General features: G+C 41.2%; 2 protein-coding genes across 2 annotated transcripts; one reads left to right on the top strand and one right to left on the bottom strand.

The window, feature by feature from the left end:
• Nucleotides 1-26820: 26820 nt before the first annotated feature.
• On the bottom strand, nucleotides 26821-30396 carry pax1a (paired box 1a). Its single transcript, XM_068752047.1, has 5 exons — nucleotides 30393-30396; nucleotides 29157-29912; nucleotides 28046-28179; nucleotides 27316-27529; nucleotides 26821-26891 (listed from the first exon to the last, which is right to left on the bottom strand). Exons 1-5 carry the CDS (start codon nucleotides 30394-30396, stop codon nucleotides 26821-26823), a joined length of 1179 nt encoding a protein of 392 aa, XP_068608148.1.
• A 1046-nt stretch (nucleotides 30397-31442) lies between these two features.
• Nucleotides 31443-60351, top strand: nkx2.2a (NK2 homeobox 2a). The gene is given in 8 exon segments (XM_068752330.1): nucleotides 31443-31505; nucleotides 31508-31581; nucleotides 31646-31736; nucleotides 32986-33021; nucleotides 33023-33052; nucleotides 58814-58855; nucleotides 58857-59139; nucleotides 59795-60351. Coding segments are annotated over 8 exon segments (1176 nt in total).
• Nucleotides 60352-72089: the final 11738 nt, after the last annotated feature.

The raw sequence follows: 72089 nt of genomic DNA, 5'->3' as shown, positions 1-72089 counted from the left end.
CATCAGTGCCATATAATTCTCCTTTCACATGCCAAAGTTACAGCTCTGTTGCTACAGTTACGCATGCACTTATAAATATTCATATATGGCTGCAGTCTTTTGCCCTTAAGTCAACCACATCCTGATCACGATCTAATCAAATGTGACAACAGCATTGCAGGGTGAGATGGGCAGCGATCTGGACTCTGCCCATCCCAGTGCAGGAGCTGTTTTGACAGGGGTTATCGCTCTCATCACCAGGTAATTTATAAGAACCCTCAGCTTCTGCAGAGCTCATATCTTTCCTAAAGAACTGTGCTTACAAACATGAGAGCAATGCTGGTAGCGTTGTTTCTCACCTTCTGCTGAAGTAAGAGGGGGGGGGGCAAAACATTCAAACATCACGTTATCTTTGTCTCGTAATGCAGGCTGACGCTTGCACAGAACCCGGGCCATGAGTGTCTTGGTGCAAAAATCACCTGCATGTCAATGTAAAAGACGAGGCACTTAGAAAAAAAAGGCCTCATAAATCATCTCCTTAAAATAAACTCACGAGCATAGCAAAATAGATTCTGGAAATGCACAATTTTTTTGTATTTAATATTTTCTTAAAGCCGCAAAGACACTTTAAATCCACATATGCATATGCACAGATTATACAACGGCTGTAAATCTGATAAATGACACCGCACTGCGTGGCACAGCGAGCCTCGTCTTGTAATAAACTGCAAACTCTTTTGCGAGAGATTGACGACAGCATATAATGCAAACATTCCATCTATTCAGTTTGGTTCCTGCAAATATTTTCACAGTGGAGCGTTATTATAAAGGCATCTGAACCAAGCACCGCCACCCCCTTCCTTCCACATTAACGAAGCACACAGGTAATTACAACTTCATTACAGAGCCAGTTGTCAATGCCAACGCAGCTCTATGATGCACATTTTTTTTATTTGCTTAACATGTACGCTGACAAATGAATCCCGTTTTAAAAAATATTTAACATTACATTTCCAGTGCCTGCGGAATACCTCCTCTATTATACGCAGAAACAACCTTAATGTATTTGAAATAGCATTAAAGCTTCATGATTTTATAGAAAAAAACTATTAAACAGCTTTTTGCTGCTGTGGTTTTGGCCGATTTTACACCAATATAATAGACAGATTACTTTTAAACGTTAACATTTGCGCAATGTCTACATTTAAAATCGTCTCACCACAGCGTAATGCAACTCAGTCCGATGTGAATCCTTGTAGGAATGCATGCTAACATATAATATACAAAAATCAAAGTGAGCGAGGCAACCAGAGAAACCATCCGCCAATGCTCTATTACATTTCTTGTGAGTCTGCCTGCTCTGGTTAAACGGCACTGAAAGGACACTGCTCCCCAGCATTACAAAGGACATCCTGCACATGTTTATTATACATCAAATTGAAAATTATCACACATAATTTGCAAACAGTGAATCAAAGCAAGAGGAGAGAGAAGGCCAAAAAAATGCGCCCGCAAGAGATTTTCCACTTTGCTTTCTGTGTGCTTGAACTATATAGCTCTTAGAAGCCACCCACTCTTCACCACGCAGGCAGAAGCCAGTCTCAAACTGGTACCTATTTATGGACTTCGCTACTGCCAGAAAGAAATGCCTTTTAAAGTGAAAAAAGGCCCATTGAATGTGTAGGCCATCCATCATTCTAAAGCTATTGGCTTAAAAAAAAAGGCAGTAAGGCTAAGATTTGGTAACAAACTTCACTTTGATTGGTTCCCCACTCCAGCGTTTTAACTTTTTTTTCCTTCCAAGGAGGCCCTTCCCGTTTGCAATAAAAAAAACATTTTCATTAGCCGAAGTATCATATATTTAAAATTTTACTTCTGCCGCTGAGTTTATGACCTTCCCACTATGTGCAGTATGTGCTGAGGCTAATCTGCTGCCGTGTGAACTGGCTCGTGCGACCGGCCGAGGATCTGACGTCATGAACTCCACTTCACCTGCCGCTCGCACAAAAGAACATGCCGGGACTGCTGTGATACCAGCTTTGATGCCTATTAACTAATCTCCGTACAGATTTCCTCAAGTATGCAAACAACGTCGTTGCTATCTGTGCGAACATCAGGCCAATAGTCAAAATGGCTTCTATTCAGCCTTCTCAACCTTAACAAACCAAAACATGAGAAACACACCCTAAGTGTCGGGGTGAGCTATGAATTCCAGCATCGTAGCCATTCATTGCTGGATCCACCCCTGCCGCCATTGTTTAAGCTCCACCTGCTTTGGAAACCACATTGTTACTCTTCCAATCGTAGTCAAAATTAAATGCAGGGACTCACTCAGTGTTTATAACACATAATAGACATGATGTCTGATTATGAAAAAGTTGAGCATCTTTCGAAACCTGCTGGTTAAATTAAAAATTGAATCTGTAAATTAAATATTTTTTTCCGAGATGGGACTATTTTTTTAACATTTCATCTCCTTCAGCGACTGCCAGTCACCGTTCCAATTCAGCCGGCTGTGGACTTTAATGCTGACTGCCCCAGCTTTCTGATCTGGACACGGTGCAGACAGCATGAGCAGCGGCCTGCAGCCGAGCGCTGATTACATTGCAGCTGGTGCTCTGCAGGCCATGTCTGTCAAAGAAGGAAGATGATGTCTTTGCAGTGTCAGACACAAAGCACATGCAGCCAGTGGTTGCTCGTGTCACATAGCTTCTGGGTGATAGGGAGCAGCATACCGCAGATATATTAGTGGCATGTTGACAGTTGAGACATGAGCTCAGCTTCGTGCAAGCTCAGCGATGCAGTGAATGTGACATTTCTACTTTCATATTTGATGTAATCTATGTAATACAACTTGAGCGCTTGTAAGGCAAGTTCTTCACACGTGAACCTTGCCTTGCTTTACTGTGCTAAAAAAATGCTGCACATAAATAGCATTTCTTTATTCCCGATAACTGAAACGAAGGAAAAGAATCTTATCGAAATATGTGGTACAAATGAACGATTCATGCAAAACTTATTATCAGACGGCAAAACTCATCAGATATCAATAGAGGAGCCACATAAGCAATCAGTGCTCTGCAATTAAGACACAACAATCAGAGGGTAATGGCAAAGATCACTACTAATGGATCCGGGTCTGTAGCCAGGCAAACAAATATTATCAATCGGGCTCGGCGCGCAGAGGTTTGCAGCTTGTTTGGCCGGCTACCAGCAGAGTCTCTTTCCTCTGGTTCACGGATTTAACAAGTCTGATTTGAGTGACCTGGGGAAACGGTTTAATGACCGTTTCTTGAGTGTGTTTCAACACTGTGGGTGGGTGGTCTAACGTGACTTTACAGGGAGGCGCTCTGATGTACAGTGCTGAAAAGTGGAACAACAAACACGTTTCTTTATGCCATCGCCGCACCATGTCAGGCATTTGTTGTGTGTTTACAAGATGGTTCTAAATAGATGTGTTTTTGTAAAAGAGGTAACTCCCATGATTTCCCTGGTGGATACTATTTAGCATTGCAGTTCTTTGAGGCGCCTGCTAGCTTTTTTGATATCTGATTTTACTGCGACTCTCGTAATGGTTCATATTTCAGCCACATTTCCTCCATCATTTATAATCATGTTGGGAAGCTGTGTGACAATGTAGGGTTTTTCACCCTCACTGTGTCTATCCAAGACTTTTATTGGATGCCCGGCGCCACACACCTGCGGTCAGCTGTGGTCCGTGAGAACTTCTACCTGAGTGTCATTTGTTTCATCTGCAATTAATCAACTGTCATATGAGTGGGTTGGGTTCTCCTCCCCATCCCTCCCCACAGCTCCTGCTAGGTTTATGGCCAACACGGAGCCGTCGCCAGGATTTAAGAGTGTTCTGCCACTCAACATGCTTTTCAAGTTTTTTTTTATTCTCTTCTAACACTCAATAAACAGATGACTCAGTAAACCAGGCGGATTTACAGATAAGAAAAGTGGTAAAGGTTGAGACTTTTTTGACAAATCTACGATCCGTGGTGATAATGGTAGCACTGAAGACATTAGCACCCCATTGGCGCATTTTATAAATACTAATACTAAATACTTTTAATTGTTTTGTCCCTCAGAGGGCAGTTTGGTTTACAGCAGTTACACTTTCTAACTGTAGTCTGCTGCTGGTCGCCGCGTGCGGATGCGACCAGCTAATGTGGGTGAAGTGTCTTGCCTAAGGGCACAACGACAGTGTACATATGTGCCTGAGACGTGGATCGAACCGCCAACCTCTCGATCATAGGACGACCCTCTCAACCAACCAGCTCAAAATTAATGCTATTGATGCTCTCTGTCACTTTCAAGCATAGGATCAGTGTTGTCCAATATTCTAATCTTTCTGAATCCGTTTTTGCTTTATCCACTCACATATTTCATAAACCGATGGACTTTGCACTCTGTTTGGAAAACCAGATGCAATTTACTGAGGAGAAAGAAATGTGTGCAGTTACATATCAGCTTTTCAAACAAAGCCATACTAATTTATTTTTACTTCCTTAATGGAACAAAATATTCCCCTAATTACAGTAAACAGAAAGTTGCTATTTCATATGGAATCATTCATGTTTGATGCCTGACTTCGATAAGACACTTTTGAAGTCCCCCCCCCCTACATGCTGTAAACTGTTTCCTTCAGCTTGCTCAAGTTCAAAAATCACCCCTGCTTCACCCACGGGAATAGAGAGCAGAGCGGGTACCACTTCAGGACTTGGAATGTGGGCCAAAAGTTTTCCAAACATCTTTTCCTGGTGCCTAAAATTAGCAGCCTAATGAGGCAGTGGCTTCCTTTTTTTTCTGAACTAATTCCCCATCCCTGTGGGACAGCATTATGTGGACTAACACTCAAGATCAACAGTAAAGAATCGCAGACCGACACTTAAGACCTCAGGACCCAACATATTAAAGCTGAAGAGAAAGAATTGCATTCGTCTGAATTATAGTGCAAATGTTTAAAAAGAAAAATGCTGTAAGCGCTTCACAAAATACGAGCCTTCCTTAGATCATTTTCTAACCTGCTGTATAAAAATGTGGTGAACAGGACCCAGAGCAGTTAAAGTTCTCTCTGCAGTCCCCTTCACCACTTCTTCCAGCATACACCTTCACTAAAGCTGCTTTTATATGGACTCGAGGACAGCTGGATAGACTGGAAAAGACATGGTTAAGTGGACTCCACTTCATTATTAAACCTATAGGTCACATTTAATTGCACGTGCATTAATCTGTTTTATTTCAACTAATGAGTCCTGCCATAAATTTAACTGAAGGTGAGGAATTTTTATGACCTTCAGCAAACTTTTGATCAGGTGCTGAAGCTGCTCAGGAGAAAACAAGCTGTGATTCTTTATTGTGTACAGTACAGTGTCCGATTACACGACAGTTTGATTTTCAGCTCTCATTAGGAATTCTCCGTCGCACTTAATTGATGCCTTTTTGGTGCTTGGATGGCTAACTTCAAGGCCTGGCAACAGGGATGCACAAAATATTCTTCGGTGTCTGTGCAATGCGCAAAGCCTTCCCTTTAGCACATGTGGGGTGACGTGCAAAGCCTTTCTGACGTGGTGGACAGGAAACCTTTATTTCTAATGGGTTTTTTTCACATTTTTGGCACTTGAGTACAGCCCAGGCAAGCTGGAAACTCAAGTTTGATACATTAGCATCTTAAGGAGGAAATATGTTGAACTTTCCTTTGAGTTCTATTTCGGTCTGTATCAGTTGCTGACGAAATGCTTTTTTTGCTGCTCATTGTGCTTTGCAGCTAGCCGCTCATGCCTGCTGCTTGAAGCTGTGCAGGTAGAGTCTGAGTGATGAGGGTGTTGTGAATGATGTAAATCCTAAAGCAATGAGCACACACACACAAAAAATAAAAGCTCCACACACTTGGAGAGAAAAACGGAGGATGGTGATCCTTCCAGTTTGTCACCATCAGAAATTTCCGTCAGATGTCAGCAGCCATCATTTTGAGAAGGCAGAGATTAAAAGAAAATCATTGGAATAATGATAAATACAGCAATTATTAGATGGATAATTCATCAAACTGCATTATTATCTGATGCCCAGCATCTCTCTGTGAACCCGAAACCTCATCCAGTCCATTGAGTCCAGAAGGCTTCTACAAGAACTGAACATGTTCTCCAAACAAACAGCACAACCTGTACAGGAGTCCAGAACCGGACCTACAGAGCCAGACACAGGGATTGCCTGTGACAGCTGTTTCCTGTTATGTAACTACACTACACACATCTGCTATTTCTAAGAGAGGGCATCTTGGTGTTGTAGACATTTCCAAGGGTCAAGAGGAAGAAAAATAATGCAACTTAAATCGTGACCAACAATGGACCACCAAGGTTTCCTGGTCAAGCATGCAAAATTCAGAGTCACCAGAGACGTCCCGGCATTATTCCTTCTTCGCATTATGGTTGGAATAAGATTTAGACTTCAGTAGACTGGCTTCTTTATTCTGCAGGAGATTATATTATACAATGCAATTGTTCGTCAAGAATACACACAATGACATCATAGAAGGAAATTACTATGACATAAGTGATCCGTACACAAAATCACACTGAAAAATAAATTAATACTTTATTATGAGGTTGTGAGTTTGGCTAGTTTATGTGACAGCTGTAAATGAAGCACACACATATAAATTACTCTAAACTACTTTGATGCTCATCATTTTAGCTGTATGAATGTTTTACATGACAGCACGGTGGCGTAGTGGTTAGTGCTGTCGTATCACAGCAAGAGGGTTCCAGGTACGAATCAGTTGTGTACAAAACTGCAAAATAAAACATCTAATTTAGGTCAATTGATGACTCTAAATTGTCCGTAGCCCTGTGAGTGAATGATTATGTGACCCCTCCGATGTGCTGGCGACACATTTGGGGTGTACCCCGCCTCTCGTCCAGAGCAAGCTGGGATAGGCTCTGCCAGCTGCTGTGACCCGCAAAGCGGAAAAGCGGAAGAAAATGGATGGATAGATGCTTTCATGGTGGTTTATTTTACAGCACTACTCTGTCTTTAATGATGAGCACGCCCCTTTCTTCATCCTCTCATTCCAGTAGGAGTACAAGCAGTATAGCAACTGCAGTAGAATTACAAAAGTAGGACTCATTGCTCAATCATCTTTTTTTGTTTGTTCAGGACTGAGGGCTGATCTCTAAACAACTCTGTGAAATAAGTTAAGAATAATACAGAGTTAATTCTATAGTGTCCTTGAGGCTTCAGACGCATTAGTTTCCCTGTCGACTTTTTGCTCAAGAGACTAGAAGATAAATGAGGGAGCAGTAATGTCTGGGAAAAAGGCAGAATACTTGGCTGCCATTCTCTGTAAATATTGGTCCAGTTTGTTTGAGGTCCCTCCACAAAATAAATGCTTTGCATATTGAATAGATTATCATACTTGTCGGAACTGGACACTAGTATGATAGCATGCGAGCATGTCTTTAACCTCCACGCATGGCCAGCAAAGAAAGACTGACCACATTTACAAAGACAGAAGTGGAAGTTACTCTAAGTGGAAGTTTGTTTCCCCTGAAATGCCCCATTAATGATGATGATCTGATGCAGCTCAGTGAGCGTCACAGACAGTCCAGCCTTCGCTGAGGACTTCACTGCAAGTCCTGTCATAGTGGGTTCATGTTTTTTTTATAGAGCTACTATGATACTGATCAATTAAATCTAATATAGTAACAAACTAGAAAAGAGCTTAGACCTCTACCGAGCACCTCAGTCCCCCTATATTGTGGTTTACGCCAAACATTATTGTCCTAAGTTTATTTTATCTATATTTTTAGATTACTTAACCATGAAAACCAACCTTGAGCAATTGCATTCACATTGCTATCATTATTAGTTTACAAGTAATTTACAAAAAGCACACTTCTTCCGGATCTTGATCCATAGCTTTTGAAGATACAACAAATTTGCCGACTTCTAATTCTTGGTAAAGGCCAGCAAAAAACAGAACCTCATTTGTGAAGGTGATAAGAGAGATATTATTGAAAGGATCCAAAAACAGCTTCAATCCATTAACTCAACTATAAGACGAAGCTTGTTAGAAATCTCTGTCTCTAATATTGAACACACCGGCAACATTCCCAACATTGAAAATTGCATTACGATCCATCTATAACTTTTTGAGTTATGTTGCTAACAGATGGGCAGATAGATAAACGCTGGCAAAAACAAAACCTCCTCGGCGGACGTAATAAAAAAACAGACATTGCTAAGCCCCGGTTTAAGTCGATGAATCATTTTGCTTGATATATTGATTGTGAAATAATATCCAGTTGGCCCAGGTGACTGTGACACTGCAGGCACGTCTCTGAAAACATAGTCTGGCACGCGTGGCAAGGAGACAAAAGAGCACCAGTTTGGCTCACTCTGTTGGAAATGGCACATTTCATAGGAGCAGTCAAAGCCAATGGAAAACTGATGACATGCTGCTATAAAGCTCAAGAGGACATGTAAATCTCTCCTTACAGATAGTTACCGGAAAGATTAGGATGGCAGGGCGACAGGTCAGAACGTAGTCGCAGACCTTGTAACAAGAGGCAGATTGTAGCGGCTCCCACAAAGCTCCCGGGGGGGGCTGGCAGTGTGTGTAAGGCTTTAAGCTAAGCCATTGCATAACACAATATTTTTTTTTTTTTAAGTATTGCTGTTGAACACCTTTCTCTGTGATTATGCCAAAAGAGGCTCCACACGTTCATATTGTAAATCTTGCAGTTTTGTTCAGGTGTTGACCAGCTAGACAAGCCAGTTTAGCATGCTGAACCCCCCCCCCCCCTGCCTCAATCACATGCTGCAGCACCTCCATGGGTCACGGGTATTTATTGATCACATCTGTTCCAGGTTAAACGGCCGCAGAAGGTACAAGTACATATGGAAGTCTCTTTGCACAGCAGAGGGTTTCTTTTTCCCTCTTCTCCACGACTGTGGACGTCCAGGGTGAGCGTCCCCCTTACTCAACCACATATCGCTCCTGTCTTTGCCCGTCGAGTGACAGCAGTCCATTGAGAATTATCCAGGTAAAATTTATGTTTTTAGCAGACAGCTCTCGCTTCGTAGTAGCCGTGCTCGCTGCGTGCTGTGTTTTCCTTCCTGCACATTCTTATTAGTCTAGTTTATTACAGCAGAACGTCTGGTGAGGTCATTTATGGCCAAACATGGTGGTAGGACAAACTCATTTATAATGGCAAGGCTTCAACATGTTGGATGAGATCACTGGTGCCCTCCTCCCGCTCTCTATCTACCCATGCACCAAGCTCTGCAGGTAATGAAATGCTCCGTTTGCCTGGATATACATGCAGAAATATGATGGACTGATGACTGTTGTCGACATGCGAGCACAAGTGCGAGGGCTATTTCATACACTGCTAACATCTCCCACTGTTGCTAAACACAGGAGTAAGAGAGCCAGCAGCAGGTTGGGACCACATGGTGTCCATAAGGAAAGCTGAACGCAGAAGTGATAGAAGCATTTTATTTTCCATTGCATCCATTGAAATGATTTGATTAGTGCCTATTTGTTAAATGCAACCAAACCAATGCTTTATTCGACTCTTCTTTTCTATTCTATATTTCTTAAATTAAAAAAAGAGAACCATAATTAATCATAGGAGGGGCTGAAAAGATGTTTAAGGGTAATACATTGCTCAAAGACATGTTCCACTCAGCACAGGTTCCCCGCTGGTATTGAACTTACGACCCTGGTCCCAGGGGGACGTGTTCAGACAAAGATAGAGGGCAGCAGAGAGATTTAGACATGCTTATGGAACCTGTGTGGTCTCCAGATATGCAATGAGCAGTCCAACACACACATTCGGGCCTTGGCTGAAACTTAGCCCTGATTCATACCGAGCATCCATCTGGTAGAATACCCAGCAGTGATGCGCCTAGCTCTCTGCAGTTCCCATCCAGAAGAGAAAGCACACCAGCGGAGGGAGGCGAAACGGAATAAAGCTGTCCAAATGTCCAAATCCCAAATGATGCAGATGCCACGTAATTTGATTATTTTGAAAAGGAAGCCCTTGCTCCAATACACGTGTATATTTAACATTTTCAAAATGAAAAATGATGGTGAAACCAGCAATGTGTGAAGACTGGACGTTTTCCACCAATAGCACGAGGACCTCTGTTCTTTTCCACAAACCTTTTTCACATTAATATTAGAAATACATGTCTTTATTCAACAAAGAACTCAAAGCTTATTTCCATCCATCCAGTTGTTCAATGTACTTATTTAATGCAGCCACATTTTCTGTAATTTAGTACATTGTCCATGAAAATGTGCTTACTCACATCACACAACACTTCATATCCTATTCAAATAATATTTGTAAGAACCAACAGATATGCTTCTTCTGTTAAGAGGGAGTTATTCAATTGCATCCCATTGTTTGCACTTTGCCAATGTGGACGTGGAGATGATGGCATTCCTGCGACGAGGGCTCGGTGGCAAACTGTGGGGAGTCATAGCTGTGGCTGCAGATTCATGCGGTGCAGCATGGGGTGCGAGCGACGAGGAAATGTTGCTCATCATTGCACAAAAACTGATCGTACCCAGACTCTTAACAGATATTTATGTTTTATGAAAACCAGTCCAGCAATTCCACTAACAGAGCCAGTAACGGGGCGTCTTTTACCGACCCTGAATAAAAGGCAGCTGAAGTGGATTATCCTCGGAAAAAAGACTCACCGCAAGAGCAAAGGAAAAAATTTGCAGCACAACACTGACCGCTAGCTGTTCTTCCAAAAGATACAAGCACAGAGTTTGGTCATCTTGTCTTCCATGCAGTAATAAAGAGCAGCAGAAAATCCCCTTCTCTGGATTTTGATAAAATAACGTGAATTACATGAAATGACAGAACTGATATGGTTTAGCGATCAGCAGAAGGTTGAAGATAAACTGAAGAGCGGTTGCCGTGATACTTTTCTCATGTATTGCGCCGCTCTTGAAGACATATGTCAAAGTCGGTGTCAGTGTTTACAATGAGCTCGAAATCAAACCCTGGAGATTAAGGAGAAGATTTACACTTTGGGTGAACGACAAAAAGAAAAGTTGTCCTATGCTAAATAGTAATTAGGTCTTTCCTTCTCAAAATGATTTCCTACCAGATTAGTGAGCGTGGTTAGCATTTTCCTCCTTTGCCACCCATGTGGATTTCTCCAAGATTTAGATATGTGCCTCCCTTGGCTGCACACTTTCAATGCACCCTCATGGAAGACAAAACCCTGCACAATCAGTTGGACCACAGCTTATTCAGATTTGTCGAGATTGGAGAAAGCCCGTTTTGGTAGTTTTTTTGCACTGACTCATTAAATGATGCTGAGAGTCATGGGGATTAAATGCATGTTGCACATGTGGCATTGAGTAATTTTTAATCACTCAAACAAATGTTATTGTGGATTACTGGATTGCTTTGTGACATTACTGATGTTTTTTTTTTCAAAGATTAAAAAATTTGAAAAGTCCGAATTAAAGTGCAGAATTACAAGTCCTTGATAAGATTGATGATGTGGACAGAAGATGAATGTTGAAATACCTGAAATGAGAATCCAACTTTCTTCAAACAGTACACAAGAGGGGTCGTGTTGTAAAGGTTTGTGGGGATGTGCACAGGGCTTTTTGAAAATCATCAGCTATCGTCTTAACCACATCCATCCAAACCAGTGGAAAATAAATGATATGAGGACGTGCTGACATGTTGAAGTTTACTCTAATTCTCATCTTGGCTCGTTGCTCCAGCCACAGAGGATGATCGTCGCTCCCATCTGGATTACTGTGCAGGCTGGAGCGCAGGCCAGCTCGGTTGGGTCATTAAAGAAATAAATCCAACTCATAACAGTAATTGCTGAACGGGTAATATTGGAGTAAAGCCTTTAACTGGAGTCAGGAAGCTGACTCAGGTATTATGCACAAGACTTTAAGTTATGTTGTGGGGGAGGGGACATCAGACATTACCTTGGATCCATCGGTTTATTTGTATTGCTCAGGAATTCACAACATGTAACAATTTTATGTGTAATATTATTTTTAATCAGTATATAAAACTCCGTCTGTTATTTTCTAAATTGCATTTTTATTGATCAATTAAAAACTGCATTTCTGTGAAATACGCGATATTGGATTTTTCTCTGAGACTTTTCCCTGAGAAATGGGGGAGTCCCCTCACCTGCGTCAGTGTTGATCCTCTAATCCCCTGGATCTGAAGATAAACAGAACAAAGAGCGATACTCACAATATTTAGTTAGGAGACTGGAGCTGGAGAAGGAGGGTTCCTCACCTGAGCTCTGGGAATGGCTTTTGTCTGGCTGGACAGGTCAACAACATATCCATTTTCACTAGCGGATGGGAATGTGTTTGCTCAAGCCTATCTCCGGTCTCATGGAAGATGCTTCCTGCTGAATGGATAATCTATCGTTGATAGCATCTTCCCCATATTTCGAACCTTTTTTTTTTCATCTAAAAAAAAGTTTCTGTCTTATCTGAAAATAGCTCTAATAAAGCTCTCCATCTCGTTGAGAGTGCAGCGAGACAATATGGAAACATTACTTTTCCGTACTAACAAAAAAAAGCCTCAGCCGTTAATTGAGGTGAGAAAGCTGTTACCTGTTCAGGGCAGGTCAGCACCTGTCACCGGGGGTAATGCTCCTCGCTCAGCAGCGTCCCATCTCCTGCTATTTACTCAGAAAAGCAATTATTCACCTGACAAACCAGAAATGTAATATTGCTATTGTATTAGGTGAAATAGATAAAATGGCTCAGAAATCTCATTTCGATGTTGAAACAGTATTTTGATGATGCTGTCATCTAGATGATTACCATAGCGATGGCCATTGCTGTCGATGAAACTGTGGCCATCGTGTATGCGTTTTAGTTGTAATTTTGCCTGTTATGCACAATCAAAGCACGGTTCCGTGATTTAGTAGGTATTTATTATAGTGTACATCAAAACAGAAATGTATTTAATTGCATTGTGTTTTAATATTTTAATGCTTTTTTTGTATTAATGTGTCACTATTAAATCAGGTGGGCAGTAGGACACTCCAAATTTTGAGGCAGTGCAAATAGAAATTTACTATGTACTACAGTCAAAAACATTTATATTCTGTATCGTGGTGTACTGTAGGTAGGTTCACTTGGCATGATTGATTGCCGTGGTGACAGCATCAGCAATGATTACAGTTTAAAGTCAGCTCATTGCAGTCATTTAGGGTTAGGTCAGGATAAAATTAGCTAACAGAGCCTTGGGTGTTAGAAATCGCGGTACCGGGATTGACAGTCTGTCAAAGGGAGACTCAGCAAATTGCAATACTCGTCAAGCCCGAGGGAAGAAGACATTATGGAGCAGTTGTTCCTCCCTAATTACTTTGTCAGAACATGACGAGCAATCCCGCAAATATCAGTCAAGTATGACAGCCGACTACTGGTCTCTGGATTTTGTTCTTCTGTGCATTTTTTAGAAGAAGAAAGTGTTTCTGCTACAAGATATCAAAGAGCAAAAACTTATATAAAGCTTTTACCGGGCCCCTACAGCTATTAAACCTCATTTGCAGTATCAACACAGTATTTTGTACAATATACACAGTCTATGCTGGATCTTGCAGATGATAAGGAGCCTCTCTAGAGATTTGGGAAATGGCTCAATTTGGGCCTTCCAGACTCATTCACAGGGAGCCGTGCTTGTGCCTTCAGTTGCCAGTTCGTCTTTTATAAAGCAGTTAGCTGTGGAGTATCTCCACCTGAGATCAGAAAGTACCAACAAAGAGTCAGCATTCACATCGGCACATGGACCCAAGAGCTGGGACATGGTGTTCAGACTGGGAGTTGTTGAGTTGGGCAAGAATGTTTCGCCGCTGCCAAGTTTTCTTTCGGTGTATGGGTCCATTGCAAAGAGCAGTCTCTGAGTGTGTGGCATTATGGAGGACATCCAAACGGTTAAGATGGAATTCCCTGATTGTTACAGAGACCTGAGTCCCTCCGTTGCTGAGGCGATCTCTATCAGCCGGCGCGCCTTGAAGCACACAGCTATTCATTAAAGATGGCTATCAGCGAGTCTGAGGTGAGAGCAGGTTTCTCCAAGGGCAGTCAACAAGGCAAGATCATTGGGTATCATCTGAGATCGCACCAGTCTGCCATCTTTCTGTGAGTCCCTCACTCTTTAGCTAACTTCGAGCAGCCTCACCAGGTATCATTTTAGCTCACTTGATGCCACTGACAGAAAAAAAAAAAGGCCTTAATAAGTTCGCGCACACACAGGAATATGAAGTCAATCCAACATCAGATAATAAAACAAACCATGAACCATGAAGCCGCTATTACCTCTCTGAATGTCATATTTAGACCCTATGTTTTCCATGACTGAGTCGTCTGCCTATGTTGCAGCTGGAAATCTCTTAAGATTTGCTCGTACAGCAGCTCATGCATCATTTTGGTTTAAGTGGATCTCGTCTTTGCTGGTTACTTTCATGGTCAATGATTGCAGGTTTAAGTTTAGAAGCAGGTTCCTTTTTTTTTTTTGTCATCTATCACCAAATTTAAAATACATCATCAGCATGTCAGTGTTGGTTTTTTTGTGTGTGTGAGTGTGTGTGTGTAAAATCATCTCTGGGGAGTTTGTGCATTTTTCTGTCCTGATGAAACAGCAAACACTTCCTCATTCTTTAACAGCAAACACACAGAAGAGTGTTTTCAGACCTGGCTCTACTCATCAGCAGAGGGCTCTCGTTCCCCCAGGAGCTTCTGATTTGATGCCGGTTACTGATACCTGCAATTCAATTATTCAAATGGTTATGTAATTGTGAAGTTTTTTTCACTGGTGGAGAACTTAATCCACAAAAGGACTTTGTAATTATATTCAGACCATACTGCAGGTTTATGAAAAACAACAGCACATGCATTAAAGAAAAAGCAGTTGTTATTTTTATTCTTCTTTACTATGTGCTTCAGCTCTGCATGAGAACTGCTTCTGTTTTGATTGAGAGGGAAGTCTGCCAGATAGGAGTTCCCCTGCCATTAATCTTACTGTGGGACTGAGTGACAGACCGGATTATCAACTAAAACTTTCAGCCACTTGAGGCTGCTACTGATGTTTGGCTTTTAAGAAGAAGAAAGAGTGGGGTGGTGGGGGGGACAATTCTTCAGGTGGAAATGAGCAGACGCTGGTGTAACTTAAGCATGGTGGAAACCCTCAGCAGCCCTGTAGCATTATCTGGACAAACTAATATTTACTCCAGGACAGAGCAAACACACTCATTTACTCTGGCTTTATTCAGTGCTCTGGCATTGTTGATGGATTAACTCTAACGATGAAATCTAACCTTGCATCTCAGTTTGATCTGTGGGCTTTGCTTCTGAGAGAAACGGGCATCAATCACTTTCAAGTGAAATGACCAATAAGCAGTTTAGCGCAATGAAGGTGACCCCAAAAAAAGGCAATTGCGGGGTTGAATTCACCGAGTAGATCGTGGCAAATGAAGTTTACATAATGTGTAATTGTTGATCAGCTATTTCACTGACAATGTGTGCATAATAAAGGAGACAGTCTCCCACAAAGATGGAAACACAATCCAACAGTCTGTTTCTTTTTTTTTGTTTCTGTTGTGTTCAGAGGGATTGGAGATTTGCAGCAGTCGTAACATGAAAAGAGGGGGGAGTAATGAGTTGGTCTGAAGTCCGACCACAGTGTGGTGAATCTTAATTTGAGTCACGTCTGCTTTGAATAAAAGCTGATTTCGCCTCTCCACCAAATTTGGTCTCCAAAATTGCCCACTTGTCAGAGCATTGTCGGAATGCGCGAGACTCAGAGGTCCTCCTTTCTCACCAGTGTAATGAGAAACTGCTTGTAAAGGAGGGTGGACATAAAGGCAAACACCTGCAATGATGAGACCGAAGGAATCAGTCTTCTTTTATCCCGCCCCCCCCTCTATCCACACCAAAAAGAGAAACTAGACTCTCCTGGCCTATCCCTCAGCTTCAAGGGATGAACGTAGAGACAATTTCTTTGCTGTTTCAGCAAAGTGAACAGATGATGATGTGTGGAGAATCTAAAACCTGAAAACATTCCCTCACAAATTAAGAGAAAAAACTAACGATAAAAATCATTGGAAAAATCAGATCCTAACTTAAGTGGAAGTGGAAGAATGTAAAAATGCTGAATTTCAACCTCGATCTGGATTGTTATTACTGTGCATCAGTTTGTGAGTCAGACTTTCTTTTCTAGCTAACACATGTGGCGCTAGCTTTAAACAAACCTTTTCTCTTTTTTTCTTCTTCTTCCTTTAGTCGGATAGTTCCCAACCGAGCGGTGAAGCCCCTTCCAATGGATCTGATGAGGTCTGGGGTTAATCATAGACCACCCCTGCTGCCCTTCCCACAACACAACTGTCTATATTCTTTTAAATTTGATTACGTTTCAGTGTCGACTCAACTTTTCAATGCAGTACATATATAGTGCTAATCCCCCCCCCCCCAACACACACCAACACCAACCCACATTTCCTCAGTCTCGTACTACGGAGCAGCTATAGCCACAGATTCATGCATTGGACGGGCCAGGTCGTAAAAACGATCGTTCTGATTGATAGCAGATGGTTTGAAATGATTTACTGTTATTGTTATTACCTGGAGCAACCCCTCAGCACCAGAAACAATAAGAGTGTCTCGCTATTAAAGAGAGATGCTGCGTTCAATTACACACATAATTGATTATTTAAACCTCCTGACACACTTTCCAAGGTTCACACAGTGAGATTTCCTGGAGTGATGCAGCCATCCTCCTTCTAAACCCTGGTCTCCTCAAGAACTGTCTAAAAATATCAATTCCAGAATGCAGCATTTTAATTTAATTTCATCTGCCCTCTTTGTTTTATAATAAGATTAGGATTATTGCGCTGCCTAGAAAAACAGCATCCAATGCTGGGACATCAATATAATATTTGAAACTGAAAGCATTCCCTTTAATCAGTAAAGTAAATATTTCAATAGTAAACCATTAACATGCAACTCACAACTGCTGCTGCTTGACCTAATTTAAAAAAGAACAATGCTCTACAGGGACCAGAATAGCTGGAGTGAAATCTTTATGCAGCTTCTAAATGGAAGAAGATCATTTATCTGGGTCAGTGATGGTTGAATCATTTAGTGGATTAAATCAGACCTGACGTGTTCGCAACTAATCCACCCACCGGCCGCAACGAGGATTCTGGTGGTCAGGAATCAAAAAATGTAATTATTAATTAATTTACAATTCGTGAAGATTATAGATTTCATCCTCCAATAAAACAATTTGGGACAAGTCAATAAACATTCCCAGTGAAAGCCCCGGAAGCCCAAATGCCGATGACGCCCAGTGGCTTCAAAGAAAAGCTGAAGGGGCTATAGATGATTAATGAGGTATGAAAGGAGAAGGAGGAAAACAATAACAACATTCTGTTATGCAAATTTGCATTTGATATTCAGGCTTTCTCCGGTATTTGCTTTGTTTTGAAATATTGGATAGTTCTCCCTTTTTTGAGGCCTCAAATATTTGTTTAAATGAAACCATGTGAACAGTTTGAAAAGGGCCGCAAGCCTAAGGGACCACCGGCTTCATCTTTAGCATTCTAGTTTCTATTAAAGCATGTTTCTGTAAAGATTTCACAATGTCAAACAAATTACAATAAGCTTTTTTTATAATGTCCCTTATAGGTGAGATTAACTCATTGATTGCCAGCCATTTTCAGCTCAGCTATATGCTGAGTGCCCCAGTTTGTGTGTATTTTTCCTGATTTTCCAAGCCCCACAGAATACTCTTTACTACGACTATATACAAACACCAAATATACCAAATTAAAGATTAAAGTCTCTTCTTTCTTTCATTAGAAAACTACCTACCATTTTTCGTTCTGGAGTTATTGGGCATTGAAGAGAGGCAGATTTCAATGTCAGGGTTGGCAGTGAATGGCCGTGTTTCAAAAAACGTATTTAGATGTCAATGGCACTCAAAGAGTTAAGCAATAGGATTTTAGCCTGTCAGGAACAAACTCTTCTTTGTATTTCCAGGTGGACTCAACATGGCGTGAGGCTGCATCCGTGCAGCATCTTGTTTTTAATAGACAAGACTTATTCTTTTACATGTTTCAGCCCCCCCCCCCCCCAAGTAAAACCTTGACGGACTCCTAGGTGTGTTTATTTGTTTTTTCCTCCTATGTGGCGGACAGACAGCTTTGGTTTTTCACTTATACAGCAGCCGAGACCTTGTTAACTCGGTAATGGATAGCCCCGGTGCACATGGAGACATCCTCTTCATTCTTGTGCCTGAGAGAGGAGGAGGAGGAGGAAGAGGAGACAAGCACTTCCTCTATCACTCTGACACTCACCTTTTGTCTGCACTGAGCTCACAAGACGCAGAGCGCTGCTTACTGTGTGGTGGAGACGGTTAATGGCTTTTCTTTGCCATTCCCCATGAAGAAGCACATTCGAGAAATAGTTTTACTTCATTGTGGGAGAAAAACTAAACTGTCAAGTTGCACAATACATAATTATATCCTACTTTAACACCTGAAAATGAATGTTTCAACCTTTTTTCTCACTGAATAATTCTGCAGATGTCCATGTGCAGTGCATGTTTCAACCAAAATTATTTTAAGTGATTCACAAATCAGGAATCGACGTCCACGATTAGCCTTGACATATAGAAGCACTTCAGCTGCATTATATGCAGCTTTCCAAAACATATACGCTTTCTTTACTGAGCTGCTAAGATACTGCTACACCAGAGAAAAAGAAAGGATTGTGGTTCTCATTAGGGTTTCACACCAGCATTGGATCTGGAAGACAGAAAGGCTCACCAGACAATTGAATGCACTTTAAGCATTTTTGCAGAAGCCCACCTTGCTATTGTGGCTTGGACATGCGGCTGGTGGTTAAAGCAGTCTGTAGTGGAGGGTGACGACGGAGAGGCTCTCCAGTGTAGAGGAACCACCCACATAGCTTTGTATCTTGTCTTCAGACTACCCGATCGCTAAACATGGCTGTGTTGAAACTTTACATTTCTCTGTGCTTCATTTTCTTTCTTTTTTTTTTATGTTGTGACAACACTTTGCTGAAAGTCTGGCTAGGTTCAGGCACAAAAAAAAACACGCTAGGTAAGGGTTGGAAAGATCATATTTTGGTTTCAAGTATGTTTTTTTAATTCAAGATTCAAGATTCAAGAGTTTTTATTGTCACTATGCTAACATAACAAAATCATGTGAAGGCCCACGGCTTAAGGCACACATAGGGACATAATACGAAAAACAAAATCTCTCCTAAAACAACAATATATATACACATCAGAGAGACTGAGAATCAAGCAAATAGTGCAAAACAGCAACAGCAGCACAGCGGGACCGGCACAGAGCACAAAATATACATAAAATATATGTGTGTGTGAATGGAAAATGCCTGGTTACAAATATCTGATTTTATCTGATTTTATTGTTGCAAAGATGACTGCAAAATATCTTGATGGTTTGGATGGCTGAACAGTAGCCAGTCGAGCTCGGTGCCTCCGCCGTCACCTCCTCCACACTTCATATACATGCAATTGGAACATCGTATGAATGATATCGTAAAAAAAAATGCTCATTTGGGATGTACAAATTCTACTGTTTACTCATGCTGTGTAGAAAGAATCCTTTAAATGCCAACATTTTATTATGTGCTGCGGGGGGGCATGCAACACGCCATAAAAATTTATACGTCTGATTTATATGTCATTTGGCTCATTACTTTTCTCGTTGTCAATCATTTCAGTGAATTTTACTGCATCCCAGAAGCCCTCGCTCCACTGAAGTGAACGCATTTGCACAGTGATTGTTGTCATTATCTATACCTGGTCTAATGAAGTTGTAAATCAGGAAGAAGAAAAAAACACTAAACAAGGCTTGATGCGGTTTTATTTCTTGCAGCAATTTACCCACATTTACATGAATAGAATAATGAAATAAAAAGAAAGAAGTAAAAGCAGAATATTTGACCACTGACACATAAATATATATTTACAGTAAACATTAATTATATTTATCATTAATTCACCTGTGAAGCAGTGGTAGCAATCAGCTGCATATTGTACATTTATGCAGTACATTTTCACATCCTTAATGTATTTAATACCAACATTGTACATTTTTCACTACATGTATTTGCTAATGTCATTCAGCATACTTTGAATGTTGCCTAGTGTACTTTTAGTCAATTTAGTACTTTTAGTCAGGTAAACGGTTCTATCTGGGGAGCGTGTTGTGATGGGAGGTGTGTGTCTGAGAGAAATGCACCAATAAGAGACAACATGCGTGGCCCTGCTACTGGCTCCATGAGGCGCCCGTCCCCTCTCTTTCCATTGGTCGGCAGCTTCAGCCAGCAGCATGGCAGCCCGGGCCAAGACGGGCCACACGGCACCCAAACCGACCAAGCAGAAATGTTGGCCGTTTAAACCTGATGACACTGTCAATATGGGAAAGGTTAAACAGTTCTGCGTGCCTTTTGCTTCATCCCGGATGCTGCTTAAGTCAATAGGTCATGTAAGTTCGTGTTGATTTAGAACTTGTCTTGGTCGTCAGCCAACAAGTTTCTTGAAATCATGCAGCTCATACGGGTTGGCAGGTCTGACTGGCGCTGTTGTCACAAATTCTCAGGGAGTGGTGGGTGGCAGAAGGGCATGGGCAAAAGGTTGATTAATGAGTCAGTGTTGTTTACCTTTCACCCTTTGCTGCGTTATCTCCAGCGATGCACGGTGTCAGCGTTCCCTCCTGGTCCTGTTCAACACATGCAGTGTGCAGCAGTGGAACATGGGCCACATGTTTGACACCTGCACCACAGAGCTGCGCCTTCTACTTCCTGTTACCTCATCTGAACGCTGAGGCGATGCCTTTTCAACACTCACTTACTATTTAGTGTTTTAGTTTTTTTTTTAAAGCTAGATTTAGTAACCCTGTTCACAAATACATTTTAATGTATCATGTTTTAGTGATTCTTTTTGATATCTTTGATCTCAGTAATTCATTTTAAATCCAGTTAATTAAGTTTCAATTATTCAGAACGACTGAGATCAATATCTACCTATATTGGAGACAAATTACTGTAATGTCATAATTAATTAACTTGTTATTAGAAGTGTATAAGGATTACCAGGAGTGAATTTCATAAATAATACAAATGTCACACAATCTAAATTCTATTGTAAGTTCAAAAGCAACTTTTTTTTTTTGCCATTAACAAATATTAATTGTATTTATCAGTGTAACAGACCGTAACTGTTAACAAAGACACCTCAATGAACAATAAATATGAAAGCACAATGCAACTGATTTTCACTCACTTCCACGTGCACTGGCATAAAGACAATAGAGTCAAACACGTCCCCCAAACACACTGTTTACTCCTGTTTTAGCAACTTTTGCTAAAAGCTGCAGTGTTTAGCGATTTAAGGAGATTCCCTCATTAAAAAATAAGAAAATATATAAACAGTATCTGCTCCATCTTAAGATTCATGTCCACAGGAGACAATGAGCCAGGGGCTGAGCCACAGGAAGTGCTGACAGATGGATTAATGCACCGATGCATCTAAAAATGTTCATAACATCTGCTGACAGTAAAAAAAAAAAATACCATAAATATCTTTGGAGTTATATAAAAATAGTACATTTTAATAGTTCAGTTTAAATGCAGCAGGTTTAACATTGAATTATTTTTTATTTATTCTTCTCTTTAAAATCTCATGCTCTCATTTTAGAGCTCCAGCTGAGTTTCAGGCAGGATTTTCCAGACCAACAGACAGTATGGTGGTTTACCACTCACATTTTTGGGTGAAGAGTAATCATCTCATTATCACCTAATAAGAAGCTGAGCCAAAAATTAACTTGAAGGCAACCCCTAAATCCAATACCATTTGTGTGTGTGTGTGTGTGTGTGGCAACAAAAAGCATGGTATATGTTTCACTTTAAATAACTCACAGATGGACAATAGGGCAGAACATCAATTCTATCGTCTCCACGAATAAGAGGGTCCCCTCACGAGGACCGTCTCTCTATCTGGGCCCCACATCTTCACCGAAATAAAAAATAGACTTTGACGACTAAACTTCTGACAAATTTCCGAACATGAAGGTCTGCGTTTTGACTCACCAAGAAAGAACTTGCACACTCCTCGAGATCCTGATTGTTTAAAAAACAGGCATATTCTTGTTTCCAAGGCAGTCCCTTGTAATTGTGTATGTAAGCTTGATTTCACGGTCTTTAAGTCTTCTCGGGCTGGTGTCTGTAATTCAGTGTGAACCAGTGGTTACTTTCTTTATTGCTGTAACTTTCTAACCCCTGAAGACCAAAAACGGGAATCTCTTGAGGTCAAACGTGACAGGATACGTTTTCATTCGGAAAGCCAAATGTCATCATCATGTCTCTGTCTTTTTTTTGCTTTCAGAGCGTCTGTCTGGTTGATGTGGTGAGCTGGTAGAGCAAGTAAGAACATGGCAAAGAGACATTTATCATCCACTAGAAGCTGTAACTCTGCCTGCTTGGAAACCCCATGGACAAAAAAAGTCAGCGGTGATCACATTACAAGGGCGACATCCTCACGGATTCACTGCTGCTTACATTTAGATGGTATAGCATGAAGGCCTGCTCTCTGTTCGTGCTCTAAAATCCATCATCATCATCATCATGTTTATTGTCTGAATAGGTCATATTTTGACACACAATGTGAAAAATAGATTGAGATATTTAGAATTTGGATTAATGACAATGCTTCCACTCATGCTTGCCAAAGTACTGATGTTGTGCTGGTCCCAGACTTTGACAAGCAACGGTTCAACATTGTACATGTTTTGCATGCAGCACGTTTTAATGACAAGCCCTTCAAACATGAAAATGTCTTTGAAAAACTGACGGTTTGCCAACTTTCTACTCACAATTTAAAAGGGCTCTCGTGTATTTCTCTGTGCTTTTTTTCCAGGACCTGTCTGGCCAGCCATGTCGCCTGTCTTTGGATGCTCTTCTGTTGACTATGAGTCATGCAAGGCAGGGAAATGAGTGACTCCTGGCTAGCCTGGGGTGTTTTCCCCTCAACACGAAAAGTGCAGATAATGTAAAATGTCTCAAATCCTATACCCAGTAAATTGTCCAATACATAAACTGAGCTTTGGTCTCAAAAGAACACTCAGTCTTTCCTGTACACATGGAGGACACTGATAAATTGTCCCTGCTGAAGATAGGGGTGCCCGTTGCTGCTTTATACCAGAATCGTTCTCACCATTTTATACTGCTGCCTGGATTATTAATAGTGCGTAATATCATATCCATTAGCATCAAGGAGGCCGAGTCTCCTTTCCATCTCTCCAAGTGTCTGATTGAGCTTTTGGCATTTGAGAATCCTTTCAAGCTTAAGCTGCCGAGGTAACACTCTCAAGAAGATCGGAGCACTGCAGTGTTTGAGTCTGGGCATCTGCACGTTGTGCGTCAGGAGTTTCTTTGAAGGTCTGCCATTTTTTTTTTCTGTGCAAAATGTCTAATTTTGAGTACAGATTCTGAATCATATTTTATTGCATGAGAATAAATTAAGGGGAGATTTTTATTTTTTTGCAGTTATGTGTTTCCAGAGTTTATAATTACGTATAGAGATGCATCCATTAAACCAAACAGACAAAAAAAAGAAACTTAAGGCACATAATTCTGCTGTTAAACTGCACATATAAATAGTGCATAAGAATTTTCTCATGATATTACATTACTAAATAAAATGAATGAAGGAACGGCTCAGTGGGATCCATTTTAACAGTGTTTCATAATGCACAAAACCCAAATCCAAACTGGGATTCCGGGATGAACCCAGCACATTGTCACTTATTTCAAAGAACAGACGATAAAAATGAAATTATTATTATGTCTCATGCGCTCTGTAGCAACCGGCCCACCTGCTGCACCTCCAACACGGAGGGTCTGCAGAAGACGCGGTGGGGGGTATTGCATGTTGCCCTGATTGATGACCATAGGTCCCGAAGGAAGTAACCCCGCCACCATGAAGGAGTGCTTTCTGAATCCCGAGCAATATCCGGGAAAACAGAAGGACTCCAGTCAGGGAGCATGTGTACTCATAAGCCATTTTAATGTTTGGATGTAATGAGTCACTTGGGATTTTGCTGCAAAAAGGGAAAGGAGTCAGCTACTGCAAAACATAAGGCACCAAAATACCGGGGTGCAGCCTCAATTTTATATTAAAACTGATCAGCATGCCACCTTAGCGCTTTTCTTCAGGCCCGTGTTTGGGGATTATAGCAGTAAATACAATGCTTCCTATTTCCGATAATCCTGATGCCGGTCTCAAATAAAAAAAAACAGCCAAAACAGAAAAATCTGCTTTTACAGCTGACCCAGAAAGCAACACCTGGTTGATGAGTAAAATAATTACCGTTCATGTTTCGAATTTTGGATTACAATTTTTAAAGACCATGGCAACAGGTTCAAAAGATATACAGCGATTACCTCTTTCTCAGAGATGATGCTTTCTTGTCTGCGTATTTGTCAGTATTATTACTCTAAAAGCTCTAAGCAGATTTTAATTCTGTTTTATGGGGATGTCTTATCTAACAATCCATGCATTGATGACCAGAATGAAAACTGCTCATTTCACTCTGAGTTCTGACTGGTTGGCATTGAAATTTTGAAGAAAACCCTAAAAGTCTTGTAATTCTAAGTGACAGAGAAGGTTTGATATTTTTCCTGTTTAAAAAAAAAACAACTGCTTCCCAGATTAATCGTCAAAATTTCAAGACTGCTTTTGTGGCGTTGGGAATATGGGGCCAAACGATCCGACCTTTGCCGACAACGCCACTTTAGGACTTGCAACCTAAAGATCTATTTAAGTTTTTGTTCCTTTGGTCCCCAGCTCGTTTTAGCGGGTTTCCCCAACCACAGGTCCGCTCACAGTGACGACCAGCACGGCATTCAACAATTCAAAGTATTTATTATCACTCTAAAAACTTCCTTAAAAACACTCTACAAACAAAAGAAAAGGAGAGGAGAGACAAGACAGTGACAGTCTGCGGCCAACCTGCCTTAGACTGGGAAAACACAAAAGAAGACACTGGAACGAGGGAGGGGAAGCACCTATATACGCCCCCCCCCCCCCCAATCAGTGGTAAATGGGCCACAGGTGCTCCCTCCCACACCTGCCTATAATTACATCCCATCCGGTTACACTTTCATCGACGCTTTCTTAGCCTCATTTCGTTTGGAGGTCGATTTGGCGAATCACACTTATCAACAATAAACAATAAACAGAAAAATCGAATGATTTCTACATGAGCCACTTTGACAGTCGAATTATTTGATGGTCTGTTTGACGGGTCAAATGGCTGTTTGCCATGGATGTTAGAACTATCAAAGTTTTTTTAGGATGAACAAAATAAGACAGCCTACTGACATGGAAGAGGAAACACATGCACACCTGTTTATAATTCTGTAATTGCCAGGGATGAAAATAGAAAACAGTCATCATATTATTCTTTTTTTTTAAGAATTGCAGTCACATTGAATGTGTTTTTTGAAACCCACAGCAAAACTTAATTCTATTCAACCAGGGTGCAGTGGAACGGTCAACCAAGCCAACTGTGCACCCCCACCTTAAACTCACTCATCACCCCGCATGGAGCCACAGCAGAGGAGGCGCAGGCTGTTTTACACGGAAAGCGTCAACTAATTTCAGCTAAAAAAAAAAGCTCAAAGAAGCAAAGATAACAGTAAACAAGATCAGGAACCTGCAACACAATTTAAATGCACAAAAAACGGAACAAAACGAACGAGAAAACAAAATGACACGGAAATACTTCAGCAACGCACGAACCACGTGAAAACAATTCAGCGTCGCTCGCCACCTTAAACTATGCATGATGTGTTTTTGTTGGTGCAGATCAGACACCGCACAAGTATACGGAATAACGCAATTCTATTTGGAAAGCACCAGAGGAATAATTAGAGGACTTAACGAATTGATCTTAAGGATCATGCATATTTATTTGTTATACATTTCATACAATTTACGCTCCATTTCCGATAAAGTCATTTGTTCCTTGTAGTTAGAAGAAGGTGAAATGAGTAGAGAGGCGGTATAATTAACCTTCAATACACTCACAGAAACTGCATTAAATTCAGATTAAAGATTAAGGCAAGATCTCTTCTCCGGCCCGTCATTTCAGTGCAGCGCTTTTCACACCGAACTGGACGAACCAAAAAAAAGGTGCGAGAGCATGTGGCATTCAAGAAAGCCTTTATTTTTTTTGAATATTTACAATGAAATTATAAAAATATATCATTAAAGCTTTTGCATGTATTTTACATTTACACAATTTCTCTCTTTGTTCACATCCTTAAGTCGCTGCAGATTTCGAGATCATGGCCACAAATAAAGATCACATAATATATGTTGGATTACAGAGAGAGGCATATTGGTGTAGGAAGAAAAAAAACCCATCAATGGCAGACTGGACTGACACAATGTACTGTTTATCTCGCAGTCAACATTAGAAAATGAAGTCAGCAAATATTTTATTTGAGAGGGGGGGGGCAAAAACTATCAACCAATGTGGAGAAATATCCCAGCAAGCTTACATTCGTATGAGCCACAAGGCCGATAAAGTTAATTATAACGCATGTCACGCAGGCCTGTTTCTGACTGTCGGCAAACACTCCGGGAAACAAGCCGTTCGTAGTCCACACTTACTGTTGGAGCTGATGAAATGAGTTCATCTAACTGGATCTGGTAATTCGGTTCCGGTTGTGATGATGAGGTAAAGAGACCCTGGTCAGTGCACGCCGTTCAAGTCTTCGTGTTGCTGCTGCTGCTTGCTCAGTGGACTGGGCGGTTTTCTGTCTCCTGCGGCATAAAGATGGATTATTGGGCCACGAATGCAACTTCACATGCAGTCATGTTATTATTGACTTTCTCCATCAGATAAATACATCTACACGGAGTTCACCCAAATGTCAGAGCGAATCAGAACAACTCTTACGCAATTGGCACACACTCGCTTCAACTTAGACGAAAGTATATTTAATTTCACGTATTTTATTTTGTCCTCAGAAGACGGAACAGGCTTGACAGTCAAGTCTGGAAGGAAACTTCGTAAATGTTTACACTCGTTGCGGACATTTTTTATTTATTTATTTATTTTTAACTTGCGCGTGCAAATGGAACAATTGAAGAACGGAGTCAATTTGCAAAACAAAAATAATAATAATAAAATAATAATAATAATAATAATACAGCAACACGCTACTGGGTCTCATTCTCGCTATACCTTCTCGGGCCTGATGCTTGAACGTCATCGGTGCGTGGATCTCCCCTGCGTGCATGCTCATCCCGTTGCCAGGATGGGACAGGGCCGGGTTCTGTGGCTGCCAGTGGTGGTGGCCCGGGGCCACATAACCGCCTGCTGGACCGCTGTACACCCCGTACTGGTTGGTGGGAGAATAAGCGCACGCCGAGACGTAACTCGACAGTGTGGATGAGGGCTGGGAATAAAGCATGAACAAAGTTAGCGCAAAGATTGTATGTTGTATGTGTGCGCAATCCTGTGTCTGCATGGATGGGGTATAAGAAGAGGAAAGAAACGTGAGAGTCACGGTAATTTTTATTCTACCATAAATTAGTTTGATGAGAGTATACTCTATAGTTCTATTTATATCATTTTAGCCCCAAAACAGAAATAAACCAATAAACCCTCTAATTGTCCGGGATCAAATCTAACAAGCAGAGCCTTGTGACCTTATGTGACTCTGGTCCTTGATATGGAAACTCTTCACACACACTGCCATAGGCCTCTGAAGCCAGAGCAGTAACTCGCTAAAGAGCTCAGCTCATTTTGTCATTAAGCTTTTGGAACGCTTCCCACAAAATAAAGAAAATGTTCGCACAGAGACGATCACATGCACTTGAGACGCCATCACTTTTGTTCAAAGTTTGTGTAAAAGCGTTTCAGGCTGTGCAAGAGGTTTTGTGTGTGTGTGTGAGTGTGTGTGCGTGTTTACCTGAGCATATTTTATGTCGGCGTCAATGCCTGATTTGTCGATGCCATTAACTGCGTGAGCCGCAGGGAAAGCTGCTCTGTTGACGCAACCCCACTCCTCCATTTTTGGTGCATAGCCATCAGTCCCAGCGATGGCTGATTCAGAAACACGCAATGACTTCAGTCAAGACACATAAAAACATAATAACGGAAAAACAAAGCATTCCTATTTATAATAATAATCATTATTATTAATAATTATTATTATAAATAATAATAATAATATTGTATTATTATTATATCGTTTTTTTACAAAAAGAACACTTGTGATTTCACAATTGCGGGTCGGCGTAAAGTGGCTTTGACGGTTAAATCAACAAAAAATTAAATATTATAATTATTGTAAATATTATGTAAAAAAAGCGAACAAAAAAGCGAACAAACAAATTAAAAAGGGCCCTGGTTTTAATTATAACTTAAATAAAAACACAAAATAAAATAGAGAAATGACACACTCGACAGGAAACAGCAGCGGGTTGTTCTAAATATCATCATCGTTCATGATCAGTCTGTTCATGATGTATATTGAAATATTGTTTCCAACGCAGCCCTGCACGTAAATATAAAGTAAACATCAAATAATACAATCTTACTAATAAAATATGCTTATAACGTTCAGCTTTTTCAACAAAAAAATGTAATCGATTTAAAATACACAAATTTAATGTTGCATACGCTGTTTAAATTGAAGCTGGCTCTATTACGCGCTGAGCAATACAGTGACTAAACGCGCAGAAAGGCTTAGACAAATGCCTGTAATGACTACTTGAAGGATTAGGGGGGGGATATAGCAGGTGAGCAAAGTGTTTGCAAACGCATCATCTCATGAAAAGGCCCATTGAGAGCGGATTTACTGCTTTCTGGCTGAATGGTGAAACGAAGGCCTGTACAACTTCTAATGGACACATTGTCCTGCCTGTTGCCAGAACAGGTTCTGCGGCGTGATGTGCCAATCCATCATCCAGAATAATAACCAGCCGTACTGTTGATTGAACTCCTATTTGGGAACAGTGGGAGCTGCGCACTAACAGAGGCCTAAACATGTTTCTCAGAGCAGAAAATGGTTTCCTCACCTGCAGGATCCATGAAGGCTCGTATACCGAGAATATTGCTGACGGTGTGCGCAGAAGGCCAGGCCCTGGATATGCTCATATGCCCAGCTGTCACCGGTACTCCAGGGGGGCTGCCCATTTTAGTGGCATTGGGCGACATGGCGTTGGCGTAGGAATAAGGGTATATGTGGTTGTAGGAGAGGCCGCCCTGCGCGGAGCCTTGCTTACTGCTCTCATACTGGTTCGGCTGGGAGAGGTTTCCAATCTTGTTGCGTAAAATCCTGCTGATCGAACTAACCGAAGGCACATTGTACTTGTCACAAACGGCATCTGCCAAAAGTCTGTCCCGGATCTCCCAGGCAAAGATGCCGGGGTCACTATGTTTATATTCCCTGATATTTTTCACCACGTTAGGCGTCGTGACCCGTGGTTTGCTCCCACCGATGGCCCCCGGTAAGATGGAGCCCGTCTCGTTATACCTCGCCAAAATCTTGCTCACGCAGCCGTGAGAGACTCGGAGTTGCCTGCTTATGTCGCAGGGTCTGATCCCCAGCTGGGCCAGCTCCACTATTCTTAACCGTATCGCGTTGGGCAGGGGTCGCCCGTTGACGAACACGCCGCCGAGCTGGTTCACCTCTCCATACGTTTGCTCTGCGAAAGAATACAGATAGACATATTTAATACACGAGGAGCGCACACGCACGCGTAAAATAAACGGACATTGGGTAAGTATAATAGAATTGCCTTTGAATTGCCATAAAGGCTTTTTTTTTTTTCCTGACACAAAATGCAATTCTAAAACGATGATGTGAACGAATTAAGCAACGTTTTAAACAAGCTCCAGGTAATTAAAGAATAAATAAACTTTGGAAAATTATTGGTAACCTCTGCCTGATAACATTTGTCTCTACAACTTTGCCCTAAGTGTGTAAAATGTTTGGCTATTCCATTACGCACAACACCAACACAATGGCGAGCTTGAAGAGAGTGTTCCAAAGACTCTTTTTTTTTTGCACTGGATAAATGGTGGCTGCTGCCTTTCCATTTAAGTCTTAAATCTCTAAACGGACATGGACACGATTTCGAACTACCAAGTTGACAATCCGTCGCCAAAATGCGCTCTTTGTTTGCACATCGTCTGAACTTGGAGAAAAAAAAAGAAGAAGCTTATTTCTGTTTTTACGCAAGCGTGTTGATCTGGATACGCTTCCACAAGCTCCCTGCCACTGAAGCATGCAGATGGTAACGCCGGCTTACCCATTTGCCTATATGTTTCTAGATGCTGGGATAAACAGGCGCCCCCTTCAAATGGCTGAGCGCGTCCGGAGCGAAGGCAGACAAGGAAGGGGAGCAGGAGGAATGAAGCCCCAGAAGAAGAAAAAGGAGACCTCTTTTAAATCTCCTCCAACGTGCAGCGCGCACCCCCCCTTAATATTTGGAAGCGAGTGACTGCAGTGCAGCACCAAAAGTGATCTTCATCCGATAAAAGCAAATTGGAGTTGTCCCGGCGGGTCAGGAGTTTGCTGGACTTAATTTGACGCGTCCTCCACGTCAATCTTCGCTGTTATACGCCGAACCTCTGCTTTGGTTTCATTGGTCGTCCTGCGCTGGAGACGCTGTCAGCCAATGCGAACCCCATCCGGTTGGAGCCGTGCAGCCTCCTTTGGATACTTTGCATAGGGGAAGTGGCAGCGACGTGCAGCCTTATGGTGAGGACTTTGTCGTACACTCTGGAATGACAGAGGAGGGTAAAACTTCCTGAACTGATTACCAAACAAAGATAAAGTTTTTCTTCACTGCATGCTGAAGTGCATATATATATATATATATATATATATATATATTAATCCACGTATGACATGTCTGACGTGTTTGCGCAATATAATTAACATTGGGAGCTTTTAATTGTTGGCTGTAATTAACTATAAATTGCAAATATATATTTTATTTACGCATTGATTTCAGTAGTTTGACTATTTGATCCAACAGAGAGACGAGCAGCCCGAGTCCCTTTATGAGCCATCGGTCCTGCACCAACAACTGAAGGGGGCTTGTGTAATCGACACCCCCCGCAGATCGCAGCGCTCCCAGACTATATGGGGACATCCACTGGACGCCGGAGACGAACATTATCACAGCGTGTTTGCAGGGTTTCCTGTGCAGGTTTAGAAGGTCCCGTTTATAAGCTCGCAAAACTTTCCCAGTAAAACCCAACAGTCTCCCCAGCAGTGGTTCAACGAATTTATCCTCACCACCCCTGTCCCCTCTCATGTCTCCCGGCTGCTTCACCCTCCAGATCTTGTGAGCATGACACATGGAAAGCATCAGGGTGGGTCAGAGGAGAGTGGCGGAGACGTTCGCCCCGACGCTGCACGAGTACCAGTGATGGACAGTTCCATTTTATCATGGAGGGGATTCATTGGCATGCATGTATGCATGCAGTCAGGTGATCCGTGGGGTAAAAGGACGAAACCTCATCTGCTGCAGCAAACATGGACATATTATTCTAGAACAACTGGCAGACTCTCTTCGTGGCGCATGGCTGGCAGGACGTCCCTCATCTGGACAACGCAGGAACTGCACACGGGCTCTGTTTTAGGGGTAGGTGAACTCTTTCTGGAAGCTTCAAATATAGTGATAACAATTAACGCAACGGTAGTTTAAAATTAATGCACGTTTCTAAATAAAGCCCCATTAAATTCAGCATATTAAAATACATATATTATATATATTTTCTTTCTTTCACACGACGTATTGTAATCAACAGGCCGTCTCGTTACAATACAGAAAACACAATTTAACGATTTGTTTCTTCTCATATCTGTGCTGAAATAAAGTTTGTGACGGACGAGGAAGTAAAATTACGCACAGCCAAGGCGCGGGTGGACATGACTGTTTCTTGTTTTCGCGTCTTCGGTTTTCTTTACTCATACCTTGTTGACAGAATGAAAGTAATCTGAAATCCATGGTCTGTGCTGAAATAATTCTTAAATTTGTCAGATATAGATTCAGGCTGCGTTGGACAATAGCAGAGGTGAGGCGTCGTCTGGATTATTCCAGTAATATTAGGAGAGTTTGATGCATAATATTCTTCCAAATTTGAATTTAATACAATCGTATTGTTAATCAAATCTGATCTAATCATTATTTTTCATAGAAAACCGCGTATAGGGGGAAACCTTTATAGCGCTATAAGTGTTACTGTAGGATTAAGATTTAAAATAGGATATTCTGCAAAGAGAAACACATAATCCGACCTCTTACTGTAACATGACATCTAATGGTGGATACTTGACTGATGCCTGGCCTCTCTGTCACATTCCCCCTTTATCTTTACGGTGTGTGTGACATTCAAACGAACCACAAACGTAACACAGATTTTCAAACGGCATCTCGTGACCCCAGTGAACCTCAACGCATTCTAACATGCAGCAATGCATGATAAACAGTTATTTTCCGACAACATCCACTTGGAAATGAATGTGTCTGCAAATGATGTCACTATTTCTGTAGTTTGAAATTCAGCCTTTTGCGCAAAGACTGTTTCATAATTGATAACTTTCGCGTTTTTTTTAATTTTGATATTCCAAGTCACACAGACCTAATTTGCTGTTTTTACGTCCGTCTTTCGATCACTATTATTCTGAGAATATGTAAATTGATAGAAAGTTGTATTTATTAGTGTTAAATTAGACACTTTTTCCCGACTTTTTTAATACAGGCTTGTATTTAAAAAATAAATTCTCTAGAAGGCTTTCATTTATACATAATATTTTTCCAGTCTCATAAGATAATTAATACATACAAATACACTCTGAAATATTTATATTTCCTCCCAAATTGTTTTCAGATAAGACACAAGTTGACTCATCCCTGCATCGACACCAAACGCCCACAATGTGCACCGACCCCTGTCGGTAAATATTGATGTTGGTTTTAAGTGTCATCAAAGGTTTCTCTTCAAGTGTCTTTAAAGCCAGAGTTCCATTACAAAAAAATCTCTATAGGAGTCAAAAGTAGGAGTTTGGAAATTAGCTATTTTAAATGTAGGTCTTCAGTTGAAATTAAACTGATGTTACTCTATAAATTGCATGTGTAAATGTAGAAAGGGGTGCTGCATACATACATTTGAGTGTGCGTGTGTGTGTGTGTGTGTGTGTGTGTGTGTGTGCGCGTGTGTGTATGTGTGGTCTGTGCTATACCAAGGTTTATACTGGCTTCACTGCATGAGGATTATTTGGCTGCAACGCATCAACTCTGAATTTGTATTAATAAAGCAGAACATTGTGGACTTCAGCTGTCATCTCACATCCAGTAAACACCATATCCGCATGTTCAGATAAATAGCATTGTCCTATTTCAACAAAAGCAGATGGTATTTCATAACATGGCTTCCATTTTCTTGCCACACCGGCTCAACCAGTGTTTTAGTCAAACATCCTTCAGTTTAGATTTAGTGTTTGTGAGTTTCGTGGAATATGGGGGATCTATACTGCATGCAGCTAGCACACAAGGAGAAAGAGTATAGGCTATAACTTTTAAACATTAGGTATCAGAAAAAAAGAAAGAAAAACTCCTGCTCCATATATTTCATTAACCCCCCCCCCAAACATTTTCTAACAAGGTTGCTGTGGTCTGTCTGTGGCTATGGTGTTTGTTCTGGTGCAAGGAAATCAAAACAAATGATCATTCGCAGCAGCTGTTCTGGCACTATTCCCTTTGAAAATGTTGTTTTTGTATGTTAAATATATTTGAGCCATAAAGTGTGAGGTTCAGTAAAGGTAATAAACTCCTTTTTCTCATTATTAGGCCTGGAATCATTTATTTATACTGATGAATGGCAACATAAAAACGCAATCTGTAATGACACAGCATCCATGGTCAAGAAAACCCACCCCCTGAACAAAAAGAGGTTTGCCTATACTCCTATCTGATCCAGAGAGGGTGATGTGTAGTTTCTTTGTGTGCCTGCTGGTGAGGTTCAGCTAAAAGGAGACTTGGAAGGCAGCGAGCTCAGTTCTTTTATAGCCACAAGACCCACTCTGAGCTGCAGAACACGCCTAATGAGGGCGTGCAGCAGTGCCATGTGAGACATGCCAGCTTTTACCAGGCTGGGTAATTGCTTGTGACCCTCGCTAAACGCGTCTCATGTGTCTTCATGTTCAGAGCGTACTTCTAATTGTTCCATCAAGGGAGATGCCTGGGGATTAGTCATGTGGAGAAAAGCAGATAAATACCCCGTTTTAAATCTTTCGGGAGGCTCGGGGTATTTGTCTGTGTGTCTGTCTTTTTTTGCCAATATTTTTCATCGTGATTGAACCAAGTGGGACGTTCCAGTTGGACTATAGGAATTCATGACAACCTTGTGTGAGCTGCGGAAAAATATGGTTTTCATTTAAAGTGGAAACGCAGGAAAATACAAGCAGCATTCTTCTCCTTTATTGCTGAGATTCAAAAACTATCCTCACCAAATGTGAACAGCTTTGATTGTTGGAGTGCTCCATTATGGCATTGTGAATTGTGTGTTTACCACACAGACTATGTCTGTTTGCCTTTTGTTGCTCTTCAAATGTCAACTTCTATCACAAATAAAAAAACCAAGAAGGAATATAAATCTTTAAATCCATCACAGATGACTTCTTATGCAGTAACTCAGGATTTATCCTGCACCTGTTTTGAGGCTGCTGCACCAAATAAAGTTAAGCTCTTCAAAAAAAAAAGGGCTGTCTAGCAGCTGAAAATGTATTTATATTAGTCCACGTGTTGTACAATATTGTACCATAAAGTGCATCAAGATGCATCAAATGCAGGGTATAATAATCGGTATGGTTGTTCTGTAAGACCATCATCATCATCGTCATGTGTCTCCTAGGATATTGTGGCCGAACTCTTTAACCTTAATCTTTTAAACGAAAAACGAGGCTGATAATGATACTAACTGATATTAGTGATACACGTTAAGCATCCGCTATCAGACTGGAGTAAATGCAATACAAATTCAATGTCTGATCTCCTTACCAGATAAGGCTTTAATGCACAATCACATTCTTGATTAATAACTCGGGACGAAAGGCTGATGCATCCTGAATAGTAAAATTATGGTATTTTACCTCTTACAGATTAAAACGAATGTTTTGCAGTGTCTAGTATAAAATCATCTATTATTTAAAGTTGAACTAAGTCAGCCACTGATAAAACATTTTTTTTTATCAACACCCAAAAAAATGTGCTTTATATATTTGGTCTTTTTCCTCCTCTGAGTAGATCAATCATATATTATCTGTATTTGTAGATTTTTGCTGTAATTTAAAGCATTTGTTTTTATTGTTTATTCATTTGTTATCTGTGGTGACATTTGATGGTGGTTACACTTTTTTCAAGCTCGTGTTTTTAAGCCGGTGCCCTCAGATGCTGAGACATGGGGCTTTCCCACGAGCTGCATGATTATCAGCATAAAAAAGTATTTATGTCCATGGCCATGAGCAGACTAATCCTACACATTATTAGATAGACTCTTACTTGGAGACAGAAAACAATGACTGTCTGACTGTCGACATGTCGAAGCGTCCTTGGGCAAGGCACTGAAAACTGCATGGGCCTGGCAGCGCCTTGCATGGCAGCAGCCAGTGTGTCTGTGAAGGGGTGAGTGTGAGGCCTAATGTAAACCCCTTTGGGCTAACTATATAAGTTACCATTTCATTGGGCTCAAACAAACAGAAACACCTGCAACAGGAACTAAGGTACATTTCTTCCATTACATATAAGCTCTAATTCTTGACTGGGCTGCATAAATGTGTGCTACTACGTAATTAGCACACATGCTCAGAGTCTATGCAGTCTGTTCAGCCAGAAAGCCTTTCTGGGAATTACTACATACACCTTTTTATACTCCCATGCTTGGACGTTATTTGGCAGTGGAACGTCGCTGGGCCGGGTCTGTTGTCAATTACGATGAAGAACCTTAATAAGTTTTGGAACACTCCATCGCTGGCTGCTACTGATTCAGGCCTGCCTTACAATAGAACTTACTTTGAAATTAGTCCAGGTCACATGTGGAGGCTTACAGTATCCTCACATTTTTAATTGACAAATCTCCAGTAACTAAAGATAAACTTATTTATTTCACTGTAATGTATTTCAGAGGATAGCTTTCTTCCCCATACTACTTTGCCCTTGTATCCGGCTACACCTGTAGAAATAGTCTCCAATGACCCTCTTTTAGTTGTGGCATAATTCTCTTTCTCTGAGCTCAGGAATGCCAGATCTATTATGGAAAACATTGCGAATGGGACTTTCAAGGCCTTCTATCAGAGGCAGTGTGATATCGTTTTCCAACAAACCAGAAATCAAGGCCTTGGAGGGGCCTTTCTCATGTCAGGGATAGGGGAACTGTATGTTTTCTGACAGTTCCTCCTTTTAAGATTAATGGGCTTATGAAAACCGTGTGTCTGCTGTGGAAAGCCAGGCTTAATATCAGTCAGTGTTACCAGCATAATCGTGCTGTCCTAACAAAGCAATCCCAAAGACAGATTGAATATTGATGTCACAACACAGGAGAATCAGAATCAGTATCTTTGTGTGTGTGCGTGTGTGTGTGCGTGTGTGTGTGCACGCGCGCATGCACTGGGCATAAGGGGCTGGTAAACATACTGGATTTTATTTCTTGCTTCTGCAACAAAACACATGCCAACCAATTACAGTGAAGCTGTTTTTTTTTTACACAGACTGTAGCATTTACGATGCAAACAAATGATTCTGTATTTGAGAAAGTATTTGAAATATATGTTCATGGATTCATGAATACGACAGAGAGCCTCATGATCTGCACGCCACTGTGAGCTGCACTTCAGCTGGAATATGTGGCAGTGCTGGGATCTATCCTTGTACTTTATCAGTACGCTGACCTCACTGAACCGCAGCCAGATGCTCATAAATACATCCCCTTATTTCTACCCCTGTGTGGATGCCTGTATGGGCCAGGAAATGGGTTTGTTTTGGTGTGTTCTCAGTATATTCCAACCAGAGCTACACTCCTCACCTAAACTCATAAGAGAGCGGTGCTGATTTGATGAAATGCATATGTATTCCTGCCTGTGGTTGTCTGTCATGGCTGTGATCTGTTGAAAGCTGCACAGCTCGAGTCCAGTGTCTGCACAATGAAGACCTGTTTGTCCTGACATACGTGGACTAATTAGCTGGACGTCTTTCCCCGTACAGTACGGGCCCATATTCAAGAGTGCAAAACGGGAAAACTGAGGCCACACTCTGTGTTAAGTGAGCAGTTAGGCCTGCGTCGACCCGTGTCAGAAACTCAATCCACATGGTTATTTTTTGGTCACCTCGAGACACATTGCCTTTCAGCTTTGAATATATGCATGTGTGTTTGTAAGGTTTGCAGATATCTCAGGAGCCCTGCATGTCTCTCACCAGCTTTCCATATTTAGAAATAATTAGAATGTTGCTTTTAAATGATAATTTATGTCGAATTAACAAATTACCTATATGCTGAGCATAAACCAGGCTTGCAGTGTGAGGTGGAGATCAGTTCAAGCTACATCTATAGGAATGGGGTACCTTAACTCCGTCATACCGGTGGTGAAATGTCTGACATGTTTGCGCTGAGTAGGGACAGACAGACCTGAAAACCAAGCCTGGACTTGCTGGCCAAGAAAAAAAGCCCCTCATAGCTCCCCCATTTTTCCTTAGCATGCCCATTCCTGAATGAATGCACTGCACTAACCGTGCATCCTCGGTTGCTGGGCGAGCAAGTGTGTCGAACCACTGAACGTATGTGAATGTGCTTTCTGTTGTTTGTATGGCTGTTGGTACAACAACAACAACATGTAGAGGTGAGTTTGTGTGCGCAAACAGCCGAGCAGCCAGCTGACAGAAAATGCATTTTGTCCACAACTGAGAAATGATTGTGCTTTAAGTGAAAGAAGAGGAAGGTAAAACTAACTTTACAGGACTTAACGAAAATATGAGTAGTGTTTGCATTTAGAAGAAAAAAGGTGTTTTGCTGTTTTGCCAGTTTTTATTGATTGTAAATCAGAAATTAAAAGTGAACTACAAACGTGAATGCACTGAAATCAGAAGTGAATGAATACATTGTTGTTTACTGCAAGAGAGTATATGTGATAGCATGTCTGTGAGAGAAGGGCATCTGTCCTAAGCAAGGAGAGTCCAGGCATTGGTGGCGGTGGCTGATAAGATGATGACACTGCTTCATCTGCAAAGAGCGGGCGGTGAAGGGTAGATTTAGGTTTCATGCAACAGCAACATGAAGAGAGAAACACACACACATATATATATATAAATGGCAGCAAAATGATGGGCAATCAATGAAGCTGTGTTACTGTGCTGTGATGGGGGGGATAGGACCAACTGACAGCAGGCCCGAGAGGTGTTACAGCAAAGTTGGGCTCCCCTCAGTGCCTAATATAACCGCTGGTTTTTCTCTTCTAAACTGATCTATATTCTGGATTAATGTCTCTTCATATTCCTGTTACATTTTTATTATTATTACTAGTTTAAAATGAAACAAATGTCAAAATTAAGAATATTTATTTTCTGTGCTTTACTGAGGTACAATTATCTAAATATGAGTATGTGTCTTTTCACAAACCTATAGAGCTAAAAGCAAACAAATAATGAAATGTAATAGATCTTACTGAATATGGCAACGTGCTTATATTTGGCCCCTCTGTATAAAATGTGCCCCCTTAGTGGCCCCTGGTAAATCCTAGCTCTTCCTCTGCACAGAGGATGTTAGCCATCAAGGTAAGGTTTGATGTTACGTTCCTTCTTATTTGTAGTCAAAGGAACAAACTAGTCACAATTCTTGTCAAACTTTATTGACACCAGTTGTAAAAATATCTGCATTTGAATTGGGTGCATCCATGTTATAAAGGCTAATTATGAGTTGGGTCAGAGGTATGTGAGCTTCCTGGGAGGCTTGAGATGTCAGCATCCAGGATATCACCTTAATACGATTTATGTAGAGGATGTTCAGTCTTAGCTGAAATGTTCAACATGAGGAAATTATTCTACCACTGTCTCGATGTGACGCCCTTTAATTAACTCCTCTCCCCAAAGACAATTTGTCCAAGATGACAAAATTACGGGTTATTTAATCCTGTTTATCGTCACCTCAACAGGTTCAAGTTATCGCAGTAGATTTGTCAATGGAAAGTCCACATCTGTGTTGCTAAATGAAAGCCTCCTTGTTCTAATTCATGCTACAATTATCTCAAATTGTGGAAGCGTTCGTGGAGGATTTCAAGTGAGCCCATATGCTGCAGACCACAACCTGTTGCCACATCTTCAAAACATCTCCAGAGATGAAACTCAAGCATTTTTTCCGGGATCAGACGGTGAGAGTCTTTCCTTGGCAGCGAGCAGTGATACTGGCTGAGAGCCTCCTTCACTTGAAGGCATGGCAAGGTTCTCACTATGACATAGCGTTCAGGATACTTACCCAAGGTAGGAGGATGATGCCAATAATGGACTTAAACGTGAGGCATTCCGGTTCTTGGTCAATGTCATGATAATGATCTCCATAGTGATCATAATATTTTGTTATCTGTCTTCTCCGGTATGAAGATATTAAAGAAATGAGTGGAGCCTTTTGGCCAAACTTGTCATAAAAACATTTACATTTATGAGCAGAAAATGGCCACTGGGAGGCCACTAGGGTCATGACGACGCCGGCGTTCAGAGTGACAAACAACCATTCACACCTATGGGGTAGTTAAAGCCAACGGTTCTCCTATTCTGTTTGTTCTTGGAGAGTTGGAAGAAGCCGGAGCACCCAGAGAGAACCCAGACAGATGCCGGGAGAACAGAGAAACAAGTTGGAGTTCAAACACTGAGGCATCAATGTTCGCCACACGTGTGAAATTAGTCAGAAGACAGCATCAAAACATTTATCAAACAATTATGATTTCTCACAAACATGAGTCAGATAAATATTGTGGTCGTGTTCAGGGTAAAGACAAAACTCGTCACCCAATGAAATAAGGTGACTCACTGATGGGGTTTTAATGGTCTTTGTAGCGCTATTGCTGAAATAAATATCACGCACACACACAGATACACACACATAAAATCCTTTCATCCTTTGTTATTATTTTATTTATATCAGGCACAATGTACAAATACAATAGTCTTAAAAAAAGAGGAGGATTGTTCATGCTGGACTTAGCTGCTCAATAATTTATATCCACCCATCTTCCGCTTTTCTGCTTTGAGGGTGGCGGGAGTTGCTGGAGCCTATCCCAGTATGCTGACACAAATTAGACACAAAAAGATTTTGAGACGGATGCTGATAAGATTGATGACTTAAGATCCATCTTTTAACGTCACTTGAGACAATATAGAAATCAGTGCAGCCTTCCAGTCTGATTCCGTCCTTTAATTGCTTTAGGATGGAAAGCAGATTTTTTTTCCCTGGCTGGTCAGGGATACTTGAAGCGGACCCTGAAGCTCTGTTCGGAACAAAAGGTAGAGAGGCTTCATGAAGCACATCTGAAAATAAAATTATACTTTGAAACTTGGCATTTTATATATGACATATATCACAATGATAATACTGTTACTTACAATTATATACTCATTCACATATGGTGCAAATAAACTTTACTTTATAAGACCTGGTAGTTCCAGATGAGTCCCTAAACAAGCCGGTAGATTTGATCAGATGTGTTATATGCAAAAAGAAGTTGCACCTTACATGGATGATAATCCATGTGAGCCAATTTCATGTAAAATCCTCATTTAGTATTTTGAGGTTTCTGTACTATACCTGCTATGCGTTCCAAAATTGCACAGATGGAAAAACCACTCTGAAAAATGATTGTTATTCTTGCTTCACTGACGGCGCTCATCAGTGAAACAAACTTCCCAAACTGTTCATTTGGGTCATACTCCAAGGATTAAATGTGTAAAGCATGTAATATGCATACTTAAAAACTTTTGCGTTACTTTTGATGACCTGCATGTGAATCCTGGGTTTGTTATGGCTGAATATATTCTAAGACTCCTATTCAAAGAGCCATCCAGTCTTGACTTTTTTGGAGCACACGTAATCCGCTTACAGCTCCTGTGTAATAACTTTACACCATGAAGTGTTGATGCTGTGGTTGTGTGAATGGTGCTGCTTCAGCAGGGCTCTGACCTGTCAGCAAAGGGGGGGGGGGGGGCTCTGTGAAAGTGATACTCGCTCTCCTGAGACAGCTTGACTAAACCAAGCGAGACGTTATTAGCATTCTGCAGCTACAGTGTTTGAGTTGAAGCTAAAAATGGATTTGTCACTGTCTCCTTGTCTTTAGATGATTTCGTTCTGAGCCACTCTCTGCCCTCTTTTACGTTTTCTGAACTTGAGCACAGACAAGTGCAAACAAGTCCTGGAGGACAGGTTTGATGGGCTACTTTTAATAGTTTTCTTTTCCCTGCATGCACGCCTGGACAAAGAAAGATGTCGCTTAATCAACGGCGAATGAAAGGGTTTGGAAAGGGCAGGATGGATTTATTCCAGTGTTGTTGTTGTTTTTTTTTTTATTCTTTATTACTTTAGTTTTAAAGCTAGAAAATTGCTAACATAGATTAAATCCACCACAGAATAAGGCTGGCTTTAAAGAGGTGTGGCACCTTTAATGTCACACAGCTTTTTAATGGACGTTATAGGGCCAGCCATGAAACCCAGAGGCCCTTGAACTGCACTCTTAATTCCCTGCAACTTGACAAATGTACAGGCATTTCCGCCACTTGTTTCTTCACTTCGTAGCACTGTGGGTCATATCGAGTTCTCAGGGAGAATGCAGATGGCTGCGATAGCGTCAACAAGATGGTGCAAAGCGATGACACGTTAGCAGAATCAGCCTGTCTGAGGAGGCGTAGGTTCACGGGTGACTGAGAACACGTAGTCGGTTGATCATGTCATCAACTTTAAGCGTCGTCGATGTCAAGGCTGTGTTTTGCAGTGTCTGGCGAACGCTATAGAAGTAATAGAGGCAGTGAAAGAAATAGAATCACTGACTGCATTAATATTTTGTACAGGGAAATTGAACTGTGTGGTGTTTTCATGCAATCAGGGATGAAGTAATTCATGTTTTCCAAGATGAAAAAAAAAAAAAAATATTTTTACATGTAAATCAGACAAGTAGCCCTCTCTGGTCTTTTAACTTCAAACATGTACGTAATTTTATAGATTAAGAATGCCAGAATGGGATTAAATAAAAATCAATACCGGACATATTTGTCATTTAACTATTTTTCCCTTGTTTGAATATCTTGTGCGACAAAAGTCACTTTAGATCCACTTTAGCTAAACTCTTTCTGACCTCCTGCCTTTGTTAATCTATTAACAATCATCCATATACTTCCTCAATCGTTGCTCATGTTTACATCTAATAAATTATGAGTTTGTTCCTTTTCCAGACATGTAAGCGTCCCAAATTTGTCACTTCTCAAGTTTGCTATTTAAAAGCGTTACTGGCTAAGAGCTGAAGGTTCACGGTACGGATAGCTGACGAGTTCCAAGTTGTATTTGTTTCTGTAGAAACTTTGAGCTCATTTGAGTAATGTGTTGTCGTTTTCCTCAGTGTTGCTGCTCGTCCACTCTGAGGAGGAGGAGGACACCGTGAGATGGATACGGGGGGGGTAAGAGATGGGAAAGAGAGCATGACTGAACTTTACTGTCAGATTGAAAGACCTTGGAGTGAACTGCCCCTCTTCCCAAGGAGTTTATATGTAAACGACGTCGACATGCAGGTGGAAATACGGGCCAGTAGAGGTAAATAGAATCCCGGACATTTTGCAAACAAAGAAACTGTTCTGATTAACATGGACTCAAATTCTCCTCTTTTACAGAGAAGCTTTGCTCCTTTTTATGATCACATTCAGCATTTGAAGCACTTACTACATCATCATTCCACTAAAAGACCAAAATGATCCAGTTACAGTATATCGGCTTCTTAGCCATTATTTCCAACATTCAACATTTCCAACGTACCTGGTACAAACACGCCACCGTCTGGCCCGAGGATGCTGCTCACTCAGTCCTAGTGATGACGCTCGGATCATGCATGTCTCCTCACACGCACAGAAGATGATTAGAACATATTTCCACACTGCAGATTTAATTGAACCATATATTTTCACACCTTTAAATGCGTCTCACTGGTGTTCAGCTCTTCACAAACAGTGCACCGTCCGGGAAAATGAGGGACCTGTGTTTCAGAGAATGATGACAGGTTGTGTTTTAATAAGATGACCTTTGCCTTTCAAATTAAGAGTTCACAGTGTGAACTTAGTTCCTTTGGAGGTTTTTGAACGCCATTATTTTTTGGTGCATGGTCCTGTAGGTGGCAGCATAGGCTCATAGAAAAGGCTGGCGGGGTTTGTTCACCGTGAACAAGAGCCTGCTGCAGAACATTTCCTTTGTTCTCTTCTAATTCATCTCAGGTAATATCCCCAGACCATCCGCATCCTTTAAACGTTGCAAGATTGTGTAATTGATGAAAAAAGTGATAAATAAACACATCATACAGCGGTAAGCAACACTGTAAGTATAAGACTAGTGTGTGAAGCTGCCAGATGGTGGCAGTCTTCACCCGTGAGTTCCCACTCACTACAGGTTCCCGACACCTTTACTTATCTTTATCTATCTGTTTATGGAATGAAGAAGAAAACAGTTTTACACACACAAAAAAGAAATCTTTTCTAAAGAGCTCGACCACAGCGGCCCGTGAGTTTGCCAACCTTAAGCTTTGTAATTTGGTACTTTTCATCTTTTTCATTATGGATTTATTCAGATAAAAAAAAAAAATTGCATGTTATTATTGGATTTAAAAAAAATAAAATATTTCATGTTGAATTTCTAAAACTTTCCAACCTTAGCACATTTTTAGGCTTAAATACTTCCTAGCATCCGGTATAGCATGTCACGGAGATGGTTCACGCTGTCAAGGTCCTCCTCTGATTAGAATAAGATTCAAGATAAAATCTGACCCCCCCCCACACACACACACACACACACACACACACACACACACACACACACACACACACACACACACACACTGTCATCGTTAATCACGTCTCCTCCACGAACACCGAGAAAAAAAGCTAGAGACCACATATTTAGCTGAGTTCAGGGAATGCAATATCTCCATTCACGAATGTCTGCACTGCAGGAGTTGAAAAGACACCTCTGATTGATGTGACACTGTATGAAAAAAAATATTGACAGCTAAGCCCACATTCCTCATCGGGTTCGGCAGTGTCAGCTTCCTTTTCTCTCCATCCTTCATCTGCTCAACCCCGTCTCCTCCACGATGAAAGTCGAACAAATCTGCTGACATTGATCCTGTCTTCCTGGCCGGCCCTTAATTTCATTTCAGCCTGAGAGAGAGAACGCGGCTATCTCCAAAATCTGGACAGGCAATTGTATTTACTATTTTCTTTTCACAAGCCAATAAAAGGGGTAGCGGTTATTGGATCAGATTGTATGAAAAACCGTTTAATGATTCCAATTTATAACTCTAGACTGAATAATGATACAGTTAAGAGCTGACAGGCCGTGATAAATGAGGGCTCATATAAAACACATTTGGAGTGAAGACTGGCTGGAGATGAATTGCACAGTGATACAAACTCATGATAAAGAACAGTAAGAGCCACTAGAAGACTTAATAATGTGCTATTCATTTTTGAAGTGATTTTGCTGGTTAATAAAAGAGCAACAAATTAAAAATGTATTTATTGTGCATGGAGAGATTTCTGGGAATATTAGCCCGGCGTCTCCAGACACCCACCCTCGCCAAATCGAATCGTTCCCATCTTTTTTTTGATTGAACCTATCAATTCTTCCGTTTCGCTCTCCATCACTGCTGGTTCCCTCCACCGTCTGCAGCTCGTATGATTTGCTGCACATATATGAGTTCCTGCATGACACACACAGCTAGCGTGTTCTCTCTCTCTCTCGCTCTGTGTGTGTGTGTGTGTGTATTTATATACAGAGTATTGAAAACACCATGGTTGAGTGGCAAACCCTTTACCATTCCTGGTCAAGGGCTTGTGTGGATACACTGGTACTGGACCTGATAATGTACATTATGTGGACCTCTCTTCAGTGGAAGGACATTGAATCCAGCACTCTTCCTATAGATTTGGACACGACTCTGATGTCATCTGCACTTATCCAGAAATGAGTTCAACAACTCTTCTGTATGATTGCTTTTTGAATAGAAGGTCACATGTCATCCTGTTTATTTGTCACATGAAGCGCTGTAATTCTGACACATTCCGAACGGTTTAAAGGCAATCCATGACTTCTACCCGTAACTGAAGGAAACAATGGCTGCCTTCATCCTCAGGTCAGTTTCAGTACAGACCCTAGTGCGCAAGGGGAGCAGGGATGACAGACTCTATCTATCTATCATCTATCTATCTATCCATCCATCCATACCCAAACTAGAATCTGGTTCAACTGTGAAGAGGCTTTTGTTTTTGTCATCATTTTTTTAAATTCTTTTTTACTTCTGCACTACATAAATGCGCTGTTGTGCTTTTGTTGTGAAAGAGCTTGTTATTGTTCGTTCTCTTTCTTCCTTCCGATGTTGCAATGAAACCTAAACTACCGGTAAGTCCTTATATTCCCATTGTGTTCACAGAGTAAATGGACATATCATAATGAACCTATCTTTATGTATAATTTATGACAGGTATAGTTCAGTTTGCTACAGAGGAAGCCAATTCAATCACGCATTTGATCAAAATGCAAATGTGTCTAATTTGCTTTAGATTTACCACACACACAGATGGAGAAGGAAGTGAGTAATGAGTACAGCAAAGCAGACCAGACAGAGGCTTATAAAAATACAGCATCTTCCACTCAACGTCCTCCTTGTGACGGAGATCATCCGTGATCACCTGATACTTCCGGACACAGTGAGGACTAAGCTCTTGCCACCCTCTCAAAGACAGCCTAGCAACACCTTCCATCCTTATCCCTCTGGACACACACACTCTCGCTTCATTGCCCCCCCCCCCCCCATGCCTCCCCACCAGACCCTAAATCCTCGAATCCTTGGAGAAGACCCGGGGCCAATGGCGAACAAGGGGCTCCTGAATGGGCCCTGGACTGGTCTTTGTCTGTCCCTACTGCAGAGTCCCTTTATTTACACAGTCTTTAACGCTGTATGTTTTCTTGTCTCCTAATTGCATTGGCCTTTGCTGCCCCGTGGTCAATCAATACCATCTCTCCAATGACATCAGTAACTCTATTCAACAAGCTCTTCCAGGTCATGGACATTTCGTGGGAGAGTTGGTGGGAATGACTCAAATGGAGACCCACAGATACCGTATCTATATTACCGAACATTACATGCTTGCATAGGAAGACTGGAAAATACTCCTCCGACTATTAGTTCAACCATCACAACATTTAGTCATTTGTGCACATCATGGCAGCAATTTCTCCTTCTTCTTAGCACATTGCAAATGCTTTTGGACATGTATCAGTTGTTTTCATGCAATTCTCTGCTGTTTTATAACATTATAATTTGCTTATGTCATGCTTATTCAGTGTTTTGTACTCACTAACTCCCCGAAATGCAGCAATGTGCCGAAATGCAGCCATTTGCCGATTCACGGCCGGTGCACTCATGAGGACTTGCGTTTTTTGGGGGGGAGGACGGAGCGTCGTCTGCAAGCTCATCACTCTGGAGCCGAAAGGTGAGTTCATTGCCTGATAGGTCCAGGAGAAGTGACAATCAGCGCTATCAAAACAATTTTGCCAACCCTTGACTCTAGAGGGGAACAGGAGAGTGAGCGAATTGACATGCCTTTACCAGTCCTGGGTGTCATGAGAGGCCTAACCCTCTCCTGTGTCCAATTCAGCCATGATTTTCTAGTACCATGGCAATGTTTAGACAGAGCTGGACATAATTATCTTTTTGTGTACTTTAATAAATAGACACCCGAGTGTTGGGATGACTGGAGTACACACACTACACCGCTACCGTGCAGTGATATTATCCCCTTCATTCTGTGCAATTAAAACAAAAATAATTAAATGGCGCTAACTAACATAGCTGATATGCAAATTTGATGATTTAGTGAGTTGAAGAACACAGGGATTTTTTTTTTGCCAAATTGGAACCATTTAAAGTTGACCTGTGGAAATGTTATTTTGAATGCAATGTGATGGTGCTGTTTAATTTGAAGAGGTACTTATCTCAAAGTCAATATCTTACTTCTGTTTTCCTGTCGCACACTCAGTCGTCGTGCATTAGGCCGTAGCCTGGCAACCACGAGAGCAGCGCTGTACCAAATGGACATGTTTGCGATATGACAGGCGCTGTGTGCTCCTTACAGCTGACCCCACCTGCCATTTCGTCTCTGTCCTACGAAGGTGTCGGTTATAAATGTTACCTTGTCTCAGCAGGTGTGGCTCGATTGGAGGGCCCTGTCGCACGGAGGGGGTCACCAACCCCACAGTGTTTCCCCCATTTATTTGAATAATGGCCCATTAGGACGGCTGGATATCCAATGTTAAAGTAGCTGTATGTGTCTCCTAGATAAAAGACATAATTGCCTAAAAGAGAGAGGATGTGTCAGTGCACACTTTTCCTCAGCTGGGCTCCAGAGGTCAGATTTAACACACACTCTTGCCATTAGGTGGCAGCAGAGAGAGTTTTATGTGGCGAAGGCTCTTTCCACGGTTTATATGCAAAACTGCTGTAACCCATAAATAAAATGCTGTGTAGAAAAGTGCATTCAGTAGTTAAATTACTATGTTGGCCCACATGGCAATTCAGTTGAAACTTATTTTGAGGCAATCACATGTTGTGTTGAGACATTGTCAAAGATTGTCTCTTTTATTTTGAGTCAAGATACACATATTCATATGTCAATGCAGATGCATTGAAATACGCAGCTAGAATTTGATTTAGTTGTCAGAATAAGGGCTTTTCAAAACATTCTTTTTTAAATATATTTTAATCCATTTGTCAGCGGTGACGTTTCCCATCGATACGTATCGTATCATGGTGAACACAGAGAGTGGGCAATTTGCAAACCTTTGGCTTGCTGAGAAATAGAGTTGTCCTTTTTGGTCACCATTGTAGTTCATTTTGGCTTTGATAATTCTGGTTCAAGAGAGACTTGCCATACAGTCAATTGAAATGTGGATTGGAAATTTTGTGTTGTATTCATATGAGGCATAATGATTGCCAATTAACGATGAGTTCTTCATCATTTATTTGCCCTTGGGGTTTTATTCCTCAATTGCTGTCACCTTATAAAAGCATCCTTTTAGCAAAAAATAATAGCAACCCATTTTCGTGACCTCCTCTAATGCATTTTTGTCTATCTTCACCGCCTGTAAAAAAAAAAAAAGTTTTCACCTCTTCACAAAACATGTTAATTGCCATCATGGGGCCTGATATAAAGAAAATGTTTAAATGTTAATTATCCAAATATGTTGGCAACCCATCTGCAGACAGCCATTGAAATTTCTAAATTGTGTTTTCTCCTTTTCATCTTTCATTTTGGACACATTGTTAATCAAAAGGCTTCAAAAATGTGCAGATGGGTAATCCTTGTGTCTGCAAGGAGCAGCCCGGTTCAAGGTGAGTGTTTCATGCCCCAAAGCCCTTCTGTTTCTCTCCATTGTGTTGTTTAGGTTAAATATCCTGATGGGATGCTCCTCAAAGTCAAAGAGGGACAGACAGACAGACAGACAGACACACACTCACACTCACACACACAAACTCATGCAGACAGAAACATTCACACACTCACTAAAGGCAAGCCTACCCAGAGTGGCCTTCAGCGTGCAATTACTGGCCTTTATTTTTGTAATTGCTAGATTTGAAGCAAAATAACACATTTTTCTGCAAGCCGTTGTGGAACAGAAAGAAATATTGAAAGTTTAACCTTAAAGTTCTCATGTGCAATTAGATTGAAACCCATAGTGGCAGTGAATCATTTGATGGTGGCTCAAAAAAAAAAGCACGTTTATTTTTATTAAAGAAGCACAAAGACAACTTTGCCTGAGTTAAATCAATAGGTTTTCATACATTCAGTGTGACTGCAACACACAATTTGTGATAGTACAGAAATATTTGCTTATTGTCTCAAAAACATACCTAATAATGATAGGTGAGTGCAGGATGTTTCCTGAATAATTAGCTGTTCAATGTAAATGTAAATTTAAAACCAGACGTTAGTTGTTATTTTACAGTTATTATAGTATTCTCTGTGTCTGCTATGTACGATGCTCACTGAAAAACTGCAGCTATTTCTTCACTAAATGTTATTGTTGTAAGTCCACAACAAAGAGCACTAATTATTTGGGCAGGTTAACTTTTGAAACAAACTGTTATTGGAAAAGATAAACCACCTCCTACACTAGATACTCATTGCTATTACATATGTCTGCTCAAGTGACTGCATAATTGCATTATCAGTGCCATCAGTTGATTTTAAGGCCATGGGGTTAATCCATTTTAATTATTTCAAATAGTTTTCAAACACAGTTGACATGATGAGTCAGCGGTAAGCACTGTCTCCTCATAGCAAATTGTGAATTCTGTGTGGAATTCATGTGACCCCCCCGCAAGGGATGGGAAACCAAACTAAAGTACTGTACTTCTGCAGAGAATGCAGAGTTAAAGTGTGCATGTCTGTCGACTGTTGTGTGTGCAGAGTGCACAGAAAGGACTGATCACAAGATGTGTAGCATGCATGAAAAACAGTTGGAGAGAAGTTTTAGAAGTTGTCCAAGTGCAATTGCAAATACATCTTTAAATACATCTTTTTTAAATATGTTCACTATTCAATATGAAATTAAAACACCAAAGCGATTATAGAAGTCCCAAAAATAGCAAAAGGCACTCCAGTACATGCAAGATGTGAACAGACAGTTGAATGGAAACCCTCACCTTGTACCAACTTATAACCTAATGGAGCAACAACAACTACAACAGCAACCCACAAGCAATACAAGTACAAAAGAAAAGCTCAAAGTCCAGGATTATTCGGTATCAGGCAAGAACAGATCAAGATGGCCAAGCTTGTCCTTGCCTCAACTCAAACAGCACTGGAGCAAAGATTCAAAAGGATCTTCACCTCCGATAGTGCCCGGCCATTGTCCCCGGCATGTCTTAAGCTGTCTCTTTATGAATTTACTCGTTGCTTTTGCTTTGCAAATTAACTCCGACTGGCTACCTTGAATGCGTTACAGCCCTTCCGTTTGTCAGCTGCAGATTTTTATGTAATACTTAATTTGGTTATCAGTTCTTTTCAAAGGTATCCGTCAAAAGCATTTTAAATTAAAATTAGCAATGGTTTTTTTTTGTTTTTGTTTGGCTTGCAACATATCTCAAACTAGTGCAATTAATTTCCATGAACTTGTGTATGGAAGAGCGTCACATCGCAAATTCTCATTCTGTTTTTACACTTGTTTAAAACATTTAAATAATTTTGCCATGAAATATTATTACTAAAAACATGATTCCAAATCTACTTGTAGTAGAGTGGGTTGTCAGGGTTAGCATATTGCAAGCATATTGTTTGTTTGTTTTTTTGCTTATAATAAGTGGCGACATTCCTGTGATAAAGATTCACCCAACTATTTGGTTCTGATTTCATTGTATCATTGGTATTGGTGAGGTTTACATTCTGAGTGCTTTCTCGTTGCTCAAGTGGCCTTTCCTTTCACCTTGGAAGATGTTATTGCCCACAGTGTTGGCACTGATCCAGTCATGTGACCTTCTTGGTTATATTGCAGACGTATGTAGCTACAGAAATATGACAAATAAAAAATATCTGGAAGGATTTATTCCATTTATGTCTCACTCAGGATCAATTGTGATGAGCTTTGTGTCATTAGCTGTCGTGATATTTCCATCAGCTGCATCTATACTAGTGTGTATTGCTAAAAATGTTAGCAGGTTAACATCATTGATGAAAATCATGATTAAAGAATTCAAACATTGCTATTGTGAGCATAAAATGAAGCATAATTCATTGATTCATGTTAGCATGTTGATGGCTCACCGCTGTGCTTTAGCCTCACATATCTGTGAGCATGGCTGAGCATTCCAGTGTTCAAACACAGCATTGTTTTTATTAAATGATTCAACCAAAGTTTGCCTCTCAAAACCTTCACACCAATACTACTCAATTAACACTGGAAACTCAAAACACGACTACGTCCTTTAACCTTTTATTATTTTCTATTCACTGTTTGAAGTTTCCCCTTTCATTTATCTTCCATCTTTATGAAATGCTCCATTCACACGTCTGGCTATTGAACAGGAACTGATGAATCTACAGACCATTGCTCTCACATATTGCTTTAACATCAGCTGCCCTTTCTGATGATAGGCCGCCTGACTCGTTCAGACTGACAGCTAAGAGAAGGTTTTTATTGGATCAATTCTTCGTTATCATCGTGAAGCATGTCGCTTTTCAAGCATCTGGCCTTGACTGAAGCATTTGTGTTGTGCCCACGTGCCACCGGGGCTAAAATCCTTATAGAGTGTGTCGTCTATTTGTGGTCCTTCTCCTCAGCAGCCGCGGTTTACATGCAGCTGTATGGTTCTTCAAGGCCAAACACTTGCCTTGCATGGGATGTAAGCGCTAGAAAAGATGTATTCAAGCCTAAAGTCATTCATGTCAAGTAATGCCAACAAAATCATTCAACGCAAATACTAATAAATCAGCTATTTTGATGGAAATACCAGACATTTCATGAGTGCTGAAAACTTTTTTTTTCCCAGCCTTGCTCACAGTTCAACACGTCTCACCACTTTTCCACTTTGCATTCCCTCGTTTCTCTCACTCTACAATAGGTAATAGGGCAAAGAAAGATCGACCTATACACCATTGTCATTTGAGAACTTTGGCAATATTCTTCCCTGTGCAGAATTGGGCACCTTCCTGGGAAAACAGCTAATCTCCTTTTTCTTGCTTCGCATATCTTGAAGAGCTCAACAAAAAAAAAGCATTCTACTTGCTTTTACGCAAAGGGCTTGGCCATCTGACGCTAAAGTTTTCTATGTGCGGGTGTTTGTGGGGTGGGGGGAATGTCAAGCCTTTCAGTTTGACACGACTGGCCGTTATTCTCAGCCATACAAGAGAGCCCTCAGTTTAATCGAACTTTTTTTTAAGTGCGTCTTCCATGAAACCAACCCAGTCTTCCTGGCATTTGTGCATTGAGAAGCTCTCCATCGTCCCATTCTCCTCTAGTGGTCGATACATTAAAACTTGAATTGATTGATTTTAGCATGTGTATCATCAGTGTCCTTAAGTGTCTGAGTCATTGGGCTTACAGGCCAGGGTTTGATAATAGCTTGACCGACAGGGCCTGTCTTACCCATCCCTTTTCAGGAGGTCTTGTATTTAGCACCCTGAGCACTTGTGGCACATCTCAACCAGCACTAGAGTATTCACAGTGCGGCTGAGTGCAAAGCTTTTTCTCATGTCTGAACCTCATGAATACATTTCCAACTCTAGCTACTTTGCCTTAATGTGGAATTTTAAACGGGGTATGAGGCCAATTTATTTATTTATGTCCTCCGAGTCTTAGCGATACTCTTGAGCGCAGTGATGACAGGGAGGATTATCTCTTTCTTTTATCAGCAAAGTGGCCGCGCACAAAAAAAAGCATCAGTAATGTATTCGCTATTGATTGATGGTCGCTCCTGCACTACTAGGCAACACCATTATTATCATGCATGGATTCCAGGCTGCCCACAATAAAATCATTGTGCTGATTTAAGTTGCTACCCCCCCCCCCCCCCCCCCCACAAGGTGTCACAAATATAACTGGTGTTTGCCTCGTATTGCTTTCTTCCTCGACAATTACATCGCTGTCATCGTATTTACGCCAGAAAGAGTCTTATCTGGCCATTGATACAGGAGAGGATCGGGCAACAAAAGGACGCGCAACAAGTGTAAACAGGCGTGTAAAAGTGAATCAAGACACTTTTTATGAAAATAACTTCCAAAATAAAGGCACAGTTAGTTCTATCGCAGCTCTTTACCGATATAAGACATTTTTTGTAACCCTCAAAATAATTATAACTTAACCTGTGGCTTGTTATTTTGAGCTACAGTGTCACAAAATATTTGTCTTTAGATGTACAAGCATAGTTTGATTTTATTAATATTAAAATAGGAGGATCCAGTAATCAGTGAGATTTGTTAAGATATATATATATATATATATTATTTTATTTTATTTGTCCAGATTTTACACAGGCCGTTTGCAAAATGTTTGTATTTTGCTGTGAGTAACTTCAAGACATGCACATCTATTTGGATATGCAGCTATATATGCATGAAAATACACGGGTTTCAAATCGAGTTGCAGGATTTATCAATGTCACGGGGAGTACGTGTAATTATTTCATATCTAAGCAGAGATTTTGTTATTTGGATCTTTGATTTTCTCTCTCTTCTCAGGCCCCGGCTCGCATGCGGTGTGTTTTCCGGTGTCGACACATTTTGATCTATAGAGCAAACATTATGTGTTAGTAGCCTGCCTCCTGGGAGATGCCCTGCTCCCCCAATCATTGTGGATGACTGTGACCTTGGTTATCAATCATTGTATCAGGGTATCTAATGTAAACGCCGCTGTGGCGTGGATAACATGCCGCATCTGTTCTTTGGACAGCGCGGCTTCTTGGTTACCAAGCGATTTATTAGAGAGCCCGGTGTGAGGAATAATCGGTGGCAGTATAAAGATGAACCAGCAGCTCTTCCACTGCCACGCAATTATCTCTTAAAGAGAGTTGTTGTTACTTTAATTCACCTAAATTGTGCAGTAGGTAATTTCTTGCCCCGAGAGCGTCCCAAAGAGAGAAAACTAGTCGTCCAGAGTAACAAAAATAAAGAAATGTTTCCGCAGGGAGCTGTGTTTGCGCTCAAGATCAATTTATTGCGGATGAACATATGGCCAATATTTTGCCTCCGTCATAGCAAGGGGAAAACAAACACCATGCATGTGAGCGAGTCAGCAAGAGCAGAGCCACTTGGCCAGCTATGCAAACGCTCTTGGACAATACGAGGAGAGGAGCACTTGCTTTCTGGGTATATAAACCACATCAGGCTTATCTCTGCACGCACTCCTGACTCCCATTTGGAGATATTTCATTAACTCTGCGCGCCGTCTTAACGCTGGCAACACATCCAACCCCCCCTCCAGTCTAGGTAAGCGCGCACTGGATGCTCCAGTCAGTGTGCATCCAGTGCTTTCTGTTTTTACAGGATGATTAGACACTGGGTAGTTTCCTTTGCTGCTACTTTGTGCACATTAACACGTATCCAATAGTCCTTAAGTGGAGAATAGCCCCGATCTGTTTGAAACAGGATGGATCTGCAGGCCTATATAAGTGTTTTTAGCCCACAGCAGCATACATGCACATTAAACTATGGGCAGCCTCTGCTTGGTCGAACCTTATACTTATGACTTTTGCTTACAATATTATGCCATTATTAAAAAAGACAAGCAGAATGTGCACCATATCGCCACAGAGAAGATATTCGGTGGAAAAAATGTCAAAAGGGTTCAATATTCAATTAGTATAATTCCCAAATTTACTGGTGACTAATGAACACGTTTGTCCAAACTAAATAAAGGATGCTCTTATAGGTTGTCTTATATTGGGTACGAGACACCGGCCCCCTGTTGTTTCTTAAATGTGCCGGTAGAGACCGCTAGAGCCCCACAGATGTCAACAGCTGTTGATGATGTTGCTTCACAGACTGACGAGCACAACTTGTCTGTACTTATCTATCTATCTATCTTTCTTTCTTTCTTTCTTTCGTTCTTTATCGAGCCATTTCTCCTTCCTGCGAATGTCAGCGCAATATGGAAATAGGAAGTGATTAAAAAATAATAAACCCCTTTTTAAGCAATTCGTCCTACATGGGACAAGATTACAGCGAATGGCATCATGAAATTCACCGTTACAAATAAACTGGTGGTTTAACAAATGAAGACATCTCCTCGGGGCCTGGCGCGCTGCTATAATCTCGCCGTGGCATGTTTAATCATTAGAGGAAAGGAGACGAATAAAGACTTTTGCCCGGGAGGGCAATGTGGTTAGATTTCAGAGAGAGAGAGAGAGAGAAGGACCTGTGCCCTGAAGCAAAGTCGCCCCAGGCCATGGTTTAGCCCCCATAATAAATAATCCGGACCCGCTTTACCTGAATTCTATATATATAGGCTTTTAATCATAGAGGGAGGAAATCGGTCTTGTCACTCTGTACATTTATCATGGACACCCTCAGGCGGGCGGGGTTACCTTAATCAAAGACTAACTCCCTGCCTGAGGCGCACAAACACGCTGAAATTCAGCGATTAAAGGAGGCAACGATCAACATTATTATGTTCTCCTGCGGCATTCTTTATTCGTGCATTCAATCGAAAGATTTATTTAATCAAGAATATAAAAAGCCCTTTCTTCACTTATTTGGGAACAATCGTGGGCATGAATTTTTAGGAGGGAATTATAATTAATCAGACGAGGCCCGATTTTTTGGGGGGGGTTCATCCGAAAAATTAATTGTTTTTTGCAGCAATCCTTTTCTGCTGTACGTTTGATTGCAAAGCGGGGATCAGAATTTCTTTTTTTTTTAACAAGCTTTAATAATGAGCCAGGCAGCTCAGTTGCTTATAATATTAAAATGGGAGCGCTGGCCAAACTTGTAATAGCGCAATTAAAGCTGAAACGTTCGCGTTTTGTGTGCTGTGCAGTTTCACAAAATAAAACAGGCAACAAGACACGCTATTGTGATGTTCCGTTTTAGTGTCCGATCTGGAGATTTAGCGTCAACTGAACGCTAATAAGCGGCTGATGGGAAGGAGCAGCACTGCGCCACGTTATTGTCCTTTAAATCCTGATGCATCTGCAGCTCAGAGGCCCTTCTTTACTCCATCTTCCCTCTGGTTTAACGCACCCAACACACACACACTTTACAATACATGCACGTCCCTTATTCTGAGCAGTGAGTATGATTTACCCACGGAAAAGTGAAAAGCAGTGGTGTCTAAGCATATTCGCAATAATATTTGAACTCCAAAGATAGAGAATATTTAACGTTTTCAACTTCATGATTATAAATAAAATCCACTGGTGATAATAATAATAATAATAATAATAAATATTCATTTCGCAGTTTCTAAGACGAGTTTCTCTCATTGTCCATTAGTTCGTCCCGCCTGCGAACTGACCGTCAGAGTGAAAAGGCAGGCGGCCTGTTTGAACTACCTGTGAAAGTAAACAGGTAAACACGGAGCGATAGGCCCTCCAAGTGGAGTGCGTCCACTTAGCCTGTGCACATTTACCTCTTCTTGCTGAAACCCTCGGCTCAATTGATCAAATAGTATCTACATCCCAAGCAACATGGCCACAGTCTGCAGCCCAGCGCGCTCCTGTGCGCCGTCACCATGCTGTGACTTCCTTCTTGTCACTATACGCACAGCCAGAATGACTTGGTCGTAATTTGGTTACATGCACTTCGAGGAGCTAAATCATGTTAAATAATGTCCTGTGTGGGCCAAGTGAGTTTCCTCATGAGACGTGCGTAAAGGCTGCAGCCTGGGCAAGCCCTCCTTGGTGCGCAAAGCTCCCCCAGTCTGCTGCTGGCTGGATGTTCCGTCACATGGCGGATTTAGCTGCTGTGCCGCGCTGGTGGATCAGGTCAGTAACCTCTCGCTCCGTCACAGAGACTCGGGCGCAGCTCCAGTTTGTCCATATCGCCCGTTCAGCTCAATGGAGCCTTTGTGGGCTGTGGTGATTTATTCGGTGGAATATTTACTTCGGGCCAGTGTGACAGGTGCAGGTGTGGAGCAAAGAACACTGGACTGCTCAAAAGATGGCCTGTAACTTATTCTGGATGATGCTTATGTGTTGGTAATTGTGTTTAAAGTCAAAATATATGCAAGATATTATTATTATTATTATTGTTGTTGTTGATGTTGTTGCTATTGTCAAATGTATTTAATTAATTAAATAGTGAGTGGAAATACAAGAATCTAAAATACGCAGTTTCCTTCGGAAATAAAACAGTCGACTGTGTATTTCTATATGTTTGTGCGCGCGTATTTGTGCGTGCATTCGCGTGTTAGTGTGTGTGCGCGCGCGTACACAAAGATGAAGGACTTTCCTTAATATTGTGGAAGGATCCACGAATTGAATGAAGAGATAGTCCATTGAAAGCATGTTGAATGCCATGACAACTAGGAACAACCTCGGATTTATTCCAAACAGTTGGAAAGCATTGTGCGCGGGGCGTCAATCATCTATTATTTCGCCCCTGAAATAAATGCAAAAACTGCGGCGGGACAAAAGCTTCCAACAGGAGCCGGACATTTGTCTACATTTCCCCCCATTGTCTGCAGCTTAGCAATCGGTTTGTATTTGTGTTTGCCCGGGTCCGACCACCCAGGATGCGCAGAGGGCTGAGGAAAAAACGTGGAACATTGTCACCCACATCACATACTGGGTAGGAGACGGAGGGAGGAGAACGAAAGGGAAAGTCTTGAAGGGGAGGAAAATAAAGTCAGCAACAATGATACTCGGACCTCAACAGAAAAAAGCAAGATGGATCACTTTAAGGGGGATCCTCACAGGCAGAAAACAAATATTAGGATGTGCTGCCACGATGAATCTGAAGAGATTTATTGGGAACAAAAAAAGTACATTTATAACATTGTAGTGTCATAATAAAATAACGAGAAATAACTAGCGTATATAGTACATAATTCAAAATTAAGCTATTATTATTATTATTATTAGTCGTTATTGGTGCACGCATTAACGTATTTGAGTAGGCATAATTTCTTAAATAATTAGTGTTTTCAAACAACGTCCTGCTTCACTTTATACATAGCCTCTTATCCTTAAGCTCTGGCAAAAATATTGACACAAAACGTTTGCATAAATTATATATTCAAACATAGCCGCCGCCTTCCCTCGTGGTCCGAAATCGCCCGAAAATAAAGAACACCGTTGTACTCGGCGTCCCAAAATGTACACTTTTACACTAATATATGAGGGGGAGAGAAAAAAGTAAAAAAAAAAAAGGCGAAAAGCTTCAGTGGGAGCAATTTGTTAAAACAGGCGTTTTAAGTATTGTGAGTTTAAAGCTACTTGGAGGTTCTTTGTATGTAAATAGGGTGTAAAAAAGGCCCTCCCCGTCTTTGTAATTAATTGACACGTTATACCACTCATCATGCTCTGAAGCACCAATGGTAGAGGCTCGGATCTCCCCAAAACCCACAATTTCACATCTGCAAACACTGTCTTCATCCACTTGACTCCTAAGACCCGCCCACACGTGGCCAACCTTTCGCGGATTTTTTTAATGCTTTTTCACTGCAGGTTCATGCGTCGAGAACAACCTTATATGGAGTGATCGGACAAGGTAATGGCTTATTTCCCTCTAGCACCCAGTAGCGCAGTATCCATGATCCACGTACTATAGCGCTTCAGCCACTTTGGCATTCCTCCTGGACTTACTGAATCCACTGCTTCTTCCAGGCAATGGTTCCACAGTGGCTGCTGTGACTGTGCTTCGGCGTAAAGCGACTCATCCTCTTCCCCCCCCCCCCCCCTGAATTATCGCCTCTCGTTCTTTATTTGTGTGTTTCCAAACAGCGGATTGTCCGAAAAGCTGCTGCAGCAACTTTTCCCTGCGTATTTCCCCCCCCACCAGAATATGTCGTTGACAAACACAAAGACGGGCTTTTCTGTAAAGGACATTTTGGACCTTCCTGACACAAATGACGAAGAAGGATCTATCACCGGACCGGAGGAGGACACGGAGGGCTCGGAGACCACATCCACGACGAAAAGCAGTGGAGTTTTGGTGCAAAGTCCTCTGGAAAGCGTTCAGAATCTGCCTTTAAAGAACCCCTTTTATGACAGTAGTGACAATCCTTACACGCGATGGCTCGCTACTACGGACAGTATCCAGTATTCATGTAAGTAAGAGTCTCATGATTCGTGCTGATAACGGCTTCTGTGGTGGTTTTGAAGCTCTGTGATCGCATTACGCAGTGAATGATGTTGCGCATCATTCTATTTCACGCATAAAACGATGCGCTTTGGGTGGCGTGGCTGCGTTCATCTTTATGCGCCTCGTTCTTGTCTTGAGGCGTTTCCTGCTTAGCGCAGCAGATGCATGCAGTGTTTAGAGCTCCGCGCACTTTGCATGGTTAGAATGTGATCGATAGAGCTCCGTGGATAAACACGAGGGCTGTAAGTAATTCATATAGAACCACGATGTGTGTGATAGTGGGTTCTGTGGGGCTTTACAGGCAAACAATACACATTTTAATGCTTCACTGGCTCCCTTTGCTCCTGCAGACTTGGGCTGGGGCTTTTTTTTGTGTGTTTTCCGCGTCAAAACTGCCCGAAAGAGTTCAAATGTTTTATATTATTTGCTTGCTTTTAAAGTGAAGTTCATAAAACTTTAGTTCAATATTTGGTTATTTTTTTCATAATTCTCTGCAGTAGAATTCATTTGATTAATTAAACTTATTTAATTGTCTTTTTTTTTTTTTACTTTCTAATAAATGTCCCTGAGAACTTTAAAACGTAACATTTTGACAGTGTTTTTCCCGTTTCTTGCCGCAGTGCACGGCCTCTCCGCCAGCTCGCAGGACTCGAATCCCAAATCCCCGGAGCCGTCTGCGGACGACGAATCGCCGGACAACGACAAGGAAACTTCCAGCAGCGGCGGCAGCGACTCCGGCAAGAAGCGGAAAAGGAGGGTGTTGTTTTCCAAGGCGCAGACCTACGAGCTGGAGCGTCGTTTCAGGCAGCAGAGGTACCTGTCCGCCCCTGAGAGGGAGCACCTGGCCAGCTTGATCCGCCTCACCCCGACCCAGGTGAAGATCTGGTTCCAGAACCACCGGTATAAGATGAAGAGAGCCCGGGCAGAGAAAGGTATGGAACTGACGCATCTCCCCTCACCCCGGCGGGTTGCCGTGCCCGTCTTAGTCAGGGATGGGAAACCGTGTCACACTCTTAAAGCTCAGGACTTGGCGGCCACTTTTCAGGCCGGGATTCCCTTCTCGGCTTATAGTGCCCAGTCGCTCCACAACATGCAGTACAACGCGCAGTTCGGCGCGGCCACGCCGCAGTTCCCCACAGCACACCACTTTGTGCAAACGCAACAGTGGACTTGGTGAGAGACACGATAGAGACTTGGCTTGGAGACACGATAGGGAGTTTCACCACAAAGCAAACAACAACAAAAAAGAAAAACTCAAAAAACAAAGGACTTTTCGTTTTTGCAGCTTGACTCATATAAATACTACCATTTTTATTCGGGGCTCATGTGCGCCGTGTTTACATGTTTTCGTTAAGAGAACTGGGTCCAAACTTCTCCCTTATAGATTTTATTAAGAATGTCAATGCTCTTCTTGTGAATTTACTTTTTTTTTTTTTGTAAAGTATGCTGTGTGTTGGTTGTAGAGATGTTTTCTCCTTCTTTCTTTTGTCCCTTCGTGTTATTATCAGCACGTATGAACCACTTTATAATTATAGAAATGTTTAATTTCTTGTTTCTTTTATGAACCGAAAAAATATTTATGGCCATGAATAAACACTGGCAAATTTTCAGCAATTTTTCATTTGTTTTTATTTCCTGTAAATATTTTTGTGGCACTTGTTTTGCAACTCGTCGATCTGTCAGGGGCGAAAAGCTGAATATTGACCTATATTAAAAAAAAATTTAAAAAAAAAAATGATCGAGTGATTCGGACTGAACACTCTGGATGTCGTGTCAGATCACATCGTTAGATGACAGTGTTGCCGCGAGGTGATGCTAAAAAAAATCATAATAAGGATTTTAAAATAAAAAGCTGTGTTTTTGAAATGAAGGTTTGGTTTTTATAAAGTGTCATCGATCTGATTACCTCTGAAGCGCAACATCGGAGGGGACAAAAACTACGGGACGGCTCTTGACTCGATCTCCAGCGCACTTCAGCCTTTTCTTTAAAAGCAAATCTAATCCGGAGAATATTTCTTTTTCTTCCTTTTTTTAGAATCCGAACACCTCACTAATAGCCTAAAGTCACTCATGAAATGGGACTAAAATCCACTCACTTAATACAAGAGGACTTCTCCACATAAGAAGCTTTTGAATGAAAAGCTCTCGTTTTTTGTCAGCGTCTCCTAACAGCTCCCAGCCCGGGGGGGGGGGGGGGGGGGGGGTGCAAGGGGGCAGACCGCGGGGGTTAAAAAAAATGGCTTAATGAAATAAATGTTTTCTTATCGTGTTATGGGCGCTAAACTGCAAATATGAGTGCTGATCAATGAGCTGTATTCTTTGTTTAACCACGGCCAAGTAAAATACGCACGGCTTGAAGAAACCCTAACTGCCCAATAAACTTATTTTTACATGCGCTTATAATAAATTTGGTAATACTAGTCTGCTTTTCAATATGTTTCACATAATGGCCACAAATAAACCAACTAAAATAAGCGGAAACGGCTCATCGGTGATCCGCGGCGTTCTGCGGATTACCAGACTCCAGTCAATATCTTGGGTAAATAAAGTAACCCAGTAGAAAAATCTATGCGTTTTGTTTGTCCCGGGACGGAAACCTCCCAACAGATGTTAGAGTCGCCCCTATCATCACTGAACAAACAGCTAAATTGGCTAGATTTGCTAATTATTTACAGAATTGAGTCTCATGGGGCTACTGCTTTTGTGGGCGACACAGACTCAATTTGTGCCAGACAGAAAAAGGTTTTGTGTTTCGCCACTGGATGAGCTTGTAGGTCAAATATATCAGCAATTTACGCATATCGTTTTTAGCGTCTTGGTCGATATACACGCAGCTCGGCGATAAATTGCTTGTAGTGAAGTTGACGAGCAAAACGGAGGAGAAATATATGATGGGAAATTAGAATTACAAAGTAAACCACAATGGAATTGATATATTTTTAACAGATAAATGGCTTCATCAAAACGATTTCTGTTAAAGAAAATGATATTTCAAACCTCACAAGACAAATGTGGAGTTTTGCAAGATCGTACTCGACGTACCAAAACCCTCTGCCTGGATTTGCCGGCATATTAACAGAGGGGACGCGGACCTTGCAGATAGAGAGGATGAAGAGTTTCTTGGTGCGCGGTTCAGAGTCAGGGAGACGCATCCTTGGTCTTTTTGTCCTGCCTGTCACTTGGTGCCATTGTGATCTTTGCTGCACACGTTGTGTCCCATATGGGCAGCTGGGCTCTGACAAGGAGAAAGGGATCTCTTACAAACCCCAAATTGTGTCAAGCTCTCAAATAAAGCATTGTTGTCTCTCAAAGAAAAACGAATTAAAAATTCGTGCTATATCTATTCCGGACAAAGAAGAAGCCCCATTCATGGATAACAGGCAGTCCTTCTTCCTTGATAGAGCTATGCCAACAACAGCCTTCTCATCCCCCCCCCCCCAAAAGTGAAAGGCTGATTATTGTCTGTACTCAAAAAGTCTCTTCAGCGCAAAAACTATTTTTGATACAAGACACTGTTCTTCCTTGTTTGCTTTGAGTCCCGCTGGTATGCGTAGGCCTGTTTCTAAAATAACCACATGGAAAATCGTGCGTAATAGTGCGGATTTCCATATCAGGTGTAAAACTAAACCATTATTCACACTGTGCGGGGCATTAACGTGTTCACAAAAGCTTTACCTGAATTTTACGCCAGCCTGTTCTGCTGGCAGAGAGTTAAACGTGCAAATGGTACAGCTGACTAATGTATTTGTACTTTTATTCTAATGATCTGGGAATGATGCTGTATGATGCAGATGTTTTCGAAGGGACAATAAAAAACAACAACTTGGGGAATTCGTTAACCTATGCGCAAAAATCCACTTGGCGACACCGGAAATTAACCAAATAATAAATATAATATATAAGTATATACATATATATTTATTTTATTAAATATATTGTATTTATTCAGGCCACATAGAATTTGGATCTTTTATGTTGGGGGGGGGGGGGGGAGCCAACGCTAATCTTAATTGGTGCGTCCGGCAGGCTCTGTTGCGTTTACCTCCGCAAACCAGAATAAATATGATAGCTGTGTTAAAGCCCGATGATAAACTTTTATAATGAATAGTATTCGCTTTGTAAGCGCGTTTCGTCATTAACATGCCAGAAAATGACGCCACCTCTCTACGAGCTCAGCGACCGGGGTCAGATTGATCGGAAATTGCTTTTGGCTGCTTTAAGGGATAAAGCAGGCGGCATTTAAACAAGCATCTTGGCGCCCGACACGGTTCAACCCGTGTGGATAACACTATTATATACCTGGGGATACAATACTCGAGGAAATACGCACTCGGGGACACCGTGGATCCTTCTCATCCTGTGCCATTTGAACCTGAACATGAATCATTTGTCTATCGCGCACATCTCCAAATAAACGAGGATTTCAAAGCTATATAATAAGCGGCGCTTTTCATTTAAGGGAAGCTATCTGGGTTGTATTGCCTGAAAAGAGATCTAGATTAGATTCGCCACAGTGTCGATATTAACTATAAGGAGGGATATGATGGAGAGAGGGAGGCGCAGCGGAACAGTTTGGCGCCCGAGCTGCCACCAGATGGAAGCAGAGGTCTTTGGTTGGCGTCGTCGGGATTTGCCTCTAAAAAAAAAAATGTCAATTTTAGACCGGAGGTTCCGACTTCATCAGCTTCCAGCACTGAGATACAAAACATCGCAGCGCAATTGTGCTGAAAGCAACATGCTTTTTTTTTTTTTTTTTTTTGAATAAACAGACATCCGATCCAAACAATTAAAATGTATTTTTTAAATGCGCAAAACCTCACATCGCTTTAAAATAAAAGCCTGCACATCTGTGGCACCGTTTCCTTTCTGAGCGCTATTAGAGGGATGGAACTGCCACGGTGTGGCGCAATTGGATAGAGGGACAAATCCGGTGCAGATGAGTTCACTTCAGTGACGGTGAACAATCTAGCAGAACGCAGATTGTCGAAGTCTGGGCTCCGCCATGCGTCCTTCACTCAGATATAAAGGCGTCATATGTAATAAATAGTTTCACAAATGTCATTCTGGAGAAAAATAATTATCACTGAAACTGATCTGACATGCGGACTGATGCCCGTCCTTAACAACAAGCCGAATTCGTATTACGAGCGTTTACCGCTGCGCGTAAGACGACTTGTCTTCACGTGAAGGGACACGCAAACTTCTGCAAAACGGCTCAAATGTCTCCAATACGGGGCCAGTAAAAGGAGCACCACTTTTTTTTTTTTGTTCGACTGCTCCAGTCCGCACCAGCTTCTGCCTGTAGGGGGCGTCATTGGGCTAAAAAAAAAAAAAAAAAGGAAGGACGCTCAGGGTGATGGAGGAGTGAGGCTGAAATGTTTTGATCTGCGAGAGTTTGTGACCCGTTTAATGAGGCTTTTTGTGTGCGCGTGTGCGTGCGTGTCTGCAGAATATGGATGTCGGACAGCTACAATGGATTTATTAATATGTAAATATGTATGCAGCATAAAGCATAGTAAATACAGCAGCTCGTTCAACTGGTGGAAGACTAACAGCAGCGATTAGAGAATGATCTATTATTCATATTTTAAGATCAGGTCTAGGGTTGATTTTTTTTTTATGAATTTGTGGACAAAGGGGAAAAATAGCAAAATATCTCTTGAAGACCTCCCAAATTAATAACCAAGCTATATTTCCACTTGCTGCTGACGTCAGCATTGTGTGCAGGTGGCACTGGGGTGGAGTTAGTGGGGTTCATGATGCTATGATGCTGTGTGAAGCAGAGACATGCAGTGTGGCAGTGCATGTGCAGAATGTTGTCCACGCACACACAAGTCTCCAGTCTGTAAGAGAAGACTCTGGTGAGCCGAGAGCCTCAAAGACGGAGAAACAGAAGCGCTGCAGCTTGGAGACGCTTCACTGGAGCCTTGAGGAGAACAGCAGCGGCATCCTCCAGCATGCCCCCCCCCCCCGTTTCTGCAGAGCTGTGTTCATTTATTATACAAATAAAAAACCTGATTCTCTGAGTTATCTTTATATTGAGTTGTTTCTATTTTATATTATGCATGTTTAATACAGAGGGAGAAAAAAATGTGAAGTTCATTTGTTTAAAAGAAAATCAGTTAAATTCATATTCAACAGTTTGAAGTTCTTCCATTTAATCTATGATGTGTTGAAATTTAAAAGGGGGAAACATTTTATGTTTACTACTCACAGAATTAACAAAAAGGAGGTCTCATAGTTATTTTTCATTACACCTATATAATTTGCATTATTTGAACCATTTGCACGAATCCAGCAAAAGCCTGACAGGCTCATGTTTTTTTTCACCATCAGATCACTTTTTGCTTTCTCTCGGGTGTTTCAATGCTGCTTTTAACTCATTTTCTTCATCAGCTGTTGAAAATGTTGCAGAAAAAACACGGCGGAGACAAAGTGCGGAGTCCATCGGCTTAAACGTCCTTGTCTCCATGTAAGGTCACCTTTCACAAGCTTCATTTGTAACCGGTATTTGTAGACAAAGTAGGGCTGTCACTTTCTTTCCTGTTCTGAGGCACGGCTGACACTGACTTCTTGACATTTTTATGAGTACCAAAACACTAAATAGTAATATTTAATACTCTCAGAAGGTGCTCCACTATGAGACAAACAGATCTGCATCCAGCCTCCATGTTTCTTCTTTTGGACAAGACAGAACCTGCTGGATTGTTTTTCCTGTTGGAGCCGCTGACGCTGCAGTTCCTTCCTCGTCCGAGTTTAACGTCTGCGTCGGAAGCATCGCTGTGAGAAGGACTGAGTGTTAAGGTTCTTGACTTTGCTGAATGTTGAGATTAGAGGAGCAGAAGTCTGCAGAGTACAATGCCATGATCGGATCCGGTTAGACTCAGACAGAAAGGAATTCCTTTCTTCCCAGGTACCTTAAACTACACTCCGCTATTGGAATTCCATGCAGTTGTATTAAATTGTTATTAGTGTGATGAATTAAATAAACGATTACACGAATACTAGTGTTCTTTATTTTGTTTGTATCTTCCTAGAGAGCAAGTGTTTTTTTCATTTACCAAATGATTACAGTTAATATTCAAAAGCTTTTGCATCAATGGACCAAAAAAGCCCGTCAACAACTAAATGTGTCTTAAGCAGAAGTGCGTCATTCATCGTCCTCCTGCTGTCATGGAAACGCCACGATGGACTAGTTTGTTTATGTCATTGAGTGAGATAAACAAATTAGTCCACGATTAGTCCTCCATGTCATTGAGTGAGAACTTTAAATTATTCATCTGCTTTTTTATTTGGAGAAGTTATTCACAGTATATTCAAATAAGTCTTCAAATAAATGTCAGGGCTAAATATCTTCAGGAAACAATCTGGTTGCACTTTGCAGCTCTCATTCATGCTCATTCATGGTTAGCTTACATTCTGACTCAATGATTAAAACTGACAGTTTGCACAAGGGACTTTTTCCTGGATATAAATAAGACAAGAGGAGGCGGAGGTGTTGTGTCGAGCCGCTTCCTGTCCTCTGTGTCAATTTAGCAGTTTAGGAGACTCTTCAAGACATCGTGTTCATTTTGAACACAATTAAAATGACTACATTAAAGCAACTTGAGGGAACCGCTGTTACCAGTGTGGCACACAAAGCTGCCTCCCAATGCGCCTCACACGCAAGCTCAGCAGCAGTCCTGCTGTCAGTGTCATTATTGCACTGTAGTTAACAGAAACAATGAATTTGTGCCGCTCAAAAAGGAGAATACGACAAACATGTTATGTACCATAATTAACATGCTCACTTTTTTAATTCAACATTTACATAATTTAGATTTTTTTTAAATGTATGAATGTTCTCAATCTCATGAAGCTAAATACATTTTTGAAAGAGCCACCAAAGGGGTCAAAGGGGCGGCAGGAGCTCAGGTCGTAAAGAACGTTTGGCCTGGAGACTGGAGGGAGCCGGTTTGATGCCAACCCGAGACCAGTGGCAGTATGGACCAAGATGTGGAGCGTTGAATGACATTTGGAGAGGTGCCTCCTGAGCGCTGCAGAGGTGCCCCTGAGCAAGGCACCCCAGAAGTTTCTTCCCTTGGGCGCTGATACATGGCTTGCCCCCTTCACTCCACCCATGTCTCCTGCACATGTGTGTAGTGTGTTGCATGTTGTCTCGTGTAAAAACCCACAGTCAGATGGTCCGGATGGGAGACGGCATCAGCAATCAGGTTCCCTGATTTTGAGTGTTTATGCCTTTTACTTAATGGATTGTTTCACCTTCTTCAGAGGATGGACACAAGGTGCTTGAGATGCCGGCACAGACGATGGATCCGGTATCTGCGAGCGATTCAGAGACGCTTCAGTCGGCACAAGTGATGATCAAAAGAGCCACAATGTAATGGCAACATGCTTCAGCAATTCAAGTAGAACATGTGTAGCAAGTCGTGTCCACGTTATGTTTGGGCACTTCTAGCCTGCGGTGAAATTATCGTGTCTTTCAGAGAGCTGAGTGGAAAAGAGAAAATCAAAAGCTCCTTTATGAGATTGCTTTCTGTGGCCTTTGTTTAATAGGTGCAGTGTTTTAATAAAGTCCAGCAACTGTCTCACCTCATTGGTTCATGTGTGACATTGAGTCTTAATGCTGCTTGTCCTAACCTTCAGTCTATTTATTTTCCAAGGTCACATGCACATTCCACTGACCGTGTTTTCTTTCATCCCACTGTCCTGTGGGAATGGTTGACATTTTTACTACAGGGAAAAAATAATGAAATAAAACCTCAGAACGATCATCAGTGTCCACATTCATCTCCAGGTCCACGGCCAGACAATAATGAGCTGAGACCAGTACACACACACACACACACACACATCATGTATGAGGATGAATGAATACATATAGTTAACAAAAGAATATACGTAATTAAAGATTGATCTGCTTGCACGCTGCTCACATTATCCCACCATATTCATGTGACCCTCAATGTCAAAAGTGCAACTATGTCTATAGATACTGTAGTATTTTAAACTATGCAGTAGAATGTGGGGTAGATAGCCGAGGGGCAAAGAGCAAAAACTTTGAAGACGGTGTTTTATGGGAATCTTTGATGAGTTTTTCTTTATTCTGTCATGTATTTGGTGAATTGCATGGTGTCAGTCATTGTCTGCCAGCTCAGATTCAAACTCATGCTCATGTTTAGTACCTGAAATCTGCTTGAGAATGTGTAAACCCCACAGAGATAGGTGAATTGATCCGATGCATTTCCATCCTTTTCATTCCATGCATGAAGGACGTACTTCATTTGATATGCAACCGTTTTACCAAATGCAAATTTCTTGTTGATCAACTTTTATTGTAAAAGATGCTGTATATAGAACCAGGACGGCCATCGATAGCAGAAGCACACCTGTTAGCGGTTCGCATCCCTGGATGAGCTAAAACACCCTGGAAACAAACGCCCGGTTAGAGGAGTCCTGCTGCAAAATGCCACTGAGGTGCTCTTGAGCAAAACACTTGACCCTCGACTGCAGCAGAAGAGCGCTGTGGGACCATGCAGACGGCACCAGGTGTTCCTGTGTGTGTGTGTGTGTGGGTGGGTGGGTGGTTGCATGTGCGTGTGCGTGTGCGTGTGCGTGTGCGCACGTGACTGTGGAGACTGCCGTTCGGCTACAGCAGGTTTATTAACATGTAAAGAAATATTAATGCAGCATAAAACATATTTTACACACACATGTATAAAATAGAGGCGGCCAGCTGAGGTGGTGGAAGACTATTGAAAACGACGGATACATGAAAGGTGACGCAAGAGGATTTATTTTTTATTAAAATGAAAATGGCATTATAGTTCACGCTTCAGGCAAAGCTTGATAATTATTGTATGCTTTAAGGAAGAGGTTCATATTTATTACTATAATAATGTTTCCTGTTAATAGAGATTCTGTTCTGAGGACAAAGTCCACAGTCCTACTGCAACAATAGACACCTCACAGAGTAGCTCTATGCAGGCTGCTGTTGATACCTCTGTCTTATTAACAGATTATTTAGATGGATCGGCATGTAGGACACACTCAGAGCGATGTCACACAGTCACTTTGCATGTTACACTCTAGACTGCATTGCAAATTATTTATTTTTATAGAAGGAAATATACTTGAAAATTACGCAACTATTTTAAAACCAGCCATGATGATTATATTTTCTGTTGTTGCATACTCTAACTAGAAAAGAACTTAGAGAGCGCAGACTTCCCCCAAGCAGCTCGTCCCCCTCCTAATTGGATTTACACCGTCCACATGATCATCTGGATCATCATCAAAATGCTCTAGATTGTTCTTTGTATCTTTATACACCAACCATTAAAAGTAAAAGTGAATCTGAGTTTATGTATTTTTAACTGATTTTTGAATCTGTAAATGTGGTTTTCAATGTTAAAATTTTCCTGACCTCATTCTGGATCAGATCCAGAAGAAATGTTACATGATAGTTTATATCGGACCACTTTATGACTGTGATTTTGGTGAGTGAATTAAATGCATATTTTACAAGATATGTTTTTGAAAAAAACTCCTTTATAAATTAATGGGAAAATCCGGATTGCGATAGTATCCAGAATCCAGGTCTGATGCGGATGAAATTCGATGTTAAGATAAAGGCCCCCACCCTACATGACTGTGTCAAATTCTGTAAACATCAATAATCAACCGATATAAAGGAACACATTTTGAAGGTCCATTGACTGCCATGTTAATAAATCTCTTCTGGATCATCACCAACTATTCCTGGTACAATTCCGAATATTTCAAAAATGTCATCAAGATTTGCCCGTAACTTTTTGAGTTACAGACAGACAGACAGATAGACCACGCCGGCGAAAACATAACCTTCTCAGCAGAGGTAACTATTTTAGGACAAGGAAATAAAGAAACTTGGTCAATTCAATACAAAAGAAGGGTGAACTGGTTTTCTCATAAACAATCTGAAAAGTGTGTTGACAAAAGAGTCTGACACATAACCCAATTTGTTGTGGTGCATGGAAATATTTCATTTAGTGCAGAGCGGAATAATAGTTGTGTATGTTCACTGTTGATCTTCTACATTTTTTTCCAATTATTTACACAAGAAACAGAAAAGTGTGCGTAATATTTACTTGCATCTATGTAATGTGTAAAAAAATAAAAAATAAAAATAGATCAACAGATCAACAGATCAAATAAATGCTCTGAGAGTGGAGGCAAATGTCTGAAGGATGTTTTGTGTGTTTTCTGTTTGAGTGAGCAGCGGCCTTCGAGTGGAGAAATCTTTTTCTGGCTCCTGCACACATGGCTGGAGGGAGGAGAGCGGAGTCGCAGACTGCGGCATTTTAACACACAATTTCATGATGGTTTCAGAGAAGAGGCCAGCCAAGCATTTCAAGTGGCTGAGCAGCGAGAGGGCAGCATTGTGGAGGAGAGCAGGTATCGTAATGATCAGGTAGACAAGATGACATCAAGCGTCCTCAGGGATGGCCAAGCACAGAGAGCTGACATCCTTCCAGAGGGAAAGAACCACTGAAACAGGACGACACAAAACCAACAAACAAGAGCACTATTAGTCCCAGACGGACGGGTAATTACTGAGGAGCAGAAAGTCAGACGCAAACACAAAGAAAAACCGCAGAAAGAAACACATCTCTCTGTTATTGTTAGCTTTTTCATTACATTCTGCAAGAGCATTGTCTTTTGTGCATCGTTTGTCAAGTAATATTTGCATTGCTGAAACACTGTCTGCATCCCTAATCCTTGCGTGTAAAGGAACTGTGGGAATTATGGGAGGTGTAACACTGCAAGTGTCTGAGCAGTAACATAGTGATAACTCATCAATATAAAACTGTGACTATAAATACAAGTATTACGATTAGCATAGCTTCATGGTTGACAATTGTTTTTATGTTTCTAAATATTTTTCAACACCGATCAGAATTTCTGTGTTATTTTGTGCTGATATTAGTCTTTTAAAATATAAATCTAAGATAATTGTTTCACTAATAGAGTTAAGGCTGTATTATGCAGCTTAGAGTTTACAACATGTCTAATGTCACCCTAAAAAATTAGAAATATTCCAGCCTTATAGAGGAATTTAATAATTAATAATTAATAACACATTACAAGATGCTAACACAGGCTGTATACATGTTGTAAACGTAATCAAACTGAACTGCATGTGTCACATCTAACATTATTATTATCATTTACTAATAGACAACTTGCAGCCGGTGTGAGGGCTGAACTGGGATGTGTTGTGATTTGTAAAGGCTGTCAGACAAATATAAAAATAAAAATAAAAAAGTATTTATTTATTTTGGGGGAGATTGCAGCAAATTATTTTACCTCAAGGAAAACCAAGAATATATATATATAATAAATAATATAAATAGATTTTTTTACTGTGGATCATATGTTTTTCTTTTGAGGTGATTAGGTTTCCAAAAAGAAATATGCAAATGTATGGATTATTTATTTTTCACAGCAACGGTTCCTCAAATGGCCACTGAAGAAATGCTGAAAGCTTCTTATTGTACTTTGCTCACAAATCATTTTAGCAGTTTTACATATGTACACTACAAATGTGTTATTATGAATATGCTGCACAATATAAAGAGGATGCAAACCAATGTTTTACACCAGATTCACACTTTGGTCCTGACTTGGGGTGAAAATATGTCCATGGGACCATTGGGGGAAAAAAGAAGGTGCGCCATACCAAAACCAAAACGTCAGGAATTCTTTAAAGACATGAGACAAATGAACTGATGCAAGTTGTGTTAATATGTGAGTTAAGGAACTACATACAAATATAATATGGTTTCATATTCATTACATTAATGCTCATAATGGTATTAATTATGTGACGTGCATGAACTCGAACAGCTAACACAACAATCTTGGAATTAGCGG

The sequence above is a fragment of the Brachionichthys hirsutus genome, chromosome 18, assembly GCF_040956055.1.
Source record: "Brachionichthys hirsutus isolate HB-005 chromosome 18, CSIRO-AGI_Bhir_v1, whole genome shotgun sequence".
NCBI lineage: Eukaryota > Metazoa > Chordata > Actinopteri > Lophiiformes > Brachionichthyidae > Brachionichthys > Brachionichthys hirsutus.
Note: the sequence above shows the minus strand (reverse complement) of the source record. Positions and strands in the feature narration are given on the sequence as shown.

Bases quoted from the DNA above. Each gene is read 5' to 3' on its own strand.
- pax1a (XM_068752047.1), bottom strand. The intron at 28,180-29,156 runs GTGAGGAAACCA...TTTCTGAATCAG, and splicing joins AGCCTTCATGGATCCTGCAG to CCATCGCTGGGACTGATGGC. The intron at 26,892-27,315 runs GTATAGCGAGAA...TTTATGCCGCAG, and splicing joins CAAGCATCAGGCCCGAGAAG to GAGACAGAAAACCGCCCAGT.